This window comes from Cupressus sempervirens, chromosome 9 (assembly GCF_028749045.1).
Source record: "Cupressus sempervirens isolate cs-2001-9-10 chromosome 9, ASM2874904v1, whole genome shotgun sequence".
NCBI lineage: Eukaryota > Viridiplantae > Streptophyta > Pinopsida > Cupressales > Cupressaceae > Cupressus > Cupressus sempervirens.
In genome coordinates this window covers 109,182,932-109,255,020 of record NC_143126.1, presented here as the reverse complement: position 1 = coordinate 109,255,020, position 72,089 = coordinate 109,182,932, and the positions used below count along the sequence as shown (strand labels likewise).

Here is a 72,089-nt window from a genome sequence, read left to right as displayed (position 1 = left end):
TTCCAACACAATCAAGTTGATGCAATGAAATACAGAGCATTTTGCATATGAATTAGTAGATAAGGTACATTATAATTTTAGATTTATGTATCCTTTGACAGATGATGTGAAAGAGGAAGATTTTAGTGTCAACATGGAAGAGTGATATGGAATTTTTTGAAAAGCTCAATGTTAATGAGATTGATGGAAAGTCTTGATAATAGAGTCTCCAGCTAAGAGGGAGAAAATGATAGAAGGGTAGTAATAGGAAAGTAATAGTGACAAATCAAAGCATAATCTTAGAGGGAGCTAGTATGGATGAAAATAAGAATAAAACTAAGGATATTATATTATTGATCACACTTTTATCAATTTATGCTGACATATTGTGTTTCCATCAATGTCAAAGAGAGAGTTTCTTGGAATTAATTATTCAATTGTATATTGTCATTGGTGTTTACACAAATATCAATATTAATCAAATAATCCAGAGTTTGTAGTATTAACCTTGTATCTCTTATTATTGACTGAGCAGTCATGTAATGAAGACTTTCCAATATTAACCTTGTAGTTGGTTAATGGAAGGATTCCTTCTTATAGTATTGACTTACTAGATAAGCATTGAAAGAGTCTAGTAATTACCTAGTTGGTGGGAAATGAAGAATTCGTGGTGTGAATTGGGTGTTCAGTTCTACTATTGACTGAGTGATGGTAGTTTGAAATTATAAAATGTTTTATTTATTGATGCTAACTATTTCGATATTTATTGATGTTTTAAGAGGGATTTAAAGATGACTTTTCCTAGCTTATGATATATAAGAAAGGTAAAGTGAGAAGGAAAAAATGTGTATCAAGATGAATATGAAAGAGATGGATATGTGAGTGAAGGCAAGCCAAAGTTTGAAAGCGTGAATGTTAAGTTGCGAATAAACATTTGATTAGGAAGGATCTAGAGGTCAACCAAACAATAGTGATCTCAATTAGAAAAGAAAGTTTCTTTTTAAATTAGGTAAAATTGCAATTTCTTTCTTACTATTGTAGTAGTAAAGAAATATCTTAATAGAGTTGACTTAACAATCATTTTGTAAATCCTCTAACAAGGTGAAACTTCTAGATTGAAGTGTTTGAACACCTCTAACTAGGCCACTCCTAATAAGGTGAACTAAATCCTCTAACAAGGTCATACTTAACAGTATGTTTTTAACCTTTAACAAGGTTGGCTCCTAATAGGGATGACTTCAAAAGAGTGGAAATTTTTGTGACTAGTTGCAAGGTGTTTTTTTTTTTCAAATTGGGTTTCCATGTTAAATCTTGTGTCATCTATGTTCACATTATTTACTTATTCTTTATATTTATGCAACTAAGTAATCGAAGGATAAAATAAATTAATACATCTTAAGATTTCTTTGTTAATCAAGCATCAATTATCTTCCAGTGTTAATTGAGCTATTTAGTATTGTATGATAAGTGGAAGATTGTATTGACATCTAAGGGACAAGGATTTATTTTTGGAGTAATTGATTCACCCCTCCCCTCTCAATTATTCCTCTTACACTTCCAACATCCCTTAGTAGAGTTTAGACAACATGGATTAATGGTGGGTGGATTATATTATTTTACACATAGAAGAACTAATATTTCTAGTATAGTTGGTATTGTAGAAAGGTATTAAGAAGACCCTAAAGAATCACATCTTGCAATAGTAAAAAATAAAAAATAAAATAGATAATTGAAGGGAACTTTAAGATATGGCTTTTGATATGATAGGTCTAATGATTTTACATTCAATTCCCATACTAAAATGTTGAGTGGGTAGGAAATGTAGATGATGATAAATAAAATCAATAGATTTTTTTTGGAGGAAGATTGGTATCATGGTTAAGGACGAAACCCATTTTTTTTAAAGATACAATAGAAGTATAGTCTGTAGGAATGAAAAATAATTTTATTCAATTAATATAGATGAAACAAATGCTAAATGATATTGTTATTATATTATCATGTATTGTGACAATATAATTACAATTAATACTTCTAAGAATCTACTTTTACACTCTAAGATATAACATTTTGCAGTTAAGTATCACTTCTTAAGAGAAAAGTCATTGAAAAGCAAATTAGATAGGAATATGTGAGCACAAAAGAGAGAATCTAGTAGATATCATCACTAAAATATCTACTAAAGATAATTTTGAGTTCCTTAGAGGCATGCTTGGGGGCAATGGCCCCACATTATCGAGAGAAATTGGTACAAATTTGTACCAAACCAATTTATTTAGAGCATATTTATTCATCTAGATTTAATGCTTGCTATTTCTCCTCAACCGGAGTGGTTACATTTTGTAGAGATAATCCTACATCTCTCATATAATGATGTTTTATACAAAAAATATTTTTTCACTCTTGGATTTTCTTTGGTTGCAGATTCGCTTGATCCAATGCAAGGACTTTGATGATAATGATCATAAAAGGGAGAGAAATAAAAAAATGGAAGATGATAAATGAGTTATGTTGATATTAAGTATATTCATACCTTTTCCATTGATGTCAAAGGGGACAGCAATAAATTTAAAACCATTATGTTTGAGTGTATATGCGTAGAAAAGTATCAAACTTGATCAATGAAGATGTATGCATAAGTGAAAGATTGTACATATGCTAAGAATATTTAGAAAATTATAGTTTTTTCATTGATGATTTTTCACCATATGTTACCATCAATTCCAAATGAGAGATCATTAGAAATTGAGGTCTTTATTGGTACTTGGATGAGATGCTAAGATGTTTGTTGCCCCATTTTTGGTCATTCCCTTTCCAAACTTTAGTTGCCAAACCCATGCTAAGATTGTCTAAGTTAGAGGTTATGTTTGGCTAGGAGTTTCTTATCATTAGGAATCCCTTGTTTCCCTTTGTTAGGTTTTAAGGATCTCGGTGCATAAACATATCATGTGCTTTCTTTAAGTGGAAAATGGCCTAGTTGAGTGCACTTGCGGGTCATCAAATTTTCTAAGAGTTGTTCCCCTTATAAGTGTCTAGGTCTACCCTTGATGGGAAGATTTTTTCAAGTCATTTAATTCTTCAAAGGGATTCAATGTTCAAAGTTTCACCTCTTCTACTTCTTCCCCACTTGGAGTAAGTGTTCGCATGGATTTTTCAAAATGTAAAGGATTTCACTCCATTGGCAAGACCTGAAGCAATGTTTATTGAAAATATAAGAGGAGTAACTGAGAGGGGAGGGGTGAATTAGTTACCATTAAAATAAATCCCAAATCCCTTAGATGTCAATACAAATCAAAGACAAAATCTACTGAAACTGAAAATACTATTGTAACTCGGTTAGCACTGAATCACTTGGCAAATAATAAGAATTTCTAGTATTTGGTAATTACTTTATTAAGATGTTTAATGTAATGAACCACAGTTAACTTAGTTGCACCAATAGAAATAAATAACATAAACACATATGACACTAGGATTTAATGTGGAAAGCTAGCTTGGGAAAATCCACAAATTGTAACTAGTTACTATTTTTCACTCTTTTGAAGTGAGCCCCATTAGGAGCCAACCTTGTTAAAGGTTACAAAATAAACTTTTAGGTGTGACTCTTTTAAACAATTTAATCACCCTATTAGGAGTGGCCTTGTCAGAGGTTTTTAGATAGTTCAATCTAGAAATGCTACCTTGCTAAAGGATTTGGAAAATTGTTGTTAAGCTAACTCAAATAAGAGATTTGATAAATTACTAAAATTATTAGAGAGTAACAATGATATGACCTGATTGTAGGTACAATTATATTGCTTATTAGAGATATCTATTCTGGACTGAATACTTGATCCTCCTTCATCAAATAAAACTTTGCAACTCGATCAACTTAGGATACATTGTTATCCTTCCAATTTTCTTCCTTTGTTTATCTTTTCAATCCGACAACTTGACCTTATACTGATATCGTTTTCCTAGTCAAGTCAACTTGAATAAACTTACAAATATTCAAAATTCATCCCTTAAGTCAGCTAGACTTAACAAATAAATTTATCAAATTAAATATGTTGAATCAAGAAAATCCTTCTTTAGCCGACCCAACTTGGTCAACACTAACTTAGAAAAGAATTTGTTTAGACTTCCTCTATTAACTGTGTGAACTTAATTAACACTACATCCTAAACTAAATTCCTTTGGTAATTGAGTGAGCTCAATTAACATTGGGTCTTTGCCAACTTCTCCTTTATGCCTGAGTGAACTTAGTAAACATTGTATTTCTACAAAATTTATTTGGTGCTCGAGTGAATTTCTGCACATATTGTCTCTAAACTTGGTTTACTCTAGAATGCTTGAAAGACACTGGAAACTATCTGCATCACTTGAGTGAGCTTAGCCTACACTAAATGGCGAGCACTTGACATTTTTTGTAACATCAAAGATAATATACAATTGAAAAATTATTTTCAACAATGTCAAGTGGGAGTTTACAAAGAATGATGTTCAAAGAGAAATTTTTCAATAAGGTTTCCTGAAGAATGGAAATATATAAATATAAATAATTTTCAAGAAAATAATCTTTTTCAAGATTTCCTAATTTTGGAGACCATGTTTCTCAAATTTTTGACAGTTAGAAAATTGATTAGGGTGAACCCACAATAGTGGGTTACACTTTTTCGGAGGAAGAAATTCCTCCAAAATTGTGAAAGATGATTTTTTTGCCTAAAAACTTTTGATAGAAAGTACCCATATAGTTTCTATCGAAACTAATTTGCACCTTAGTTTTGATCAAAACTAAGTAAATGGAAGAAAAGGATCCTTAATAGTTTCAATCGAAACTATTTAGGAAAAAAAATCTACCTAAATAGTTTCAATAGAAACTATTTAGTTTCTATCGAAACTATGTAAAAACTTTTGATAGAAAGTTAGTTTCTATCGAAACTAGAAAACTAGATGTCTTTTGCAAATTCTATAATAGTTTCAGTTGTTTTAATGGCTTCCAATATCAATTACTAGGTCTAGATGGAGCATTGAAATCATGTCATTTTTCATGATAGAAGTACTCTGAACAAGCTTTCTAATGACTATGAATTTGATACATTTTGAATTTGTTAGGTATACATTTTTGCATGTGAATTGAAGAGAGATTTGTTCTAGAAAATAAATCTCTATATTGAACACTCATGGAAAAATAGTAACTAAGAGAAAAAAAATTGAAAAATAACTATGGTCTTTGTATTCAAGTCCTCTATCAATCAAAAAAAGAAATTTTGAAATTAGGTAAATATATAATAAGTTACATGTGTCAAAATCCATTTATGTCCAGATTCATGTTAGGTCAACTTTAAATACTAATAAAATATGAAATACTAACGATAAAAACATTAGATCGCCTCTATGGTTTTGGTATGGATGTTAACAAACTAAATTTGAAAGAATCACATTGATATCTATTCTACAAAAAAAGTTATATGTGTCAAAAACAATGTCACTTTTTAAAAACTAGGTTTTTGATAACATACCAATTTTCATGGGAGAAAAAATAATTCAATAAAATAATGTCAAATTTTTTTTTAAATATATATTTGGATTCTACATAGAAAATCCTAAAAGACTCTAGTTTAGTTCATCTTCAAATTATTAACCGTTAAATGGCAATTTGCATCTGAAAGTGAAAGTTTTCTTGAAAATTCATAGTTCATTGTCAGTTTAGGAAAAAAAGTGTAACCCACTATTGTGGGTTCACCCATTAAGTCCACAAAATTTTCATGCAGAGTTTCACTTTCAAGGTGCTCAAAGGTAAAGTCATAGGTGGAATGTTCAAAAAGGATTTCAAAGTGAATCACTTTTGGGGTATCTTGAACAGGGGAAAATGGCTAATATAAGGAGTTTTAGAGAAGAAGACAAAGAAGTTATCCAAGGACAAATGTGTTGATATTCACTAGGGAATCCAAAACCAGAATCTTGGCTAAGTTCTCATCCCTTAACCAAATTTTATGTTGGGAAGTTTCTATTCACATTGCTTCATTTCAAGTCAATGAATTTTCAAATAACATTATCTATAAATTATTGTGTTGTATGGAAGAGTGTAGGGAACCTAAAATTTTGCCCATTAATCCAAGAGTTAATATAAATCTGATCATTGAGAGCCTCAAGCATGCCAAAATTAAAATTTTCAAATACATTTGTCCAATGATCAAAAAGGGAGATTTATAAAGTAAGACCCACCCAGTAAAAAGTTATCATTTCCTATTTCTAATAACCTTTTTTTAAATCTATAAGTTAGTTGCTCAAAGCATTATAAAGCCATGGTTTTGATGTCCATGGGGTATGATATTCTCAATGTAATAGATTTTAAACTCAAGAATCTAAGAGATAACTCATTGAGATTCTATGATCTAGTGAACTTACATTAGAGACTAAATGCAAACCCAATTCACATTGCTATTGAGTAGTTAAAGGAAAGTAGTTTAGTTGAATTTGTCTTGCTAGCTATTTTTGTACAATCACTAGTGTTGATTCATGAGTGCATAACTTATTTTGATCTTGATACAAAGAAAAGAAGGAAGCCAAGTGATGAGGTTCTGACTACCCTTGATCCAAACACATTGTAGAATAACTTCAAGCTCCTAGTTAGGAATATATACACACACACACATAGATTTCTAGAACTTGGTCTCAATGTTCAATGAGAAGAAGACATTATGACATGGAAATATGATGACTACTTGGTTCTAGACTCCCTGAGCGAAGAAGAGGATAGTTCCAAAGAAATTGTATTGCACTAATCTTAAGCTAGAGATCATAGATATTACAATGCTCTTACATCATTTCAAGGACATTGATGATTCTATAAATTTTGTAGAGAACTTTTTCTATATGGTGCAAATGATTTGTGTGATAACAAAATGCATCAATTGAAGTCAGATTCTTCAAGTGAAAATATTTCCACTTGGCTACACATTTCTAAGTTCTAGTAGAGATTCTCCATGTCTTCCTATATTATTTACACCCTAGGTAATATTCAATTATGGTTGGGACTCCTGCATATTCAAGAAGTTTGATGAGACCACCCTCGTTAATTATTTTTATCCATTTCTCTAGTTGTATAGGAGTTATGAATTATTTTTTAAGGTAAATGTTTCCTTAACCATGAGGATCTACTACATATTGCAAGGGTGCCTAGAGTTCCTTTTCTCCATGAAGCCATGTCAATGGTGGTATAGTTTGAGAGCTTTTTCATCTAGTTTCCAACATTCTCTTACATCAAAACTAAAGGATTTGAGGAGTTCCCATGGATACTCCCAAGGTATCGAGATGATTGCATAGTATTGTTAGAGATGTGTTGCAAAATTCTAGAAATGAATGATCTTTGATCGACTATCAAGAAAGGTGACATTCTATTTCTAGTGTCACTAGGAACTTATTCATGTCCTTTGTAGTCCAATGTGAAGAATGCAGTAAAGAGCTTTGAGGAAAAGTAAAAACTAACCTTGTATGAAGTTATAAGGTTGCATTTTAATTCACTATATTTCATAAAGAACACCCTACAATTAGGCCCCTCATAGCATCATGTTCTAGCACTTGAAGAGTATTGGCCTAACTCTGTAGATGAAGTGGAAATCCAAGAAGGATTTTTTCCAAGGATGACTATTGAGTAGGTGAAGCTCTATGGAGTAAATATTGATATTAAGGGAATCAAAAGAAATGGGGAGCTCATGCGATCCTCTACTTATCTGAGTAAGGTGAAGGGCATACCTATTAATTCAACTCTTGCCCTTGGTCCAACAATTAGCAATATGGAATTTCTAATGGACAACATAATTAAAAGGTTAGACAAATGGGACAAATGGACCCAGGCCTAGAGAAAGAAGATAGGTGGTTAGCCATCAAGTTCTCAGCATGCTTAGTCTTCCCCTATAACCTCAACAACAACAATTCCAATGATGAAAAGTACATAAATGGGTTCTTTCTAGACATTTAGAGGAAGCAGTGGAGATTTTTTTAGATGCTATGTCATGGTGTCCAACAAGATCCGGCCCAAAGAACCATAACAAGTTTGTTATCATGGTGTCTAGCAAAATCTGAGCCAAAGAACCATGATGAGTTGGTTATCATAGCATCTAAAAAAATCCATCTAAAAGAACCATGATAATAGGTCTACCATTTATAAGATGGCCACCTTACCATGGTTACCTTCTATCTATTAATTATCATGATTTCTAGCACTCAGAGACAACAATTTAATGGTGTTTGTCCTGAGAAGAGATCTACCATTTATAAGATTGTCACCTTACAATGGTTACCTTCTTTTTATATATGTCAATGAAAGATCATAACCTTTCATTACATATCATATGCAAAATAGTAACCACTATGAACCTAGTCAGAGGGTGGTACAAAGGTTTTCACCTCAATTATTTCTCATAAAGAAGAATGCATTAAAATGAATTTCACTTAGAAAATCTCCTCATAGAGAATATATCATTCACAAAAGATTGCACCTCTAAATAGTAACCACCATGAACCATGATCTTGGAAGTTAGGGCTCGTAGTTACTCCCTTTGAGACTCTTTCACCCAAGGATGCTTATCGAACTCCCTCTAAATCTGATATTAATCTTTCAATCTTAAAGTGACAAGTTATTACTTCCTTGTGATGTGTGCATGAGTAGGCCCTATCAAAAGCATGTGGTCAAACATAGGTTAAGCTCCTTCTATAAGGTTGTCTCTAATGAATTATTGAACTCCCTCTTGATATGAGATACACAGATTATCAATAATTAAATAGACTCACTTCTTTAGCCTCACTTTAATGAGCTAGATCATTAGATGACTAATAAATTATAGATCATAACTTCTATAGAGCTATTATCATGAGACTGAGTCTGCACAATATCCCTAATGTACCATTCTTCTTTTCCTGTAAGATCATCTTTAGATACAAGGAAAAGACCAAAGAAAATAACTCTTATAATGCATAGAATTAAAAATGAGAGAGAGAGATACAATGAGTAGATAAATGTAAAAAATGTGAATACTTATCTACACATGAGCGTCCATAGATATTAGAGAAAGTAACATTTTCTTTCTAAAGATGGTTCAAGTGGGAATGAAACATTGACTATTATTCCCCTCACTATATGTAAAATTTCCTCTCATTCTTATATTGTTGAACAATTTTGTATCAAATATGACAACTCCTTTCTAAGTTCCAACTTTCTCCTTTCATCCATTGGAAGTCCAAACATTCATTTAGTTTAATAATAGAGCAAACACATCCTTATGATTGTGCCACATGAATGACTCTACAACTCATACATCAAATTTTATTCATCAAGGAGACACTAGTAAATTTTGATCCAATTTTCAATTAAATTTGGTCAAAATTTTAACTCATTTTGGTCAAAATTGTGACCAAGTGGTGCAACACAATTTTTGTCATCGAAATTTTGACCAAACCTCAAATTGGTCAAAATCTCAATGAAATCTTTGGTCAAAAATATAATATTTCAGCTGAGCCTAATTGGTCACTATTGGTAAAAATTTTGACCAAATCTTGGTGGAAAACCTTCAAGACTTGGTCAAAATTTCAACCAATTTAGGTCTATCCCACGACCAGGATGACATGGTCAGGACCAAAGGGTTGGTTAAAATTTTGACCAATGCTTGGTGGAAAACTTTCAAGAATTCGTCCAAATTTTGACCAATTCTAGTCTATCCCATGACTAGGATGCCATGGTCATGACCAAAAGGTAAGTTGAAATTTTGACCAATGCTTGGTGGAAAACTTTCAAGAATCGATCAAAAGTTTGACCATTCTAGTCTATCCCATGACCATGATGCCATGGTCATGACCAAAGGGTTAGTCAAAATTTTGACCAATTCTTGGTAGAAAACCTCCAAGCATTGGTTGAAATATTAACCAATTCTAGTCTATGCCATTACCAAGATGCCATGGTCACGACCAAAGAGTTGGTCAAAATGTCAACCAATTTTTGGTGGGAAAAATTTAAGCATTGGTGAAAATTTTGACCAATCTTATTTGTTTTTAAAAAAATACAATGGGTTGCAGTGGATATATATTTTTTTTCTTAAGGAAAAAGTGGCAAGCCACTATATTATTTTATTATTCTATTAATTCTGATTCAATGAGGTGAACTGGGAAAGAATCAGAAAAGAAAACCCAGCATCATCCTTAATATATACAAAAGTATAGATAGTTTAAACAATTAATTACAAGAGGTATTTCAACTACCAGCCATCATAAAATAGAAAGTATCATGGCATTTTGGTAGTCTCCAAGGACTATCTTCATGACAATGACCACACAAAAAACATAAATCTTACAAATCTACCCAATCAGATCCAAAACCACCTTCAAGTGACCCTAGCTCACCAAGAAGAGGGCCCAAGCTAGTACAAAACTCTGAGGATGTTTGAATCTAGTCCAAATCCAACGAAACCTGATCAATTAATTCCCAAAAATTCTATCCAATCGGTAGCACTGAAGGTACATACATACCCCTGGAAACTGAAGTAGAAGAATACTTTTGTAAATCAAACAAAGCCTGACCTACTAACTTAATACGCTCTACCAATTGAACATCCATTAAATTTGGTGCAGAAGGCAAAGCATATTTCAAATAATTAAAGATTCCAGTGTTTACAGCTTTCTTAATTGCTTCAAAAATATCAAAAAACTCATGTTTATGCAGAAGTTGATAATGTGAGAAAAAACCCCCAACTAGTGTCACTCCATTCCATAATTCATACTTTTGCATAGCCAAAATCAGTTTATAATCAACCAGATAATGAGGATGGATTACCTTATGGGCCAATGTCTGAAGCAAATTAGGTGACTGTCTTAAATCCATTACATTAGAAAGGAAAATTGAAATAAACTGAGATGGATATAGAAACATAAGTGCCAAAGAGCACAAGAACTCTTCACCAATAATATGCTAAATAGCTCTTTGAACTATGGATGAGTAAATTAAAAAAATTTGATCCATCACTCCATCCGTAATAATGTTGGGTAACACCTTCTCCTCCAAAGATGAAGATAAGAAAATATGAAAATTCTTTGGCATGATGGCATGGTGTTGTTTGTGACACATATCACAAGCCTCAGTGATATCCCACCCATAATTCATCTTTTAACCAGATCACAAAATTGTATTCTTGCAAAAAATGTAACTGAAGGCTGAGGTAAATAAAGATTGCAATCCTCGTGTAATAAATTATACAGTTCAACATGCTAAAAACCAACTATATTCGCACAAGAGAACATCCTTGCAAGAGCTAAAAATAGTACTGGCAACAGTGTATTTTAATGAGTCGGATTTAGCCACATGAGAAAATCAAATCCCAATATCAAAAAGTTCAATGTCATTAGGGAATAATCAGAATTGAAGTACTTAAAATATATAGTGCAAGTCATGTCATCATAAATGTTTTTGAGTAAATCATGTGACATTTATTAATGTATACTCTATTACCAAGGCAACTCAACACTTATTTGGCAATAGAAAACCTTAAACTCAGCACCAAAACTCATCACGTACAAGTTTTCACTCGACAAAAAAATATAGCTCTACATCACTCGGCACTTGATACCATCATAATATGTATATATTGATTACCATCATAACATGTATGAGTTGCATTAGTGAGTGAATCCAAAAGAAGTTATTGTTGGATGGTGATTCTCTGTAGGGCAAGAACTTGACCTATAGAGGTAGGGGCTACCATGCCAACCACATCGAATAATGGACCAAAATCCTAGTTCGATAGAGAAAAGATATTAGCACCATCAAAAACCACCAAAAAATCATTAAGAGTAGGTTATGAATCCACAAACCATTAGGGGTATCAAGTTTGATCTTCTGAGGGAGGCCCTTCTAAAAACCAACCATCATAAGGATGCACATGAAGATCTTCCATGATAGCAAGGTTTCAACATAAATGCAATAACCTAGCATGTGTTGAAGATAACATGACATTCTCAAAAGGCTCAAAGGATTTCATATAATTAAATTCACAAGCACTTTACACACCTATTAGATAAATAAGAGTTGAAAGCTTCTTGGACTAAATTTGACTCAAGAGACATCAAATATATTTGTATTGAATATAATACTTTTTAAAAAAATCATTAACCCAATTATTTATTGCATGCATGTAGAGAAACACATGCATAAATACATACATTCTATTTGTTTATATGTACAATAATTTTTAATTCTAGGAAAGCCATCTACTTCCATATAGAGCAATCTTAGATTACATGAATATCGCAAGAAATTTCATGTTTCTCCTCTGTATTCCTGTCAACAGTTTCCAAACACATTCCTTTAGCATAAAATTATTTCCTCCAAATTTCATAGCCCTAGGAAAATCATGAGCATCCTTGAGGTTCATTTTGGTTACCTTAAGGTATAGTATCATATTTTAGCAATTAAGATAGAGATCTTCTATAAGTTCCTGCCAAATGTTATTAAAAATTGTGTGCATAAAATCATTTTTCTCTAGTCAACAGTATAAACTAACTATTCTCTTTAACCAACTACAGAAGACATCTACATACATTTGATAGATGTAGTCAATTATTAATAATATATCAATTTTCCAATGATTTCCCTTTATTTAAAAAATAAATCAATTTGTCAACAACTTCCCTTTGACCAATTTGTGAATAGTGTTTTGTCTTTCATCAATTCAAATTCATACTAGACCACTATGTTTAGAGGTCATGTTTCTCCATTGTGCTAATTTTTTTTCTAGATATGTGTCTTCATGGAATCATTGTTGTGACAATCGCCAAAATTTAACCTCTCAATGGATCACTACTCCATAGGTTAGGTGTCTTCATTGGGCCAATGTATCTGCAAGACATGTGTCTTCATGGGACTATTGTGCTCATAGGATGTAGGGTTTCACTTGATTGCAAGAAGTGTTCATCTTGTTGACAAAAGTACATTACAATGGTCAAGTAATAGGGTATGTGTAGGATCATGGTGTGCCAAAAAGTGGCGATCTGAAAAATCTATAGTTCTAAAATATTTGAAACAATTTCAAAATCTATACCAACTTTTTTACCACCCACCTTGATACTAAATGAAAACAATTAATATCTTTATAAGGTCTACTATATCTATTGATGCCAAACCTAAATGGTTAACTTAAAAAATATCCTTCAAATGTGCTTTTGGCTTGGTTTTATGTGATTTTTACTTCAAACATGTAGCTAACAAATTTTTTTTCACCAAAATTTCATGAAATGAAAAGGGTTTTTTAAGAATATTTGTATCTTTCCATAAATGTAAGGGTTTCCAAATTATGAGTTTAGTAAGTAATTATTACTTATTTCCTAATGGAGTTACATATAAAGTGCTAACTGACACTCTACTTTAAAAACAACTATAACTTTCAAATGGTACAACTTTTTTTAAATCCAAAAGATGCATCACATTCTATGTTTCTTCTACAATAAGGGAAAAAAATGAAAAATTGAATTTGGTAGAGTTTTGAAATAGTTAAGATGGTCACCCACGAGGGCTTTTTTATTCCAAAAATACTAAAGTCAAAAATTAATTATAATTATTAATTTAGAATAAAAATATTATTAAAAAATATTATCTTTGATTTTGATTAAGGTGGTCAAACATATGTCTACTTCTTATTTTTGTTCTGAAATTTTTTAATATTGCATTAAAATTCAAAAATTTGACCAATCAATTTTTATTTTTTTGAAATAAGTCCTAGTATTTTAGAAACTAGATTCACTTTTCTAGAGTTTTTTTTCTCTCAACTTTTTGATATAAAGTTAATAACAAGTAGAAAATTGCACATCAATTTGACATAACCTTGATTTTTTTTTTTTTATTGCCACTTAAGAGCATTGTTTGGTTGACCATGATCTTGCACATACCCCATGACATTTTTATATTAGTCAGAAACCCTCATCAGACTATAGAGTTCATAGGTCATGCATCCCCAGATGTGTTTATAAGATATGCACATCTTCACTAGATTATTGTGCTCGTAGGTTGTAGGCATAAGGTAATGATATCATGGGCAATGAAGCCCCCAAATTCATACTATAGATCAATTTTTTTTATGGATTAAATCATGTATAACTACCTTTAAAATTTGATCACATGAACAAATTCAGAACTCGGCAAGCTAATTTACCATGAATTTTGGAAATGGCATGCATTTAATTGTGTGTAATTATTTGAATAACTTTTTGAATCTCTCCTCTTTTTAAAGAAAATTATCAATCATAACAATGTTGTATCACTTTTTTTTGCATCTTTTTCTCTTTAGTTTGATGATGGATCACATAGTGTGATTCAAAATGTTGATGGTAAAATTCTTAACACAATCAAATCTAGAAATATATCATTGCAATTGTTGTAATAGTCGTCAAAATTCAAAGCGTCATCAGATCATTGATCTTGTAGGTTATGACATCTCTTTTTGAACAATAGTTTTTCAAGATGTGTGCCTTCATATACTTGTCTTGTTTGCAGACTATAGATGTTTCCTTAATTTTTGTGATAATGAGTTTGACAATGGTGATAATGCCTTAGAAAATCAAGTCCCCCAAATAGAAGTCTCAAAAGGAAAGCCAATGAAAAGAAGTCCATTGAGTAATATCTCACTTACTTTATAAACCTAAATAACCCACATTAATAAAGTGGAGTATTTTATCTATGTCATATTAATCTATTTTCACAAATAACCCAAAAGACCATATTATAAAATATGCAGGTAGCTCTTTCCCTTCTGGACCAATATACAGATTGTATTTGCACCTATTGAATTCATTCATTCATTAGTAGATATAATTTTTAAATATAGACTATCATGATAGTTTAGAGCAAGTCTGATTAGTTACAAACCATTAGTAGATCAAGCGAAAAAATCTCCTGGCTAGCTATTGATGGTGTATGCACCGGGGTCATTTCGAACAGTTCCTCTTGCTAGTGCATATGCTATCACATCTTCCACATTTGAATTCCACCATTCCCCTATACACACAATAGATAAACCATTTTAATTAGCTCACACTTCAACATTCAATAACATAATTTAACAATAAAGAAATTTTACTTAATAATTCAACATTGATAAGGTCTTTAATAATCAACCAAATTTATTTCATAACCCAATATTCATAGGAGATTTTGTTGAAAGTTGTAGTGTCAAATAATTAGGATAGTTATATGATACAAGACCTCTTATATCATTTATTATGCTGGAAAAATAAATGAAAAACAAAAATATATGACATTTAACAAAGTAAAGTTTTAGATAGAGAACATAAAATGCAAAAGAGGTTTACATTGAACAAAGGGGGGATGCATATGTGGAGATGAAATTTTCTTATTCTTTATTCATTAACTAAATGAAAATACATTAAAAGGGGGTAGTACACATTTTGATCTCTATGTAGACAATATGAAAATAATTACCTACCCAAAATAATGGGAAACTTAGTAGCCAGTTTAGGAAAAGGGTAAGCCTTTCCAAGTTGGTTAATAACCAAAGCTCCATGTATTGTGGCTCTCAAGTATGTAATATGTGCATGCCACCACAATGTCCCTTCTTTCTCTATTATTGTAAAGTTGTATGTAAACTTATTCCTTGGTGTAATGGGAGATTATGTTATGTACAAAGGTCCATCTACCCAACATGATTTCAACTACTTCACCCCATGCTTGCAATAATCAAAGATAATTAAATCTCAATAGAAGATCTATCTAATGTTCATAAAAATAAAAATAATGAGGACATGGGTAGTATAATTTGGATCATAGTACTTTATAATTACCAAAGAAGAGTCACATTATAGGGTCTATTATTGTTCACATCAATGAGAAGATTATCACCTTCATTAACATATATAGCGGGGTTAGAAAACTTTCCATTCATTGTCAATATTATTTGTGTGTTGTACAGTTTGGTCACATTTTGTGTTCCAATCTATATAATGCATTATAAAAAACATGATTACATTAATCTCATGCATAATTTCACAAATAACCCAAAAGACCCTAATAACATTTTCACAAGATTCATGCCTTTTTTAAGTCGGTGTTAACAAGATGTTTGTGTGTGTGTGTGTGTGTGTGTGTGTGTGTGTGTGTGTGTGTGTGTGTGTGTGTGTGTGTGTGTGTGTGTGTGTGTGTGTGTTTGTGTGTGTGTGTGTGTGTCTACAAAATTGTTGTGTTTTAAAGTTACACGCCTTAACTTGACCATTTTTGTGTTTGCAAGATGTGAGCCTATGCAAAACTATTGTATTTGTAAGGTACAAGCCTTCAATTGACTGCTGAATTTTTAAATTTGAATAAAATGATAGTTTATGATATTGCAATCACACTTCAAATAGATAGTTTTTGAATCTAAACTCATAGACTCATGTTTTAGAAAGAATGCTAGACAAGAAAACATGTATCTCTCATTAAAATGAATGGTAAAAAATTTCTAGTTAGAGAAATGAACATTAAACCTTAAAGTACTAAAAATACAACTTAGACCCACTAATTTCTTTACACTCAAAATAATAATGTATTGGATAGTGAGACCCCTCAATGATGATTTGGCTACCATAAAATAAAAAAGAAAAAGATCACCATGCACAATTTCTCACCAAAATGCAAACCTAAATAATCTAGATGAACAAAACTGAGCTCCAGATCTTTTCTATATATATTACCCCATCATTCATGTTGAATTGGGTTTGTGGTGTGTATTGTATAATATGACAGAAACCCATGATTTTGATTGATGGAAGGATAGAATAGAAATTTTTGTATTATCTACTAGGTGTTAGTGGTGATCGATGTAAGTCATTTATAATGTCTTTTCCTCTCTTTCTATCAACCATGACTCACATGCTGGACATGTCCATAGCATTTGGATTGAAGACGTTTTTATGTTCTCTTCTGGTACCTAAACAAAGAAACAATGGCATATCACTGGTCAATTTTGATATAAACACAAAATAAAATATAAAAATTGGAAAGAAACTACACAAAAATATGATTTAACACAATATTATTACTATCAATATATGAAGATAGATTCCTACTTATATCTACTTGAGACCATGATAACCAGACCAAAACTCGACATGGAAGAGTAATTGTAGAATGAGACCACCAATGTAACACCATAAGGCACTTATAAATGTGTCTAATATTGTATCAGGAACTCAAAGCAACCTTAAGAAAGTTGAGATAAAATGTGAAATACCAAACAAGGGCTTAGGCAAAGCATTGCAGATAAGAAAATTGTGATTATGGGTGGCACAAAAGAAAATAAGGTAGAACATTATGAAATTGAAATATAAATTACAATGTCAAATCAGCCAAACAATTTATTCCTTGAATAGGTCCTATGGTAAGTGTTGGATACAATTGCTAATTGTGTATTATCTTTGATGTTACAAAAATGTCATATCAGCCATCAGACAGAGTCTACCAAGCTCAGATGGTTAGAAAAGCAATTTATAGTGACTATCGAGCATTCCTGAACATTACACAATAAGTTATCTTTTATTGAGCTCACTCGGTAAGCGAAGGAAAGTTAGCTTTTACTGAGCTCACTTGGTAAGCAAAGAAAAGTTAGCTTTTACCAAGCTCACTCGATAAGCGAAGAAAAATTAGCTTTTACCAAGCTCACTTGGTAAGCGAAGGAAAGTTAGCTTTTACCGAGCTCACTCGATAAGCGAAGAAAAATTATCTTTTACCAAGCTCACTCGGTAAACATAGGAAGGTCAGTATTTACTGAGTTAACTCAGTCTCCGAAGGAAATTGCAAGGTTTGCAGTGTTTACCAAGCTCCATTTGGTTAACATTGGGGAAACCATTCTGAGTAGTGGTCACCGAGCTGGGTCGAGCAGTGAAGAACTTTATTGTTCTAAAGAATTAAGTTTAATTGTTTTATGCAACTGACTGATTTATGTTTTTCAATTGATTGAGCCGACTTGACAATCTATAAGGTATATATGAAAGGTCAAGTTGTGAATTCAAAAATGTAGAAGTGTATGGATGCATAAAAGTGTGAATGTATGAATAAGAAAATATATGAGCAAATGTTGAGGAAGAATTAGACATCCCTATGAAGCTGCAAAGTTGCATTCAAACAGTAAGGATTTAGTGAAGCAGAATAGAGATCTGTATTCAGCAAAGATAAGTTGCATATATTTCAGATCACTTCATTGTTGCTTTCTAATCATTGTAATAGTGATTCAAAATCTCTTAACAGAGTTGGTTTGATAGCCATTTTGTAAATGCTCTAACAAGGTGACAATTCAGTTGAATTGTTTTAAAGACCTCTGACAAGGCCACTTCTAACAAGATGATCAAATCCTCCAACAAGGTCACACCTAACAGTGTGTTTTGTAACCTTTAATAGGGCTCACTTTAGAAGAGTAAAAATTGGTAACTAGTTACTTGGTGGTTTTTCCCAAATTGGGTTTCCACGTTAAATCTGGTGTCTCTTGTGTTCATGTTATTTCTTTATGCATGCATGCTATTTCTTTAAATGCTAAATAAGTTATCAGAACATCTATAAAGTTTCAGATTTATTTGTGAGATTGTTAGCAGCTATATTTTAAGACATCTAAGGATCTGTGGATTTATTTTTGTGGTAACTAATTCACCCCTCCCCTCTCAGTTACTCCATCTCTATTTCCAACAATTGGTATCAGAGCTTTTGGTGCTTGCAGGATAAGATTTCAAGGATCTAAGCCAAAGATCAGGATGTCTTACAAAAGGGAAATCCAGACTTCACCTAGCATCCATTGGTGATACAGAACTGAAGTACCTTGATGAAAAATATGCAGAACCAGCTGGTACACTATCTATCAATGATATTGCTAAAAAGAAGACTCACAACATTATGATGATAGATATAGCATCTACTCTGAGTTATGAAGAATTTGATGATATCAAGGACTACAAATCTGGCTTTGAAATGTGGGAAAACTTGAAAGAGATCTATGGAGGAGATGATAATGTTAGAAGAGGCAAAGTAGAAAGTCTAAGAGGACAATTTGATCAAATGAGGATGAGAGAGGATGAAAACATTGTAAAATATGTTGAAAGAGTTAAAGCATGTGTCAGTGCAATCAAAGCTTTTGGAGGAGATATCAGTGAAGAGACACTTATAAGTAAAGTTCTTAGAACTCTACTTCCCATTTATGCAATCAAAGTTTCTACAATTCAGGAAAGAAGATGTGAAGCAAATCATAAGATAAATCTAGAGGCTATAGTTGGAAGATTGATTGCATTTGAACTGGACAACTTTGATAACTATATTTCAACTTCCAAGAACATTGAATTAGCATTTGAAGCCAAACTTTCACTCAAGGAGAAAGGCAAAAGGAAATCTCAGTCAGAAAGTGAAGATGAATCAAACCAAAGTTCAGACAGTGATCTTGAAGCAATTGAAGCCCTGCTAGCAAGGAAATATTCTAGAGGCAGAGGAAAATACAAGGTTAAACTACCCCTAATCTATTTTTCATGTGAAGAAGTTGGTCATATTGCTGCTAGATGTCCAAACAAGTAGAATAAAGATGAAAAGAAAGATCAAAAATGGAATGGCAAGAAAGATTTCAAATCATTCAAGGACAAAGGTAAGAAAACATGTTTTATGGCTAAAGATTCTAATGATTCTAATGATGAAGAAGAAGATGAGATTGTCTATATTGCTGTGAAAGATGAATTTGATAATGATAAAGAAATGGCACTCATTTCTCATATCAGCAAAAAAGATACATGGATCATAGATAGTGGTTGTTCTAATCACATACCTGGGGAAAAAACTAATTTTGAATACTTTGAAGACTATGATGGTGGCAATGTAAGATTTGGTAACAATGAACCTTGTTGTATAAAAGGAAGAGGAAGAATCCCTCTAACCAAAGAACTTATATGTGATAATGCCTATTGGGTAGAAGGACTAAAGCATAATCTATTAAGTGTGGTATAGCTACTCAATAATGGAATCAAAGTAGAATTCATGCATGGTAAAACAAGACTACTGGATGGGAAAGGAAAGCTGATTGGATCAGGTACTCAAACTAAAGGTAACTTGTTCTATCTTGAATTAGGTGAATGTTCATGTTTCATTGCTCAAGTTGAAAAAAGTTGGTTATGGCATAAAAGGTTGTGTCATGTAAACTTTGATAATCTGGTAAAGATAAGAAAATTCAAGAAAGTAAAAGACATTCTCAACATAAAGAAACCTAAGGCCAGTCTATGCAAAAATTGTCAAATTGGAAAGACGGGAAAGACTAGTTTTAAAAGTAAAAACTATCAGTCTGAAGACATATTAGAAATTGTGCATACTGATTTATGTGGACCCATTGGAATTGAAAGCTATACTAGAGAAAATTTCTTCATTCTTTTTGTTGATGATTACTCTAAAATGATGACAGTCATGTATCTAAGAAATAAATCAAAAGCATTTGAAAAGTTCAAATGGTATTTGGCTAGAGTAGAAAAGGAAATAGGGAAAAGATTAAAATGCTTGAGGTCGGACAGAGATGGAGAATTCATTTCACATAAATTCAATAACTTTTGCATTGAAAGAGGAATCAAAAGATAGGTATCAGCCCCTAGAACACCCTAGCAAAATGGAATAGCTGAAAGAAGAAATAGATCCATCATGGATTGTGCAAGAACTTTAATCATTGAAAAAAGCATTGCTATCAAATACTGGAAGGAAGCAATCAACACTACAGTCTATACCTTGAATTGAGTACAGCTAAAGAAAGACTCATTCAAAACCCCCTATGAGTTATGGTATGGCTATAAACCTAATATAAGTTATCTTAGAGTATTTGGAAGTAAATGTTACATTTTGAAAGAATCTAGAAAAGGAAAATTTGATGTAAAAGGTGATGAAGGTATATTCTTTGGATACCCATGCACAAGTAAAGCATATAGATGTTTGAACTTGTCTACTCACAAAGTCATAGAAAGTGCACATGTGAAAGTTGATGAGTTTGCAAAAATGACTGAAGAAGAAAGTAAAAGGGAGCCAAAAGACTATAAAAGGTTTGTCTTCAGTGAACCTGATACATTACCAGTTACATCAGAGAATCAGGAAACCTCTATTCTCAAGTCATCTGTAACCAAGTTACAGGAAGTTCAAACCAAGCCACAACAAATCGAGTTAAATTCAGTATCTACTGACCAAGTATTTACCGAGCAAACATCTACCAAGAAAATATCTACCGAGCTAGAACAGACAGAGCCTAAAGTTGAAATGCAAAAAGATAATAATGAAATTCATTCAAAAGGCAAGGAACCTATATTAGCTAAGTATCTCAGGAGACATCATTCAGCAAATCAAATCATTGGAGATAAATCTAAAAGAACCATGACAAGAAATAAGTTGAATGATAGCTAGATTGAAGCTATGAATGAAGAAATAAAGCAAATAGAGAAAAAAAAGACATGGACTCTTGTACCCAGACCTAAAGACAAAAATGTGATTGGAACCAAGTGGGTATTCAGAAACAAGTTGGATGAATATGGAAAGGTATCAAGAAACAAAGCTAGACTAGTATGCAAAGGATATGCTTAAGAAGAAGGAATAGACTATGGAGAAACTTTTCCTCCTGTTGCAAGATTGGAAGGAGTCAGAACCTTACTAGCATATGCTGCTCACAAGGGATTCAAAGTTCATCAGATGGATGTCAAATCAGCATTCCTCAATGGTATACTAGATGAAGAGGTTTACATTGAACAACCTGAAGGTTTTGTTAATCCATATAAGAAGAACATGGTCTGCAAATTACACAAGGCATTGTACGGTCTGAAACAAGCCCCTAGAGCATGGTATAAAAGATTGCATAAATATCTTATTCAGATTGGTTTTCAAAGAACTAATGATAACAGTAGCTTGTATATTAAAGAAGGACCAGATAATAAGATTGTCTTGGCAAAAAAAAATTTAGATGATACTGTTTTTGTAGGGAATGATGATCTGTGCAAAGAATTCTCAGAACAAATGAACAAAGAATTTGAAATGTCTATGTTTCGTGAGATCAAATTCTTTGTTGGTCTTCAAATTCAATAGAATAAAAATGGTATCTACATTACTTAATCAAAGTACATCAAGAAGATATTGAAAAAATTTGGAATGGAAGATTGTAAACTAGTTGGGACTCCTATGTGTACTGGATTAAAACTTACCAGGGAAAATGAATCAAAAGAAGTAGATCAAACATTGTATAGATCTATGATTGGAAAGTTGCAGTATGTAGTTCATACTAGACTAGATATTGCCCTTGCAGTTGGTATTGTAGCAAGATTTTCAGCAAAACCAAGAGAAAACCACTCGATGGCAATCAAAAGAATAATGAGATATTTGAAAGGAACTGAAGAGTATGGTTTATGGTATAAGTTTGGAGGAAATTTGGATTTTAAAGTATTTACTGATGCTGATTTGGCAGGAAACCTTGATGATAGAAAAAGTACAAGTGGAGGTGCAATCTTTCTTATAAAAAGGTTGGTTTCTTGGACAAGCAAAAAGTAGAATTGTACATCTCAATCAACAACAGAGGCAGAGTATGTTGTTGTAGTAGTAAACTGTTCTAACATTGTTTGGTTTAAATAGTTGTCGGAAGGCATGAAGATGGAAATCAAAGAACCAGTTGTTATGTTTTGTGATAATACAAGTGCAATCAACTTATCTAAGAATCCAGTGATGCATTCCAAAACCAAGCATATTGCAATAAAATATCATTTTGTCCGAGAATTGGTGCAAGATAAGGAGATTAGATTGGAATATATTCATACAAAGGACCAAATTGCTGACATATTCACAAAACCATTACCTAAGGATGCATTCTTGTATCTAAGAGGTAAGTTAGGGGTCACTGCACTATTTGAAGTTCACTAAAATAAAGTTTTAGTGATGCATCAACTCATACCAGATTGAAGATCTATCAGTTGATGCAGCATAATCAGGAAACATTGCAAATGAATCAGTACTAAAGTTACACTGAAATTCATTTGAGTTTGAGTTGTCTTTGGCATGTGTTGTCAAAGAGGGAGAGTTTATTACTATCATATCTCTCTAAAATTTGTTCAAAAGAGTTTTCTATGCAATTTTTTCACAAAAGGAGATTACTGTAAGAGGGAGAGTTTTCTATCTTAGAGGGAGAATTGTTATATTGACAGGTTGTGTTGCCATATAAGTGAAAGACTTGTTTTCAAATTTCATTTCTACTATGACATGTTGTGTTGCCATCAATGTCAAAGAGGGAGATTGTTGGATACAATTGTTAATTGTGTATTGTCTTTGATGTTACACAAGTGTCATATCAGCCATTAGACAGAGTCTACTGAGCTTAGATGGTTAGCAAAGCAATTTTTAGTGACTACAAAGCATTCTTGAACATTACACAATAAGTTAGCTTTTACCAAGCTCACTCGATAAGCGAAGAAAAGTTAGCTTTTACTGAGCTCACTTGATAAGTGAAGAAAAGTTAGCTTTTACTGAGCTCACTCGGTAAGCGAAGAAAAATTAGCTTTTACCGAGCTCACTCGGTAAGCGAAGGAAAGTTAGCTTTTATTGAGCTCACTTGGTAAGCAAAGAAAATTTAGCTTTTACCGAGCTCACTCAGTAAACATAGGAAGGTCAGTATTTATCGAGTTAACTCGATCTCTAAAGGAAATTGCAAGGCTTGTAGTGTTTACCAAGCTCCATTTGGTTAACACTGGGGAAACCATTCTGAGCAGTGGTCACTGAGCTGGGTCGGGCAGTGAAGAACTTTATTGTTCTAAAAATTAAGTTTAAATGTTTTATGTAGCCAACTGATTTATGTTTTTCAGTTGATTGATCCGACTTGACAATCTATAAGGTATATATGAAAGGTCAATTTGTGAATTCAAAAATGTAGAAGTGTATGGATGCATAAAAGTGTGAATGTATGAATAAGAAAATATATGAGCAAACGTTGAGGAAGAATTAGACATCCCTATGAAGCTGCAAAGTTACATTCGATTAGTGAGGATTTAGTGAAGCAGAGTAGAGATCTGTATTCAGCAAAGATAAGTTGCATATATTTCAGATCACTTCATTGTTGCTTTCTAATCATTGTAATAGTGATTCAAAATCTCTTAATAGAGTTGGTTTGATAGCCATTTTGTAAATCCTCTAACAAGGTGACAATTCAATTGAATTGTTTTAAAGACCTCTCACAAGACCACTTCTAACAAGGTTGTCAAATCCTCTAACAAGGTCACACCTAACAGTGTGTTTTGTAACCTTTAACAGGGTTGGCTCCTAACAGGGCTCACTTCAGAAGAGTGAAAATTGGTAACTAGTTACTTGGTGGTTTTTTCCAAATTGAATTTCCACATTAAATCTGGTGTCTCTTTTGTTCATGTTATTTCTTTATGCATGCATGTTATTTCTTTAAATGCTAAATAAGTTATCAGAACATCTATCAAGTTTCAAATTTATTTGTGAGATTATCAGCAGCTATATTTTAAGACATCTAAGGATCCGTGGATTTATTTTTGTGGTAACTGATTCACCCCTCCCCTCTCAGTTACTCCATCTCTATTTCCAATATTAAGAAATGCCTTGGTATGATGTTAGCAATATCAAAATTGAGTAAAGAAAGCTTATTTATCTATGTTTAGCCTACTAATGCATAAAAAAAAACTAACTTAATTATTTATGATCTCCTTCCCTAGAAGTGGACAATAATTTGTCTATAAACAAAAATAAATTAGTGATGCAGGAGCATTGGGTTGCCTTGTTATCTTGCTCATTCTGTTCATTTTACAGTTCCTTCATGTGCCTAACAGTCCTTCATGTGCCTAGTAGTTCCTTCACGTGCCTAGCAATCCAGTTTTCTTCATGTGCCTAGCAATCCAATTTTCTTCATGTGCCTAGGAATCTAGTTTCCTTTATGTGCCTAGCAATCTAGTTTTCTTCATGTGCCTAGAAATCCAATTTTCTTCATGTGTTGAGTTACTGTAGCAATTCCTTCATGTGTCAAGTTACTGTAGCAATTCCTTCATGTGCCAAATTACCCAGTGTATGCCGAGTGACTCTTAATGTGCCGAGTTACTCAGTGTATGTTGAGTGTTTCTTCATGTGCCAAGTTACTTAGTGTCTACCGAGTGTTCCTCCATGTGCTGAGTTATCTACTGTATGCTGAGTGTGAGTAATTGGATGCAATTTTTGTGGGCCTACTTGCAGGATTTGTTTTTTTCATGATATTTATGTCAAGATCTTTTCTTGGGATGTGTCCAGACCATTGTTGGGTTATACTTCCTCTTCTATAATGATTCTAGAATGATTTGTAAGCAGTTTTGGCAAGTATAAATAGAATGTTTAGGCTTAGAGTTAGGCAAGGTTTTGGGAGAAGATGATTGGAGAGAAGAACTAAAGGTGTGAATTTGTTATTGGATCTTTGTATAGGAATGTATTGTAATTGTCTGTAACTTAGAAGGCATTATAGTTGGGCATATATGAAGATAATTTGATGAATCAATAGAAGTATTCTCTCTTCTTCCTCCTTTGGTTGTTGTTCCTTGTGTTTTCTTTTGTTGTGTTAACTCTTGTAGGGTGGTTTGGATAGCTGGGTGAGCCTTTGGCCCTAATTATTCACCCCTTTGCCTACATCAGTTGGTATCAGAGCCTAATATTTGTCCTTGTGGAGATTGGATCATGTAAAACCCTAATTTTGATTTGGTTGTAGGGTGCCAAATCTGCGAGTTTGACCTATAACTTGCCAAGGGTTATGATCTTGCAAGAACCTCATTTGTAAAGATGGTTGGTGGTAGAAGAAATGTTGATGATGCTATATTGGATCAGTTGAGACAAATTGCAGCCAGATTAGATGTTGTGGAGATAGCCCAGAGGAGAGGAGCACATCTTGATGATTTAAGTGATGATGAAGCAGTAGCACCAAACCATAATCCAGAACCTGAAGAAGATCAAGATGAGGAAAGATTATTGCGAGTCTTGTCTAGGGAAAATTCAAAGCCTGCTGTAGAAGTTGTTCCTTATGATGGAAAATTGGACACCAATATTGTGTTGAATTGGATCTCTAATATGGAGAAGTTCTTTGAGTATGAAAACACTTCTAATAATAGAAAGGTAAAGGTTGTAGTCACTAGGCTGAAAGGTCATGCATCGCTATGGTGGGAGCACTTGTAAAATAATAGACAAAGCAGAGGAAAGGAGAAGATTAGAACTTGGCCAAATATGGTGAACAAGGTAAAGAAAAAATTCCTTCCTACTAATTAACAAGTTACCTTGTTGAGAAAGATGCAAAATTTGAAGCAAAAAGACATGACTGTGAAAGAGTATACTAAGGAATTCTATAGACTAGACATCAGATCTGGACATGTGGATGATGATGTTGAGAAAATTGCAAGGTACATAAATGGATTGAGAACTACAATACAAGATTAAATAAGTTTTGTGATGTTGGAGAGGTTGGAAGAAGCATACCAATATTCCTTGAAGGCTAAGGAGATCTTGATAGAGAAGCATGAACAAAGACAAAGAGGTAGAGATGGTAGATTCTAGAGAGGCAGAGGTAGATCTTATGGTGAAGGTAATAGATCTAAAAGTTTCATACAAGATAAAGGAAAACCTGAATGGAAGAATGATGACAAAGATAAGACAAAATGGAAAAGTGGTAATTCTTATCGAGGAAGAGGTAATTCCTATTCTAGAGGTGGATTTCATGGTAATTGTTTTAGATGTGGCAAAGAAGGGCATAGATCTTTTGAATGTAAATCCTCTAGAAGTGGACAAAATAATAGAAATGCTATGATTCAAGAAGTCATTAAGAGTTCACCAAGTGGACTTGAGGCTGGAGAAAATCTGATGGTGAGAAGAACCTTATGTAATAAAGGAAGTGATGAGGAACTTATTTTAAGGAGGAGTCTTTTCAAGACAAGATGTAAAATGGCTAGAAAATGCTGCAAAGTCATCATTAATAGTAGAAGTTCTACAAATCTGGCATTCGAGGAGTTGGTTACAAAGTTGTAGTTGTAGAGGCTGAAACATCCCAAACCCTATCATGTTTCATGGATCAAAGATGAGCATAAGATATTGGTGTGAGCAATGCCTTGTGAAGTTTAAAATTGGACATTACTTTGATGAAGTTTTGTGTGATATTGTGCCCATGGATTGTTGTCATATTTTTTTGGGTAAACCTTGGCAATATGATAGATATTTTGTACATGATGGAAGACTGAATCAATATACTCTTTGGGTAAATGGGGAGAAACAAACATTGCTACCTTTGATTAAAAGTCCAGATGAGGTTAATTGTGCTGCTGTAAAATTTGCATGGTTAATGGAAAACAATTTGAAAAGGAAATGAAAAGGAATCAAGTTTATTTTGCCATAGTTCCTAGAGAAGTAAGTGTTGGTAGTAATGGCCGAGTAGCAGAAGCTGGTTATGACCGAGTGACAGTAGATAGTGATAGCCTAGTACTAGTAGAAATTAAAAAATTTCTAAATGAGTATAAAGACATTATTGCTGATGATATCCCTGATGGTTTACATCTTGTAAGAAGTATAAATCATTGTATGGATCTAATTCCTAGATCTAGTTTTCCAAAAAATGCACCATATAGATTGACACCTACAGAGAATGAAGAACTTAACAGACAAGTGCATGAGTTGTTACAAAAAATATTGATCAGAGAAAGCTTGAGTCCATGTGTTGTACCTACTGTATTAGCACCTAGAAAGAATGGAGAATGGAGAATGTGTACTGATTCCAAACCCATTAACAAGATAATAGTGAAATATAGGTTTCCTATGCTGAGGATGGATGACATAATGGATTGTTTAAGTGGAGAAAAGTATGTTACCAAGATTGATTTGAAGAGTGGCTATCATCAAATTAAAATAAGAGAAGGTGATGAATGGAAGACTGCTTTCAAGACAAAATATGGTTTGTATGAATGGTTGGTTATGTCTTCTAGTTTGACTAATGCACATATTACTTTCATGAGGTTGGTGAATGAAGTTTTGAAAAGATTCCTGGGTAAGTTTGTGATTGTTTACTTGGATGATATTATAATATTCAGTAAGACTAAGGAAGAACATCTTGAGCATATTAGAAAATTATTGCAGAGGTTGAAAGAGGAAAAGTTGATGATTAATATAAAAAAGTGTTCTTTTATGCAAGAGGAGATTGTGTATCTGGGATTTTTGATTTCAGCTAATGGTTTGAAGATGGATCCTAAGAAGGTTAAAGCAATTTTGGAATGGTATACACCTAAGAATGTGAGTGAGGTAAGATCATTTCATGGTTTGGCAAGTTTTATAGAAAGTTTATAAAGAATTTCAATGTTGTTTTTAATGCTATGACTGAAACAATGAGGGGAGATAAAAAGGAATTCAAATGGGCACATGGAGTTGATAAGAGTTTTGAGACTTTGAAATAAAAAGTTGTTGAATTACCTATATTGTCTTTGCCTAATTTCAACAAAGTATTTCAAGTTGAATGTGATGCAAGTAGTAATGCAATAGGAACTGTATTAAGTCGAGAAGGTAATCCTATTGCTTTCTTTAGTGAAAAGTTGAATGATGCTAAAAGGAAATATTTTATATATGATCATGAGTTTTACGATATTGTTCAAGCATTGAAGAAGTGGAGACATTATTTGATGCCCAAGGAGTTTGTGTTGTATACTAATCATAAAGCTTTACACTACTTGGGAAGTCAACATAAATTGAATCAAAGACATATGAAGTGGGTTGAGTATTTGTAGAGTTTTACATTTGTCACTAAGCATAAGAGTGGAGTTACTAACAGAGTTGTTGATGCATTGAGTAGAAGACATTCTTTGTTGACTAAAATGAAGGTTTAAGTTTTTGGTTTTGATGAGATGAAAGAGTTATATGATGCTGATCCTAATTTTTTTGAGGCGTGGAGAGAGTGCAAAGCACCAAATGTAACAGACAACATAAGTATGATGAATATTTCATTCAAGAAGGTATGTTTTTCAAAGGTATTCAATTGTGTATTCTTAGAAGTCCTATGAGGTTGAATCTAATTAAGGAAAAGCATAGTAGTGGATTAGTTGAACATTTTGGAATTGATAAAACATTAAATTTTCTGAAAGAGAAGCATTATTGGCCACAAATGTATAAGGATGTTTAGAAATTTCTAAAGAGTTGTGGAGTTTGTCAAGTTGCAAAGGGAGTGAGTCAAAATACTGGTTTGTATACACCTATTACTATTCCTGAGAAACCTTGGACTGATATCAATATGGTTTTTGTTCTTGGGTTGCCTAAGATAGTAAAAGGGTATGATTCCATATTTGTTGTAGTGGATAGGTTTTCTAAGATGGCTTATTTTATACCATGTAAGAAGACATCAGATGTTGAGCATGTTGCTAAACTTTTCTTTAACAAGATTGTGAGATTGCATGGATTACCAAGAAGCATTATTTCAAATAGAGATAGTAAGTTTGTTGGTTATTTTTGGAAGACTTTGTGGAAGAAGATGGGTATTGAGCTGAAGTTCAATTCACCATTCCATCCATAGATAGATGGATAGATAGAGGTTGTGAATAGAAGCTTGGGAAATTTGATGAGATGCTTAGTTGGCAATAAGCCAAGTAATTGGGAGATGGTATTGCCACAAGCTGAATTTGCATATAATAATTCTATGAATAGGAGTACAAGGAAGACACCTTTTGAGATTATTACTAGAATGCATCCTAGAGGTATATCAGATTTGAGAGATGTTGCTAGTGAAGAAAAGAAAAGCACTACATGAGAAGAATTTGTTGATTTTATGGAGTCTTTGCATTGGGAAGTGAAGTTGAGGTTGGAATAGAGTAATTAGAAGTATAAGGAGAATGCTAACCATTCTAGAAAACACCATGATTTTAAATTTGGTGATGATGTGATGATTCATATGAAGAAAAGAAGATTCCCAGTTGGAACATACAGTAAGTTGAAGATGAAAAAATTTGGACCTTGTAAGATCTTGAAGAAGTTTGATAGTGATAATGTTTATGAAGTTGAGTTACCTGATGACATGGATATTTCTCCTATATTCAATATTGTTGATTTGTATAAGTATCATGAGTTAGAGGATAAAGTTGTTGTATTAGATGATTATCCTAAGAAGTAGATTGAAGAAGTTGAATAGATATTGGATCAAAGAGTTGGCAAGAGTACAAGAGGAAAAGATTACTATGAATATTTGGTGAAGTGGAAGAACAGACCTATTGAAGATGGTTCATGGATTTCTCAATTTGAGTTGGATTCAGCTTTGGTTGGGACATCTCAATGATTTAGGAGAATCATTTTCTTTGAACCTTGGTTGTCTAATGCAAGAGCATCCTAGGTTGCCTTGTTATCCTACTCATTTTGTTCATTTTATAGTTCTTCATGTGCCTAGCACTCCTTCATGTGCCTAGTAGATCCTTCATGTGCCTAGCAATCTAGTTTTCTTCATGTGCCTAGCAATCCAATTTTCTTCATGTGCCTAGCAATCTAGTTTCCTTCATGTGCCTACCAATCCAATTTTCTTCATGTGCCTAGCAATATAGTTTTCTTCATGTGCTGAGTTACTGCAGCAATTCCTTCATGTGTCGAGTTACTATAGCAATTCCTTCATGTGCCAAATTACCCACAGTATGTCGAGTGACTCTTCATGTGCTGAGTTACTCGGTGTATGCCAAGTGTTCTTTCATGTGCCAAGTTACACAGTGTCTACCAAGTGTTCCTTCATGTGCCAAGTTATCCAGTGTATGCCAAGTGCTAGTAATTGGACATGATTTAAGTGGGCTGACTTGCAATATTTATTTCATTCGCAACAAATATGTTAAGATCTTTTATTGGGATGTTTCCATACCATTGTTGGGTCGACCTTCCTTTTATGTAATGATTCTAGAATATTCTGTGAGCCATTTTGGCAAGTATAAATAGAATGTTTAGGCTTGGAGTTAGGCAAGTTTTTGGGAGAATAAGATTGAAGAGCAAAATTGAAGGTGCTAATTTTCTATTGGATCTTTGTATAGGAATGTATTGTAATTGGCCATTACCTAGGAGGTCTTCTCGCTGGGCATGTATGAAGATATTTTGATGAATCAATAGAAGTATTGTCTCTTCTTCCTCCTTTGATTTTTGTTCCTTGTGTTTTTTTTTGTTGTGTTAACTCTTGTAGGATGGTTTGGATAGCTAGGTGAGCCTTTGGCCCAAGTTATTAACACCTTTGCCTATGTCAATTAGACCCTTAAGAAATAGTAAAATATATGTGTACCTTATTTTTCAAATGAGCTAAAGGGAAAAAAATTAAAACTATCTGTGAATAAAAACTACATATAAAAACTCAAGAATAGATCTTGTCACAGGTGATTCATTGAGTCCATAGGTAAAAAATGGTATGAAGTTAGAGATCTACTCTTTCCTTGATTGCTCAATAAATTTGATAGTGGGACACTCATTCTAAAACATTACATGGTAGACTTCCAGATTTTTATCATAAATTGCCAAGAGCTTTCATGTGCAATATTCTTGAAACACAATTGTATGAAAGAGTGGGTGAGATCCTATGGGAACCCATTCCTACCATTTTTTGTTGAAAATAGAAGAGAAGTCCAAACATTGGAGTTCATATAAAGGTCCAGGAACTTCAAAAATCCTATGAATAACCCACAACAACTAGACACCATTACACATTTTATATTTCCTAGATTATCATCTTCTTCTAGATTGCTAGTGAGTTTGATTAACTCACACCCTTCCCTGATGATTATGAACATAAATTGCTTTAGTTCTAATATAATAATCTCTGACTTGTATTTCAACCAACTTCCACACTATGCTTTTTCTAAATTAAATTTAAGGAATGTGCAAAGTGATCCCTAAATTCCTAGAAGGTGAATATAGCTTGCATCTAAAAGAGAGAAACTCTCTTGATAGTCAACATTTATAGTTTTAAAAAGGCTTTCCTGGTATAGAGAATGAGGATTTTCATACCCTTTCTCAAACACAAGTCATAGTTCAGCCATGATAAATCTTGCATAATAAACTTTGTTTGACAAGACTTCTTCTATCAAAAGACTATGCCAATTCAAGTTTCTAGCAAGTTGTGTGTCCATTTTAGGGTCCTGTTGTGGTATTCACAACACACACCCCATTCCGAGTCTGGAATGGGGACCCCCTAACTTTTTTTTGACTCCTGACTCTCATTTTGAGAATCAGGAGAAGAAAATTACTTATTTAGTTAGATTATATGAGTAAAAAATAAATAAATAAATAAATTTAAAAAGCCAAAAAAAATATTTATAAAATCAGCGCGAGCACGCATATCGAGGCACATGCGCTTTGTAAGAGCAAGCAAGGGGAGGGGTTATAAAACCCTCTCCTTCCTACCACTCTTTTCATTTTTTCCACTATCTTGTTGGCTAAGGGAGGAAGGTGAGGAAAATTCTTCCCCTCCATTTCTCTCTCTCCATTTTTGCGCAGTGCGCGCCGCGACGCTCTTTTGGGTATGCCACGCATGCGTTGCGCTGTCGCGCCACCCTTTTGGGTGTGCCGTGTGCGCACACTGCGTTGCGCGCGCCTTTAAGGCCTTTCAGGTCTTTCAAGATGATCAACATATACTCGAGTTTATTATGTGCAGTCACCATTTCCAAGGACAAGAGATTGATGATACACCTGAAGACAAGCTTGAAGATGATGAGATTGAGGATGACAATGGAATCCTTAATTTGAAAACCAACAACATTACGAAAGGAATGGTTAAACTTGAACGCATCTTCGACCACAAAAAATCAACACTCAATAGAAGGGCAACTCAAGATAAAGGAATCGAAGAATGTGATTCATACAATTTAAGCACGAATGAAGAACCAAAAATGGTGCAAATAGGAAAAGCATGTAATCAAAAGGAAAGGGATGACATGCTCAAGTTGCTCACTGAGTATAAAGATGTGATTTCTTGGAGTTATGAAGAGTTAAAGACTTATGATCCTGATATTATCACACATGACATCCCGTTGAAACCAGATGCTAAACCTTTCCGCCAAAGACAACGACTAGTGAATTCGATAATCGAACCATTGATTATGAAAGAAGTTAAGAAATTACTGGATGCTAAGATCATATTTCCTATCTGTCATTCCACCTCGGTAGCAAATTTGGTCCCTGTACGGAAAAAGACTGGAGAAATTTGCCTTTGTGTTGACTTTCGTAACTTGAATTTGGCATCTCAGAAAGATAACTACCCTCTACCCTCCTTAGATGAAGTGTTGCAAATCTTTAATGGTTCAAAGATGATGTCATTTTTGGACAGTTACTTAGGATATAACCAAATCATGGTCGATGAAGAAGATAGGCTAAAGACTACTTTCACAACCAAGTGGGGAATGTTTGCCTACAGAAGGATGCCTTTCGGGTTGATTAATGCAGGAGCTACATTTCAATGAGCAATGGATGAAGCTTTTAAAGGATTGATAAATAAATGTATATTCATCTACATGGATGACTTGACTGTCTTTTCAAAAGATCGAAGTACTCATATTGCTGATCTAAGGCAGCTATTCAATAGATGTCGTAGGTACAACATATCACTCAATCCCAAGAAATGTTCGTTCGGTGTTACTAAAGGGAAGCTCTTGGGACATGTCATTTCTGAGGTTGGAATTTCAATTGATCTTGATAGAGTTGAATCAATTATGAAGTTAGTACCCCCTCACAGTCGGAAGGAGTTGAAATCTTTTTTTGGAAAGCTAAACTTTGTACACAAATTCATAAGTGGTTTTGCAGAAATAGTCCGCCCGCTCAATGATTTACTCAAAAAGGGGGCTAAAACAGAATGGGTACCAAAGATAAAGAAATCCTTCCAAGATATCAAGGTTTTCATTTCTACAGCCCCTATTTTGGTAAGCCCAGATTACAAATTACCTTTCAAGATCTATTCCTTTGCTTTCGAACATTCTTGTGCAAGGATCTTGATGCAAAAAAGAGAGAAGGAAGATGAGCGACCCATTGATTTCATGAGTTGTCCTCTAAAGAACACTGAGATAAAATATTCAAATCTTGATAAACAGTTCTTTGCATTAATCAAGGCAGTGAAGAAGTTTCGTCACTATATACTTAGAAGTAAGGTGTATGCAATTGTACCTGACCCAGCAGTAAAAATGCTTTTGATGCAGAATGAACTTGGCAAAAGAAGAGGAAAGTGGATGGCAATACTTCAAGAATTCGATCTAGAGATTCAACCTATCCAATTAGTTAGAGTTCAAGGATTATCCAAAATGATCACTGACAACCAAGAAGGAAATCAAAAGGAATTTAAATTTGATGATGAAACTGATGAAGAAGATCAAAAGAAGATGGTTGTGTCACAAGTTGATATCAATCAAGTTGTGGTGACAGATGTATGGTACTAGGATATTGTTTATTATCTCCTACAAGATCAATGCCCCAAATGGATGAACAGTTTGCAACATAGGGGACTTAAGATGAAATGCGAGTCTTACAAGTTACTTGATAACAAGTTGTATAAAAGGAACTACGAGGGGATTTATTTGAAATGCTTAGGACGTGAAGAAGCTAAGGATGTCCTGGAACAGTTTCATGACAAGTATGGTACAAGACATGGTTCAGCAGAAGCCACAGCACACATGATTTTAAGGTCTGGTTATTTTTGGTCATCAATATTCAAGGATATGTTTGAACATGTGCGTTCCTATCATACCTGCCAAACTAGTGCTAACAAAGAAAGGCACCTAGCAATGCCACTTCAATCGGTATATGAGGTGCGCCATTTCACAAAGTGGGGACTGGATCTCATTGGTCCAGTAAACCCACCGTCATCAACTGGACACGCATTCATCCTTACAGCTACTGATTACTGCACACATTGGACGGAGGCTGAGACTTTCAAAAATTGCACTCCTAATGTGGTGACAGACTTTTTGGAAGAGCACATTGTTACCAGATTTGGAATGCCATTCGCTCTTGTATGCGACAATGGATCTATATTGGCATCCGCATTTTTAACACAATGGGCATTTGAAAACAAAGTCATCATCAGATTCTCTTCAAATTATCATCCGCAAAGAAATAGGGTAGCGGAGTCTATGAACAAAAATTTGATCACTGTGATAAAATGACTGCTGAAGGAGAACCCTCGGGATTGGCATACACAATTGAAATATGCCTTGTCGATAGATCAGGTTAGAGTAAAAAAGGCCTTGGGTACTTCTCCCTATCTACTTGTTTACGAGCAAGAACTGCTATTCTCGCTTAATCTTAAGATTCCTATTTTAAAATTCATGAGTGAGTATGCAGATGACATTGACAGAGTACAAATCCAATTGATGAATCTTCTAGAAATGGAAGAGAAATGAACAACTGCATTGGAACACATGGCTAAACATCAAGCCATTTTCAAGAGATGGTTCGACAAGAGGGCCGCCACAAAATCTTTCAGGATTTCTTACCTAGTCCTACTTTGGGATAAGGCAAAAGAAAAGTTAGGAAGCCATACTAAGTTTCAATGCTTGTGGATAGGCCCATATCAGATTGCAAAAATTCTCGGAGAAAAAACATTTAGGCTAAGTTCCTTACAAGGGGATTTTTTACCTTTGCCTGTAAATGGGCAATTTCTGAAATATTATTTTGAAGCCTAAAAAAAAAGAAAAGAAAAAAAAAAAGTTAGATTTTATTTCTACATCTAGAATAGATTTTTCCTTTTTGCAAGTGTGTTTGATTTCAAGTCGTGTGTTTGCTTTCAGTCGTGTGTTTCCTTTCAGTTGTGTGTTTTGTTTTCAAAATTGAGTCCTAGGGGGTAAGGTGTACTTGAGATTTTTCTCAGGATTCTACTAACCACTCTTTGGTACCAATTTTAGGAAGGGGTATTTCTTCATCAAAATATTCAGACGATTGTGCATTGTGCACCAACCGAACATTGGACATTTCTTGTGGAAATAAAGGGTTTTTCAATCAATAAATCAGGACTCTAGACCAACAAGTTCTCAACACTTTGCAAAACTTAAAATTTGATCATTTTAGGTGTTGTTGGATTAAAGTCAAAGATGATGAGGGATGATTCAAGATCCAACTAGTTCAAATGGGAGGGGTCTCCTTGGGGATAGCTAAGACCATTGATTGGCGTGAGAGTTTCTAAAAAGTTCTAAAAGAGGAACGCAGGGGGTGTTCATAAGAGATCGAATCCGAGAAACGACACCGATGTTTTGACTACATAGTCTAAGTGTAGTCAGGATACAGAAAAAAAAAAATGGTGTTAACTATGAAGGATTCCAAAGATCTGAAAAGGCTCCAAGATATGTTCTCAAAATAGAATAGTTTATGTTCAAAGTATTGCTCTTTCAAAAGTGGCATTTCAAATGACATAGAACAATTCTTCAATAGGCCTAAAAATCAAAAGAACGTGACATCCCACCAAGAGCCCTCAAACTAATTCTCTCATCTGGTCGATCAATTGGTTGATAAAAGTCTTCGTGGAGATTCTGAATGAATGAGCTAGGAGGAGTGGAAGATCATTTTCGAGTTGTCAAAAAATTTCAATGGACTACATTCTAAGGCATCGAAAGGAACAAATTCATAATGCACACACTGAGCTTCAAAGCTTTGAGTCCTAGTATTTTGACTATGAAGTCATTTGAAATAAGCCTGAGATGTTCAAAGCTAGGTTGATGTCTGATACAGTCGGAAGGATGCTTGCTGATAAAGAAATGCTTAACACATTTCTTCCTTTTTGGGGGGCTATTTGTTGTAGTATTCACAACACATGCCCCATTACGAGTCCGGAATGGGGACCCCCTAACTTTTTTTTGACTCCTGACTCTCATTTCGAGAATCGGGAGAAGAAAATTAGTTTATTAGTTAGATTATTTGAGTCAAAAAATTTAAAAATCCAAAATTTAAAAAAAAATTTGAAAAAAATTAAAAAGCCAAAATTTAAATTTAAAAAAAAACAATCCCACACGAGTACGCATACTGAGGTGCGCGGGCTTTGTAAGAGCAAGCAAGGGGAAGGGTTATAAAACCCTCTCCTTCCTACCGCTCTTTTCATTTTTTCCACTATCTTATTTGGTTAAGGGAGGAAGGTGAGGAAAATTCTTCCCCCCCCTTTCTCTCTCTCCATTTTTGCGCTCGTGCCGCGACGCTCTTTGCGACAGGCCGCGCACGCATCTCGCCGCTGTGCTACCCTTTTGAGCACACCATACCACTGTGGTGCCCTTTTGGGCACACCGTGTGTGCACACCGTTAAGGCCGCACATGCGTCGTACCACCGCGGTGCCCTTTTGGGTGCATCGCGTGCACGCGTTGCGCTGCATGCGCCTTTAAGGCCACGCGCATGCCACGTCGCCACGGTGCTCTTTTGGGGGCACCGCGTGCGCGCTCTGTGCTACATGCACCTTTAAGGCCGCATGCACACCTTGCCGCTACGGTGCTCTCATGGGGGCACACGCCTTTAAAGGCCACAAGCGCGCGCGGCGCTACGCAAGCCTCCTAGCTGCGCGCGCGTGGCGCTCTGCCGCGATGTCCCTTTTGCACGGCATGCGTAGCCGCAGCCACCACCCTCACTTTTTAAAAAAATATTATTTTAAATCTTTTATTTTGTCAAATATATATATATATATATATATATATAATAAAAAAAAAATTATAAGTAAAATAAAATTGGTTTTTGAGTATCATTTTTTTAATGTGTTTTATGTATCCAATAATTAATTATTTTTCTTTTTGTGATGTGTAGGTAATACAATCAAATGGCATCCACATCTGGATCAATAGCAAAGCCAGTCATATACAAGTTTCAAGGCATAACCCCAAAGTCACGATTACACAATGAACACTCTAAGATCAAAGACACAGAACTTGGACACACGAACTTGGGAGAATTTTTGAGGGTTTGTAACAACCCAACTGAAAGATCTTCTTTGAGATCCGCCTTAATACGGCCTAGATTGGTAAATGCAACATCACATCTTGAGGCTATTCAATCAGCTGAATTGATCATGACCTTATCCCGACATTTTGTTCCCGAGGAAAGGGTGGTAAAGAGTGTCATTGGGGAAGTAGTCTTGGATCTATGACCTGATAATATCGAGATAATCTTTCACTTACCCAGAGCTGATCAGTTTATCAGGCTTTCATATGAAGCAGCTGAGAGGTGGCATAAGGATCATCACTAGGAGGCCATGGACTTTATATATTCCTAATACTTCATTGAGAAGCCATCTCGAGGAAAGACAATCAGCAAAGTAGATATGGCTCGAGGATATATGAGGGATGACATTGGATATTCAATCATTCTCCTGAGTAGAGTTATGGGACTGCCGGCAATAGGTCATCTCGCTCCATTCATGGTTAACTTCATTGAAACCATCAAACACCCAAAGATGCCACTAGATTGGGCTACCACACTTAGTGAGAACTTGTGTAATCAGTTGTGGATAGTAAAGGACAAGAAGAAGTTCTATATGACTTCTTATGTGATTTATCTACTTGCAGCAAGGGCCACTGACTATCTCAAGTTGTACAAAAAGGGCAGTATGTAGGACCCTAATGCATGGCCTTATGTAGTTTATCCTCAGCTAGTTAAGAAAAATCTCTCACCACAAATTAAAGAGTACCGGATTGTGAATGATGCCTTTATCTTTGCCATCATTCGATTAATCGAAGGTGACTATGGAAAGAGATTGTTTGATGAGGCCAAGGCACAAATCACAGCTCTCGGTGCATATTTTATTCAGTTCCAAACATTCACATACATTCGGGTTGGTGGTGCATATATCCATCCAAAGAAGCTCCCAAGGTACCCAAGTGATAAGTTGGTTCTGATGGAAATTTCTCGGCAGATTGAGTCAGCCTATGAGAGGATCAAGAAACAACGAAGGCCTTGTTGGGATTGGCCTTTTGTAATAGGGGCATACCAAGTAAAGAGAAAGCCAGATATCCAGACCTTTGAATAGGAATGGGAGAACTATCTGCTTGAGGAATATAACTCTCCCCAGCCGTTCTTTGATAGTGTTGGTAAAGTGGAAAATTTGACAGGAAAAGAATTCTACCACGAGGATGCTATTGAAGATCATTGGATGAATGCCACAAATGACTATGATGTCTGTATCAGGGACTATTGTAGAATGACTTTGTATTTAGCAAAGAAGGCTCTCCATTTGATCATCCTGAATGAGATAAGGATACAAGATTCTTAGGAGCTATTAGATCCCTTATTTAATATAGATAAAGTTGGCGAGAGGCCCATTCTGAATGCAAAAATTTATAGAGAGGAAGGGGATGATATTAATCATTGAGAAAAACATGTCATCAGAATGACAAAGAGTTGGATCAAGAAACCCTTTCTACTTGATCCAATTTTGGATACATGATATTCCATATACATGCTCGCCCAAAAAAGGTAAAGGGGAAGAAAGTCACAATTCCTATCTTTACGCTCCAGTTTCCTATCAAGCTAGAAATGGTCTACCAGTTTGATCATCCAATGAGATATTACCATCCACCAAAGAAGAATAAAGAAAAGAGGAAGAGAGCCTCTCCTCAGAGGATCCAAACAGAGCATGTTGAAGAAGAGGTCCCTTTGCAGCAACATGAATCTACTCCCCAGGACCCCCACGACTCTGGGATTTCTCATTTCCAAGTTGATTCTCCATTGCCTCCTATTTTGTCAAGCCAGCAAGGGGAGGGAGAGATTCTAGAGACATCCACTCCTCTGATGCATCAAGAACTTTCTTCTCCTATGGTTCCACAGAAGCAAAGGAGGGTCAAGCTTAGAATGAACAAGAGGCAGAGAGTTCATAAAAGATTGGTTCCTAATCCCTCTGTTCCTGAAACTATTCCCAAGGAATCAGATGAGGATGAAATAGAGTTAGATGGGGAGGAAGAACAAGTGCCTCTACAAGGGAGAACTCGACTTGCCAAAGCTACAGAATTGGAAAGAAAGAAGAATGTCACAAATATCCCACCGCCCACCCAAGCTGAAACAGTAGAGCTCTCTTCATCGAAAGATGAAGTACAACGATGGGTGATTGAGCAAGGAGAGCTAGGTGATAATATTCTCTCCATTCTAGATTTTGATTTCATGCCAATGGGTACAGAATTGGTTGGAGATAAGATTAGAGATACTCCTACAGGTGAATCGAAACAGCAAGATGGGATGCAGATGCCATCTGAGACACAAGGTCCTCATCCAATGCCCGCATCTTCACCTCAGTCTATGATGGTAGATAGGGTTTCAGTGACACCTCCACCTCTGAGTTTAGAAGAACATGTTCAAAAGGAATCATCATTACAAGGAGAACTAGAACCAAGCGTTACTTGTGAGCCATCAAAAGAGGCACAGGTAATGGAATGTATACAACAGCCTTCTCAGGAAGTTGAGGATCAAACTACGGGATCTATGGAAATTGAGACTACAGAAGAAGAACCCTCACAACATGAAACTCCAAGTAAAAATGACAAAGGAAAGGAGCTAGCTGAACACATCCCTTCATCATCTAGAGCTAAGGTTGGAGAAAGACATATCCTGAGATGGTTCCAAAAGGAAATAATGAGAAGTGCTAAGCATCAATTCCTTGCTTCAGAGGATGATATCTGTGACATTGCAAAGATTTTGAGCAAGCCTGACTCTCCATTATAGGATGCAACACCATTTTCATTCATTACCACTACTTAGAATCAGGACCTATTTGCACAAGTGGCTCATCCCCCGAAAGGTACAGATGAAGAACTTTTCAGCCTTCAATACTATGAGGTAAAGGATATCACATTAGGGAAACCTACATGAGATACTTCTCGAAAAATGATGACTATGGGAGTCGAAGAGGTTCTTAACCACATGGAACATGATGAGATTGAAATCAGAGCACTTCAAAGGCAAGTTGAGATATTGAAAGGATATCTAGCTGAAGTTATTGGTCCTCTTAACTCTGAATGCCCCAAGGAGACTTTGACTACCATTCTGAAAGAAGGAGAAGGTGTACGGCTCAATCCATTTTTGAGAGCTTGTCAGGATTGGTGAGACAACCTTGAGGATAGGGGTATCACTATAATTATAGGAAGTTTGAAATTATTGCATGCTACACAAGACAACATTGATAAGATCGTGGCAATTTTGAGGCAGGACTTCAGCATTATGGATGAGGTACAAGTTTGGGGCAAGGATTTGCAAATTCTGCAGGCCATAAAAGGACAAAGGTATCGCATTTTGATTGATGTATATACTAGTGAAGAACTAGACATGATAGATGATTGGATAGGAAATATTGTAGAGGGAAACAAAGTGATGAAAACATTGCATGATAAGATAAATAGGCTCAAGGACCAAGCTCGAGATCGAATTTTGGAAGCAGAAAAGCTATATAGTGATGCATGCTTAGATATTTTTGAAGATGAAGAATGGGAGAAGCTTTTACCAGTTGAGGTAGTTGTGGAAAACTTTAGAAAAACTTTAGAGGAAGCATCCAATGATGAAGATATCAGACAAGCCTTCAGGACAGAAGAAGCATTGTTAGAGTTGGATACTAAACTCGGGGATTTTGCAGAAAATCGGATTGAGGTGGACAACTACAGACAAAAATTCAAAGATAAGTATGAGTTTTTGGATCTTCCCAATGCCACTAAAATTACTAAGATTATAGAGAAATTTAAGAGAAAATATCCAAATATATCTTTAGGATGAAGATGAACAAAACCCAGATGCCAGAATTTCAATTTTGACACTTAGAAAGTTTTTGAGGTTTTTGACTCAGTCGAGCTCTGTAGCTTCGCAAGTCCATAGCTTCGTAGGTCCATAGGTCCGTAGCTCCATAGCTTCATAGGTCCGTAGCTCCACAGCTCCGCATTTTCATGAGGCTTCGCAATTTAGAAGTGCGCCGATAGTCAACTGCCAGTTCCAAAAATAGCACTTTCCATGCACTGGAAACACATTCTGATGGCAAGATAACTTTGACACACATCAAGTGAAGGGTCAGCTTCTATTTTTGGTGTCTCCATGCACTTCTACTTCAACTGATGGCTTCCTCCTATTTTCTCTCTCATGCTTTCATTGTTTTAACATGTAAAGGGCTCATGCATCCAATTAATGAATAAAATATGGATGGAGTCCCTCCAAGCACTAGTTAGATTACCAGTTTGTATATATTTAGTTTGTTTTAATGTTTTAAAGGCATTTTTTATTGCATTAAGATATCTCTCACTCTCAACACAAATTGAGGAGACGATTTCTTATAAATACCCCATTGTAAAATGTAAAAAAGGGCCGCCGTTATTATGCAATAAAGTTATGCTTTTGGTGCTCGCATTTGGAGTGTAGTTATTCTTGCTTGAATGTGTCATTGTTTTGTGGATTTTATTCATGAGATTGTGATTGAGCTAAAGGTTTATTGCATTGTTTTTGGTTGTGCGATCTTTTATCTCTAGTGTTTTCTACAGATATATGAATTTCATTGACGTAACAAGCTTGAGAAGAGATCACCCAATTGTGTCTACATAGCCTTTTGTCTCGCATCAATGCACTTTCCATGGCCTTGCGATTTGATGAAGAGTGAAACATCATTCAATTTGCTACAGATTCTCACCGACGATTGCATCAGTGGATTCTAGGAAGTGTTGCTCCTATTTTCATTGGTTTCCTACCGATTTCTTTGAAGGTTTAACTCGCAGCGTGTTGTGCTCTATAGCTTATGTCCATTTAGGAATTTCTATTTCAAGTTATTTGATTTCATGTTATTTTCTTTCAGTTTCATTATTTGCTTTGCTAACCCCCTTATTAGAATAGGACCTCATACTAGCTGCATTGTTAGAGTTGCATTCATTGAAAAAAATAGAAAATACCAAAACATTGTTCTTTTGGTGTGATATTTTGAGACAGTGAAGAGATTTTACTTGATTCCAAGGTAAAAGATTTTTGGAACCAGCAAAGGCCTCCTCGTGAACATTCACATTTATCTTCTACTAAGCAGATTTTCGTATGTCGCAAGACAAACACTGACCCTTGGAGTGGATCCTTAAAAAGATTTGCTTTTCAAGAGAGGAATTACACTATGGATTCCTTTCATTGACCTCGTGCAAAATGAATGCCCAACAGGTCCATTTTAGTTAGAATTCTCTTAAGAGGCTCATTGCATCCAACCAAAAATTTCCTTTCAGAATGTGACTGTGTGATATGAAACACTTTGGAACTATCCCAAATACGAAAATTAAAACTTACTAGGATGGTTGGACTAGGAAGCATGAAGGAGTAAAAAATCACCCATGATACCCTATGATCTTCAAAAACTTTAAATTTTATGAGACATACTTCCATTCTATGAAGAAGAGAAAAAACTTTATCACAACATATTTATCTTTGTATGCATGTTCACAATTCAATATATGCTGAAATAAGGTCTAGAACTCCTCTCAATAAACCATGATGAAAGCTTACACCTGATATGGCTATCTATCAAACTACATAATCTACTATATTACTAGAAGTCAACCCATTTTTTTCTTCACTGCATTAATGTTTATGGAACTAAGCACCACTATAGGCTTGTGCATCAAGAACAACACCATACATGAGAAATTGTTTGAAGAAATCTAAGATAAATCCTAAGAAAATGCAAGAAGACAGGTATATCAATGATAGAAGCTACAATATAGAACAAAGAAATAAGTAGAAAAATATAAACATGCTTCCATTCTTCCTTTGAAAATTAGGAACTTGGTAACAATATGTTTAATCAACATATAGTTTAACAATTATACCATGATAATTTGGAGAAAAGTTTATTTGAAAAAATTGAAAGTGTCTAAAGATAGGACTAAAGAAATGAAGCATTTCATTCTTTTTCTTTATCCACATGGTCTTTTGTCCTACAAAATTATTTTCAATCCTTGATGAAACATTCTACATATGATGAATGGAACTATCACATTAATAAAAACAAAGATGTCTGAAAAGATTAGTAACTGAAAAGAATAACAATAACTGAACTTACATTGAAAGTGCAATACTTAAAGTGCACTCACATTCCAAGCATGTTAAATGAAACCATAGCATATGTAAGGATCGCAACCATAACTATTTGAATAGGTATTATGCATATCATTCAATCTAGAAGGAAAAACCAAGAACCATAAGGGGCATTTACATATTTTCATCAATTTACAAAAGATACTTTTATATGGTTGGATACCAAATTATGATAAAGTGTACTCCTAAAATAATGTAAATGTTAAAAGCAGTTTAACCTAAATCATACGGTAGAATCCAACACACCAAGAATATGGTCTGCAGTGACAATAGGAATTCCCAAGCCTTTAGAAGGTTCTATAATTGCATTTAGTGAGAGTGTAGTGCATCTTGTAAGAGAATTCAACATAGAATAATTTAATCAAAATTCACTTCATGAATAGGATTACCTGTCCATGCTTATAGCCAGTAGAATTTCATTATATATAGTTATCAATTGCTAATCAATCAAAAGAATCACAAGCCACACTAGAATAAGAAAATATTTTGGAATTTCAAAATACCCTATAAGATAAAGATCAAAACCAATTAAATTTTGTACCATTGTGACAAGGGGTTTTAGATGCACATTGAGCTAAAATAGAAATGCCAAAATATTTCATTTATATGGAAATGGTGAAATGTTGAAAGTTGACATGAAAGGATAAAAACTTGAGAGCAATTCAATTATAGAGGCAAGAAGCATTACAAGCTTGATACTATATTTTATTGTCCTTTAAAATGTCTTAGATAACTAGATTAAAAAAGGAGAAATTTCTATATGGCTCTCATGAACCCTTCCAACTTTACATCACATAGACTACAATTTAGGCTAAGTAGATTCAATGGCATTTCTCTAATGTTTAAGCTTTGAATGCATATTAATGTTTCCTATCCATTATCAATTTCATTGAATAGGGTGTAGGAGTAGATACATGACCCCTCAACACCCCAAGGAACCCTACAAGATAAGGGAATAAACAAAACATCAGCTTTGAACATTAAAAAATGATTTTTTTCCTAAATGCTATTACACTAGACCTATAACATAATGATCATTGTGTAGGTTAATTTTCTCAATGGAATTTTCCAACTTGTAGTCCCTTAATGTATTTTATCTATCTAATAACAATAATTTTGTATATGGGTCAAAATACTACAAAAAAAATTTAAAATTTGCAAGATAGAATTAATACAAGAACTTTTAAAGCGCAATTGATCAAATAGACATTTTGTACATGCAAGGATATGTGACAAGCATTGATCCGTCAAATTATATAAATTTCCATCCAAAATAATGCTAGAATTTGTAAAATCTATACAAGGCAACATAAAGGACCAAATTGGATACTTACATGCATCTTACCTTTTTGTGGAATCCCAAAATCAACACTACCTACTCTTTACAATATTCCACCTCTTCATAATATCTCTCATGCATCACTTTCAACCACTCTTCATATTATTTATCCAATTGATTACTTGATAGTTTCTTACCATCTCTCTCTATATCAACATGCACTGAAAGTAGACCACATCAAACATAATAATGTTCATTTTAACAAAGTTTTTTTTGAAACTTCTAAGATAGAAAAATTTATATCTATTTATAATTAATATATCCATTCTTACTGATTTTATGTACAAACAATTGCTCTATACAAAATTTCCTCACTACTATAATACATGAATTTCCATAGCAATAAAACAAAATGAGAGAGCCCAATTTTTTTTTTAGCTCAACTCTTCTATAAATACTTCTCCATCACAACTCCCTCCAATGCATTCCAGTTACATAGGAGAAGAAAGATAGTTGTCTTTGTCTTAAAGAAAGAAAAATAATATAGTTGTCAAGTTGTTTGGACCAACACATGCTTCATGCAGTAGAAGGGTGTTGGCATGCCTCAAAGAGAAAAATATTAAGTTTGAAATTGAGCTATTTATTTATTGAAAAGGGGATGTTGATACTATTTAAACTGTTTATTTATCTAATGTGTTTGTTGATGTTGATATTATTTAAGCTATACCTAGATATTAAAACTTTGAAACAATGATTGTGAGAACAATATATAGGAATTATTTATCATTCATCAATAAATCCTATATGTAGGAATACTTTGGGTTAAATATTTAAGCCTTGACAAAAGTGGATAGGGGTAGTTCCTGCTAGACTATGAAATAAAGGTCAAAATTATAGGTTTTAGGGAAACAACATATTTTATGAGGACAGAAAATAATAATATTTTTTTTAGGCTTGACAAAAAAGTTCCATATCTAACCAATAACTTTATTTTAGTAAGCACCTAGAAAGAACTAGGAAGTAAGGAAGTAAACCTTGTTATTACATCAACGATGCAAAATTTTGATAATATAGAATATGTCCTATTTTGGTCAAACTATTAGGGAGGATACACAACAATAGAAAAAAAATCCAACTTTGAAATCTCTAAGACCTTCTTCAAAGAAAGGTGGGGAAAACCTATCAAAAATTACATTGAGGTAGTGGATGGGGGAATTACGAAAGTATGGAGATGGAAGTCTCCAGACAACATCAATATCCCAAACAGACAAAATGAGGAGTTGATCGAAATCTTAGGATCTACAATGTCATGTTTCATCCAAGGCATGATAAACTAGTTTTGGATGGCTCAAACACTAAGGATGACTATAATTACCTAATTAGAAAATAGCTAAGACCAAAGAAAAACATCTAATTGTGATTATATTAGGATAAAAAGTGCTTAACTAAGGCAAGATTTTTCTCATGGCTAGCACTACAAAATAAAATCCTTATAGTTGATACATTCAGAGAAAAAGGATATGCAAGTCCAAGAAGGTGCCCTTTTTGTGAAGAGGATGAAAAAAATGCAGACCACATATTATTAAAATGTTGAGAAACTTACTAACAAGATGGAGGTTGTCATTATCAAGATTGTGAATAATAGAATATTGAATATGCAAAAAATGGTGGAAAAGATGAGTTACTGGGATGAGAAGATGAGAGCTAGATGGATTGGTTTTAAGATTCCTTGGTATGTTAGTTTGAGCTTCTCTTGGTTTTGAGAATACTTTAATATTCTCTACTTAACAAGGCCAACCACATAAAGGTGAAAGCTCATCTAGCCTCACCTCCTCCCCCTAACCTCATTATAAATTACCCATTATCATCTAATTACATACTTCATTCATTCATTTATCCATTTATGAACTATAACATTCAATCAAAACAATCATATAACATTCATTAATATGATTAAAAAATCATTAATACACAATATTAATCAAGACTTTATTAACAGATAACAATATTCATTACCATGAAATAAAAATTAATATTAAGATGCAACATTCATAGATTATTACTTAAAACAAAGTTCTTTAATTATCAAACATGATTTATCAAAGAACATTTTTAAAAAAATATTTTATTTTTTTAATTTTTATTAGCTCTATTAAGAAAAGGGCCTATAGGAGCATCAGTATCTTCCTCATTCTCCTCATCTTGTGGCACATGTAATGTAAAATTATGATGCCTCCTCCTGTTTGGAGGAGCAAGAGGCTGCTACAACAAAGGAAGCTCTATTGCAAGAACAAGTAAATGAGTTAAATTGACATTCTCTTTTCATTTTTTAACTTTCAAGTATTTAATTAAGTAGTACAACATAACATACATTTTTCTTACCTGACAATGCCACATCATGTACATTAACATTTTCATCTACCACCATGTCAGCATGCTGAACACTTGAAACATGCTCCACTCCTTCACCATGATGTTCAACATGCTCTAAAATATTCAAAAAAAGGTTATACATCAAATCGTAACTGAAGATGTTAAATTGTATTCATAATTGCATAATTAATTTACAATAGAAAAATAATACCTCCATCACTATAATACAAATCACAACCTTCATCATGAGTAGGTTCTATAATAGGATATGAAGGCTGCAGTGAAATGTTATGGAAATTTTTATGCAATCAATTTATGTTCAAAATTAACACGAAAAAAGAAATTTCTCAACTATTCAATATGGTTTTCTTTTAATCTGAACAATTTACCTCTATCTCATTCGATGCACCAGATTCTTGGGTATGGCTTTTAGATTCTTGGCATAGGCATGCAGCCATGAGTTTATAGCCTTCCTTCAAGGCAATTGTTTTATCTTCATCCATGAGCTCTACATTGAGTTATGTCCCCTATATGTTTTTCTTAATATTGCTAGTTTTGCATGTATGGTTTGATTAAACAAAACCATTTGCAACATTATATATATATATATGAAATTCCATTGTTGCTACTTACTAGTCGAGACTAAAGATTCTTAAAGCCACTAGATTCAAGTCTGTGTTGGCCAACATTTTCTAGTCTCACTTGTGTAGCCACTAATGTGTCCTACAGTCTATGTATAGTTTGAAACAAGTTAGATTATATATTTACAAAGATCACTAATTAGTACATGATTATATTATACTTAATACTATCATGACATACCGTCTTTTTTCCTATTCTAGTTCATTTTCGTTATTATCATGTATCCTTTTCTCCTTTGCATCTTCTATTATTTCATTCCACTCCATCAGTGGAATCATAGGAGGATGATCATAATTTGGGTTCTACTTTAGACCCCTTCTATATTGGTCCCTCACAATCTTTATATGTCTTGATGCTCTTTTGAAAAGTAGGGTAGTGCCAAAAATGCTTTTTTTTTCAAAAAGTTCCTCAAAAGATGTAATTAGCTAATTTTTTAATTCATAACCTTGCTCATTCCACTTTTTTAAAAAAATGTAAGATCAATAACTTTAATACAATACAATAAATGGAAGAAAATAAAAAATTGTAGCAATGATATGAAACTATGTACCTTTTATGTATGGTTGATCAAAATAGCCTCAATATCATATCAAAAAGATGATCAAAGAAAATATTATTTCCTACAAAAACATAAAGAGATTATCAGTCCAAAATGATTTATGTATAAGTAAAATAAAATTACACTTTAAATAATAACAATTTTAAAGCACCTAGAAGCTTTCATAATTTTAACAGAAACATAGTTTTCTTGTTCAACAATAATGTTCCTATAAATGAACTAGTACTAGTCATAAAGACTGCACCAACAAATGGAACAACTTTAGTAGTAGTGGTCATTGTTTCTCTATCAACTAAAGGTCAATCTATTAGTGCAAAAAATAGGTACATGAGTATAAAATCCACCCAACAAAAAAAAAGCATGATTAGCACATTACAAAATATAGCTAAACAAGGTTTTACCAATTGTAGTGGGCATAGACGAGGATGTTTGCCTGCCCCTTGTTGCCAACAATGCACTCGAGAATATTGGATTGGGGATTGAAGGAGGCATCTGTACTTCATCATGAGCTAAAGAATACAATATTGTTAGCAAAGACATTTGTAATGGATAAAGATCAAATGGGATACTAGCTAGAAGCATCCAAAAATAAAAGTTAAGTGTTTTAATATTGATGAATATAATCAATGTTGCACCAATTTCACTTTCAACATTAGATGTCCTATTTCAACACTTAGTAATTTCCTTAAATAAACTCAACTATGTAATAGTACTATAATTTTCAGTAATATTGTAAAGAGAAAGTGTTACTTACATGAAAGTTGTGCACTACAACCCTCACCATCTTCACCATGTGATATCACAACTATCACATAATGTTGTAGAAGAACACATAATATTTTTCATCATAATCCATAAGATACTATAAAATATAAACATCTATTAAACTTCTATTATTGCTTATGATTAATTACTGCTTACCTTCAAAGAATTGACTCTATGGCCCAATTTTTCTTTCAATGCCTCTTTCTCTGCACTTGTGTTAGACTCGATGATAATGTTAACAATATCATCATTATATATTTGTTTGAGTTGTTGGGCCATGAGCATAGGGTCAGCACTAATGGCGATATCATGTAGAAATGATTCCCACATTTTAGAGTGCATTTGATCTGCTATCATTTTAGCTTTTCCCTATCATTTGTGGCATCAATATCAGTAAAATTCAATCAAAATAACTCCAAATCCATAAAGAAAATAACATAATAATATGACATTTATTTCTATATATAATTTGAACAATTACAATAATTTAGGTTTACCTTCACTAAAGAAGGTGTGTGAGATGATGCATCCCCACTTATGGGTGGTGGTCTATCCATGTCCCCCTACAAAAAAAATTAGTAATTCTTAGAAATTAGTAGTGAAATGAATGTATTTTTTATGTTGTACTTAATGTTTATATTTGTACATATGGTTTTCAAAGAAAAATTTGGTGGACCTAATGTGTATAAGTGCAAAATTCAATATTAGTATAATTCCATCAAAATAACTCCAAAGCCATAAAGAAAAGAACATAATAATACGATATTTTTTTGTATATAATTTGAACAATTACAATAATCAAGGTTTATCTTCACTGAAGAAAGGTGTGTGAGATGGTGCATCCCTGCTTGTGGGTGGTGGTCTATCAATGCTACCTTTTCAAAATTATTAGTAATTCTTAGCAATCAAGAGAAAAATGAAAGTAATAGACTTACCAAAAAAAAAATTTAATAATAAAGTAGATTGTATATTGGAGTCAATATTAATTGGAGGTAATTGGTTTAAATGTTATACTTACCAATCCCATGATAGGAAATTTTTTTCGTATCCATATCATTCAAATTGTAATCTATCAGAAGCTCTTCCCCTGGACTTATTGATTTTATCGCACATACAAAAACACAATTTCCCTTGTGTGCCTCAAATATACAATTCACCAACTTATTAGTTGACACAGGTCAAGAACTATTTATAAATCCTACAATATTTCAAATTCTTTTGGCCTTCCATCAATATACATAGTGAACATTTTACTTTGATCATTTTCTTTGGATTGTATATAAATTGGTCACAATGCATACCTACACACACTTTTTTTTCTTATTGCACAATCCACATCTAATTGTTGTGATTGTAACAAGATCCTACATACTCCATCAATTTAACAACTTTATTTTAATAGACCTTTATGTCATCTATGAAAAATACACCAAAACCATGTAATGAAGATGGAGCTATGCGATATATCCTTTCATTAATAGAAAAATTAGTGTTAACTGGAGGTAGTTCCTTGGGTACCCATTCTTTTTGAAGATGTATGTACCTTAAGGGAACATTGCTATCACCTTCTCTTTCATTATATCATAATAACATGACCTCCCCTTAGCAAGAAAAAATTGCATTCATTTGTTGAATTTTCTTCTTGTATTTTGACCTCTAGTTGATCTCCCACATTTTCCTCACTTGAGGAAGAGAAACTAGACAAATACCTATTTGGTGACACCTACAATCCATAAAATAAGAGATACACTAGGACAAAATTTGGTTTTGACGGTAAAGAGAAGATATGCAAATAAAAAATTGTATCTATAGGGTCTATTGATATATACCTGTTAATCCATGTGACTATGCAAAATCCTAGTCAAAGGCATTGAATAGCCTACATATGTAAATCATTTATCTTAAGTTAGCCAAAAATTTGGTCTAATTGATGTGTATATCTAAAAAAATATTTGACAAATTGTACTTAATGTTTATATTTGCGCATATGGTTTTGAAAGAAAAAGTTCCTCACCTTACTTATCAAATTCACCCATACTATAATGAATGAAAATTTGTCCACTTATAATGCTCTATAAACTACAAATTATATAGAAGACAAAAACTACATGATGCATTCATCAAAATCAAAGAAATTTATATAAATAAAAATCATGACCTCATCATACTTGACATTGATTGTACCGCAACATACATTTTATTGATCATGTCATTGATCATCATCTTCATCCATGTCATCATCATCACCATCATCACATTTATAACTTTAATCATTGTCATCACCACCACCATCTTCATCGCCATCATCATCATCTTCATCACCATTATCATTACCACCATCATCATGACCATCATCACCATGATCATCATTGTATTCATCAACATGATTATGATCAGCATCATCATCATCATCATCATCATCATCATCATCATCATCATCATCACCATTATCATGAGCATGACTAGAATCATCATCTTTTTCTTCTTCATTATCATTGGGTAATAGTCATTTGTTATCATCATTTACTTCATCTTCTAATTCTTTATTATCTTCTTCTTCCTTCACATTATACTTTACCAACCTTCCTCTTGGATCATGTCTAACAACAAATGACCAACCTAGTTTATGTGGAATTCCAAATTAAAACACTTTCTTGTATTGGCTAGAAAGAAAATAGGGCTCATCTCCAACTGGCTCAAATGACCTTGTATTAATCAATACAAATCCACTATCATGTTCAATAACAGTCCTATCAAGATCATTTCAATTTAGTCGTAGCCTATACCATTTGATTACAAATAGAACCAATTTGAATGAGTTAAAGTATATCATCTAAAATTTCATAGTATTGACTTTCAAATTGTTGAAGATGTATGTCATTTCTAGATAAAATATTTGTGACCGTAAAGACTGCACTTATCCCAAAATTAGAAGTTATCTTCATTTTATCTGACTTTTTTATGCAAAATTTATGGTCATGGTAGTACATAGCTTTGTGGTGTTTGACCTGCAATTATTCAAACATGTCAAGATTATTTGTATCAATCTATGAGTTGATTTTAAACTTATGGCTCATGATTAGTACTCTTCTATGTACATTTCTATCTCTTAAGTCATATGGTAGATCAAGTACCATTGGCATAACTTTAGGATCTCCATTACAATGAGCTTCTTTAACTAATGATGCAACATTATCTCATGTTAATGAGTGACCATTTTCTTCAAACTATTGAATCTATACTATCATCCAATCAATATTATTTAAAATATACAAATGTAGTGCATTCCACTCATGACCAACTGTAAAGAAAACAATTAGACTAGTTAGAAACAACTTTAATTGATGATGGATAAGAATGAATTAACTAAAAAATAATAACTTATAATTACCTCTCACTCTCCTCAATATACCTTTCCTCGTTAGGTACTCCCCTTCGAATTTGTTAATAGAGATGGGATCCCAAATGCAATCTACATGAATATATGCTACAAAATTTAGAAGATATTCAATAATGTGCACCATGGTCTGGTATTCCATGTATCCCTCTACCATAGAACTCTTAGGATGTGCTCTTTATCGAACCCAGCCCTTCATAAATTTCAAGTGTCTCTCAACCATCCACATTGATTTAGTTTGTACAGGTCTACCTAATTCAATCTTCTCAACTTGATGTATGAGGTCTTTTTCTTGAATATTGAAAAAGGTTGAAGGCACACACTATTTCATTTTACACATAAGTTGTGGAATTTTTCTCTTCCAATATTTTATATCTTTTTTGTCAATTTCTTTAGATGATAACCACCTAAAAGAGATTCAACATGAAAGAACATATAAATGTGATTTCAAATAAAATTATACAATAGATTACATAAAAAGTAAATAAAGTCATAAATATAATATATGTGCAACAAATCTAAGAAAAAGTATGTCTAACCTCATGTATTTTCTAATATCACATATAAATTGTTTAATACTATTGTCAAACTGGTATGGGAGGGATAGAGGTAGGACATACTGCAATCATTAAAAATGATAATTTCAATATATTATTAAATAATTCAATAGGTAGTACATTCAATTTTATAAATATATTGTAAATAGATAATATGACTTAACTTGATGAAGGTATGCCAATTATGTGTTTTCAACCCTAGCCCAAGATCACCTTTCTTTGATACAAGAGTGCTTATATTTTCATCAAATCCTGTGGGAAATTTTGTTTTCTTATGACTTCTTTTAATGCATCATATTGTTTCTCTATTAACAAATAAGGAAGGGAACTCATATTTATGTGGTCTTCATTGCTATTTGATTCAATAAAATCTTTTAGTGCATAATTAGATTCATGAATGTTAGTACAAATTTTGGAAAAATTTTCTCTATCATGCCTTCCATCCAATATTTTTCATAGTGTCTCTATTACATTCTTTCAAATATGTAGAGCATCAAAAAAATTCACAATTGGAAGATCCTTCCAGGAAGTTGGTCATTGATGCCTTGATGACCTTCATAAGAATCAATTACATCATTACTAAAGATAAGACAATATAAAAATATAAATTTCAAACTTTAGACCACAAATTGGAGATTACCTCGATAATTAAGTCAATCGTATTCCAACTTCAATAGATGAGGTGTCCTTCTTCATGGCCTTTATTTTCTCTTTTCTTTCCCATTAAAAAGATATTTTAAAGTAATTTGATACTTATGATTATTGTGGAGAAATTGTCTAAACTCATCGAATACGTACTTTCCTAAACTTCTTGAATGACGAGATTTCATCTTCAAAGCACAAACTAGACATATGAATTTTTCCTTTGTTTGAAGACCTAAAAGATCATGTGCAACTTAAGAATGCAACAATAATTTGTAAACACTATAATAGACCAAAAATATATGACCTTAACAATATAACACACTGCAAAAATGAGTTAGCCTAGGGGCATCATTTATTATCCATACAAGCATAGTATGGGTTTCAAATTGTCTTTGTCCTACTGGTCTAGATATGTCATACATAGGGACGTCATTCCTTAACTTCATCAACTCATCAATTAGGGACTTAATATACATATTCATATCATTAACTTGGTACTTACCCAGTAATTGAGTGAACAAAAATATTACATAATTATTATGACCATTTTCATGCACTATTTATAAATTAATTTTGATAACTCTTAAATGAAAAATACCTAGCACAATCATTGACAACATTATGTCAACAAGAGTGTATTCAAGTTAGATTGGATAGAGCGTTAATTTCTCCTGATTGGCTGTAGACTTTCTCTTGTAAGTTATCTCTACTTCCTAAAGTTCACTTCGATCACTCTCCTATTTCACTTTTGGTTGTTCCTATTGAACCAAGAAGGAATTTTCCTTTTAGGTTTGAAAAAATTAGAACTTCTCACCTAGATCTATTATAAAAAGTGAAATTTTTGTGGGGGATTGATGTGGAAGGTATTGCTATGTTCAGAGTTACCAGAAAGCTGAGTAATGTGAAGAGGATGATTAAAGTATGGAACAAAATGAACTTTGGTCATATCTTTCATGATAAAGACGATCTATCTGAAAAAATAACTTCAATTCAAGACAATATTCAACAAGAAGGTTATAATGAGTTAAATAGGGAGGTTGAGTTAACTTTTCTTTCTGACTTGCATAATATCATCAATAAGAAGGAAAAGTTCTAGAGACAAAGATCAAGGATAAATTGGCTCAAGGATGGAGATCATAATATGAAGTTTTTTCACCTTACCACTCTTAAGCATAGAGCTAATAATAGAATTTCTCGAATCAAGAAGGGGTAGGTTTTTCTATCAAAAGAAAATGATATCTTTGTTGAGGCAGTGTTTTTCTTCTCTTCTCTTTTGTCTTGGGACCCCTTGTTATCAAGGGTGGACTAGGATGATATTATTTCATGTATTCCTTAGATTATCCAACCCCACCACAATAAAATGCCTTGGGCTATTCCTAATGCTCTATAACTTAGAGAAGCACTTTTTTCTTTGCCTACTGATAAATCTCCAAGCCTAGATGGCTTTCCTACTTTCTTTTTTCAAATGTACTGGCAGGTGGTTATGGAAGATGTGATGAAGGTTGTTCAAGAATTCTTTGGAACAAGAAGTATTCTTAAGGAGATAAATTCCACTTTCTTGGTCCTCATTCCTAAATCTCCTCAAGATAATTCTTTAGATATGTTTAGACCTGTCAGTTTATGTAACTCTTTTTATAAGATTATCTCAAAGGTGCTTACTTCAAGGATGCCAAAAATTCTTCCTCTGATCATATCACAGAAACAAACTAGCTTTGTCCCTAGAAGACAAATTTTAGATTTGATAATGATGTTTCATGAAGTAATTCATTCTATGGAAGTTGGTAAACATGAAGGTATGCTGCTAAAACTGGATCTATCTAAAGCCTATGATCGGGTTGACTAGTCTTTTCTTGGTTTGGTCCTTTAGGCATTTGGTTTTGATCAAAAAGTCTATAAGATTATCTCTTAGCTAGTTTCAACCTCTTATCTTTCTGTTTTGGTTAATGGTGCTCCTTCATACTTCTTCAAACCTTCTAGAGGTCTTAGAAAAGGAGATCCCTTCTTGCCTGTCCTTTTCATTATCTTGGTTGAATGTATTGGTAGGCTTATTGAGTGAACAAAGAAGGAAGCAAGACTCAAGGGGATCAAGCCTTCCTCTAAGTGTGATCCTTTCTCCCACCAACAATTTTTGGATGATATGATAATGGGGGGAGAGGCTTCTGTTGAGGCTAAGGCTATGAAGGAGATCCTTGATATTTACACTAGAGGGTTAGGGCAACTGATTAATAGGGATAAGAGCTTGATATTCTTTGTTAATAGCCCAGAAGACAAATAGAGAAAAATAGCGAGGATCTTTGGTTATGGAGTGGTAAAGCTTCCCTCTACTTGCCTTGGGCTCCCTTTGGTTCTTCTCCTCCTGATTCCTTTTGGAATGGGATATTGGATAGATTCAATAAAAAGTTGGTTGGTTGGAAAGGCAAATGTCAACTAGTCAAATCTACTCTACAAAAGTTGCCTATTTATGCTTTGAGATTTTTTGGGATTCCAATGAGATTTGCTGAGAAAATGGAAAAAAATTAGAGAGAATTTTTATGGATTGGTCTTGAAGGGAGAAAAAGGTATCCCCTTGTTGCTTGGGAAAAAAAATTTCTCCTAAAGAGGTATGGAGGTCTTGGCATTATGAAGTTAACCCATCTCAATAAGGTTCTTCTAGGTAAGCAATTATGGCATATTTTTAATGGCACTAGAGATTGGAGAGATATCTTGGTAAATAAATACATCAAAAGGCCTTCTCTTCATTTTATTCTTAATAATGAGGACATTCCTAAAGGGTTGATCATTTGGAATGGTATCCTGAAGGCTAGGGATCTGGCAAGGCTCAAAGTTTCATGAAAGTTGGGCAATGGGGGGGACATCCAGTTCTGGTTTGATAGTTGGTTCTTTCAAGGTCCCCTTATTAACAATCTTTTTTATGAAGTTCGAGTGAACGAATGTATTCTACAATTTGGGTTGAAAGTTAGCAATTATAGGTTTGGCTAGGGATGGAGAGATCTTTCCCTCATATCCGAGGATCTAAAACCAATTATGATAATGTTAAACTCTATGTTTCTAAGTAATAAGAGAGATGAAGTGATTTGGGGGGAATAATCCCAATGGTAGTTATTCTATTGCTTTAGGCTATAACTCTCTTTAGTGCTTAAGAGAGAAACCCCCTTGGGAAAAAGCTTGGCTCCCTAGTCTTATACCTAACATCAATATCTTTTATTGGCTGGCTCTTCAAAATAAAATTCTCCCTCAGGATGATTTTATAAAAATAGGGCATGCTATGCCAAATAGATGTATTTTATGTAAAAACTAGCTAGAGTCGAGAAACCATTTATTCATTCATTGTGTTTACTCTAGGGAGGTTTTGGATTTCCTAACCTAGGATTTAGGGATTAGCTAGTGTATGCCAAAAAAACTTCTAGACTTTTTTAGTCAATGGAAAAGTCTATTTAATTCTTCTATTTTGTAGGAATTGAACGCTTGGATTCTGCCTCACTTCCACTGTAGTATCTGGAAGGAAAGGAACAATAGCATTTTTAGTGATAGACAGGAGCTAGCTTTTGTTCTCAGGAAGAAGATTTATAAAAATATCAAGGAAAACTATCAAGTCAGGAATGGGCGAGATATTGAAGTTGGTGGTAGAAAGATGGAGAAGGAAAAAGATAGGTAGCTAAAAAGATAGGAAGCCAAATTACTTCTTCCCCCGAAGGGATGGTATAAAGCCAACTTTGATAGTGCCTCTAAAGGAAATCTAGATTCTTTGAGAACTGGTGGAATAATAAGAAATGACTTTGGTGAGGGAGTCACAACTTTTTCTCCTCCATTGGGAATCAAAACCAATCATTTTGTTGAAGCCAAAGCAACGTGTCATGTGGTAAAATTGGCTTTTGAAGTAGTAATAACTAAACTTTGGTTAGAAGGGGACTCTAATAATATCATTAATTGTATAAATGGAAAAACTCCTCCATCTTGGTCGATTGCCAATTTAATTGAAGAGACACATGATACACTTGCTAAATTTGAAAGTATCCACATCACACATGTGTTCAGGAAAGCAAATCATTTAGCAGATTGGTTTTCCAACAAAGGTGTGGGATCAAACAAGTTGATTACATCACAATTAGGAAAGGATATTCTGATAGAAGCTAAGACCCTTATCAACCTAGAAAAAATCCAGAGGTGTATGGTGGAGATCTAATAGCAATTATGACTATTAATGGAATTTGGGAAATTAGTATGAGTCAAAAAGTCTTTTTTGGAAATCACAAGACGATGAGGTTATCATTTTCTTTTTGACACACATTGTGGGTCAAAATTTTCACTTGCTACCTATGTTTCTATAAGGAAAAATATTTTGGTGCTCTTCAAAGGAACAGAGCCAATATTTCATTTGTGAAAGAGTCATAGAGCTCTAAGTATATGAGAATTTTAGGAGCTAAAAGTGAAGAGATGGTGGGAGAATGCTGTAGAAAGGAGCCAGTGGGGGAAGTGGTGAAATGGAGAAAGAGGGAAAAAGTATGCAAAAAGCTAGAAAAGGGAGGAGTTGCAAATTACATTGCAAAACTTCATGGGTTTGATACTGAGGTCACCAACAACATGGTGAATTCATGGAAGGATGACAAGGTTTAGGTGAATGGTGTTTCTTTTATGATCACAAAGAAGGTTTTCACTATGGTTACTAAGATCCTCATGGAGGTTTTCAAGTTTTTTAGGGATAAAAACTCTTAACCAATGTAGTGAAGGATTTTGTGAAGAGCACTGAAGAAATGAATGAACTGGTTAAAAGTGAGACATTTTATATTATGGAATCTATCAAGAACTCTCATGGTATTTTTTGCATGCCATCATTGAATATGTTACTCTAGATTACCACATGCATAAAGAGTCCAAGGGATCATGGCCAAAATATCTTTGGTCAAGATGAGATGGACTATAATGAGGATGAGGAGGACATGGCTTTAGATGAGGAGGGCAAGGAGAAGGAAGAGGAGAATATGGTAGAACATGTTGGGAAGAAATGGAAGAGGAATGCTAGGGATGATGAGAGGGTTTTGAATCAGGAGCCAAAATTTACAATCCTCCCTCTCTCCCCTATCCATCCCTAACCCCATCTCGAGGAGAACGAAAGGGCTAATATTAGTGGTAAAGAGGGGGAAGTGCTATTCAAAGATAGGAGAAAAGCTTGGAGAAATTTCAATGTTAGGACTACAAAGATAGGAATTTTTAGAGAAGCTATGAATCCTTAGATTCTGGTGGCTAACTAGGAATAGCCTCGACTTGAAGAGCTCATTGACCCAACTATTGTGGCTATCACTGATAATGCTAGGGTGATGGGAATGAATCTTTTGAACAACACTTGTAACAACATGATTGATAATTTTAGATCAATCAAGTGGCTTTATCATGAGATAGAAGAAGTTAAAGAAAAGGTTGATTAGTTGGAGGGTAACAAGAAGAATAAAAATAATGAGAACCTGGAGGACTACGAGGAAAGAGTCAGTTTGGCTGAGAGGAGAATACAAAAATTTGGAAAACTACAACCATAACTTGGCGAACCAGATGATTTCTCTCCTCAATTCAATCAATGAAAACATTCTCTCCTTAACTAGTGTGCTTAATGATAGAGGCTTGCTAGTTTGTGAGGATGGTAAGGACAAAGGTAGAGCAAGGTTTGATGAAGATATGGCCACCAATAAAACCTATACCAATTTGGACTAAGAAATGTAGAAAGCCCAAGAGCAAAAGGTTGAGCATAACCAGAAGACTTATGAGGCAACCTAGGCCATGCAAGAACTTGAGAGGAAGGATGAAGAGTAGCTCTCTTGTTTTTTATTTTTATTTGTTGTTGTATCTTTTTTGGCTTTTGGTTCTAGCTATTGGTGTGATTTTTCACAGTATAGAAAAGTCCTGATAGTTGGGTGAAAATTCTTTTAAGTCCTTGAATTAAGTAGATTAGGGTTTCCTTCCAATTAATTCTAAAAATTCTTTAGATTACCCTAAATGTGTCTTGTTTCATGTGTTGTGTTATCCCTTTAAATTCTCAGGGTTTGTCTCTTAGTTCACCCATAAAAATTAAAATAAACTAAGTGTGTGAGAAAGCCCTTATACCTTTGTTCTGTGTTGCTCTAGTTTTAAAATTTGCAAAAGTATTATTTCAAAAATTGTTTTGGCAAGCTTGTTCATCCTAGGGTTTTATTTACATCAGAATACCTTTTATTCTTTGTGACAAACCTTAGAGTTGTTTTAATTGCAATATTTTATATTAAAAGGTGTCAGGCTGAAATACTTTTCTAAGCAATGTTGATCTTGTTCAAATCAACGATGCTCACATTCCTAGATTATGAAGTTGCAAGTGTTTTAAATAATGTGAGCAAGTGGGTGTAGGACACATGGAAATGGTGACATCATGAGCTCACTCTTTTTAAAGAGGTAATAACAACATGTCCTCTATGGCAGTTGTCAATTGACACGAAACACAGAGGAAGCATTTTATTGGTCCGTTTAAAAGAATAAGTGCATATTCATTGTTATATTCTGATAACCATCGATCAAGGCAAGATCGAAGAATTGTGCTTTCCTGCATTATCAAGTTGCTCAGTGTTTAAATAATTTGAGCAAGCAGCCATGGTGGGATCGGGACTAGACCTTAGGCAATACGTTGAGTCATGCCAAGCTGGAGAGTACTAAGTGAAATGGAGTACGTTCATTGGTGATAGGTGATAGGTGTGCTAGGTTGGGAGCAATGATGTCATGGGCGCTATGTCGCAATCGAGAAATTTGTAAGTTAAACCGTTAGTGACATGGCGCCTTCATGGGACATATAAGCAAAAATATTTTCTAAGGTTTTTTGGCAACTATGAGATTCCCAATTGGCACGGTGGATGTGTGGTTTTACTACTTTGTCAAAAGTATTGATGAGGGTCATCATGGCCTCACTTGCCTTTATCGTGTCGGCCCTGAAATCTTGAGAAGTCACCAGAAGGTGCTATGCTGATATCAATAAATCTATGTAACTCGTTGTTAGCAACATAGCGCCGTACTAGAAAACTTTGAAATCTAGCAAAGTGTGCGGGAAGATAGGTGGGTCTCGCTTAACGTGTCCTCATCTAATTAGAAAAAGGACAAGTGGCAACAAAAATAGTGACAAAGGGTGATGTGGTGCTCCAAAGTAGGTGATGATGTGCCAAGATTGCAGACAGAATGAGGAGATTGTGACACGTGGAAGATCTTGTGGTAGGTGTTATGTTGCCAATCGAGGTTGCTTAGAAGTTAACCATAGCGACATAGTGCCCAACTGGGAAATAAAATCTGGTGGGACCCAAGCAGCGTGGTAATATAATTGAGATTATAATATGATTTTATTTGTGCCAACAGTGCAAGGTTTTCTCATGTCATCAACAATTGGACCCATGCCCTATTCATAAGATATATGAGAGATTATGATCGTCAGATTAATCTTAAATCAATGATAGGCACTATGTTGCTATGGAGAGTTGCTTGAAAGTTATGATCAGCAACATAGCGACAAAGGGCCCACCATGCTTTTTTGAAGTAATACATCAAATGTCAGTCGCATGATCAAATCAGGATCAATGATGGGTGCTATCTCGCTATTGCAAGGTGCTCACTCTTTATGTATAGCGAGATAGCACCTAAGTAACATGTGTCCTCAGAGCTTAGTAGGGTCCATTTCAAAGCACCAATAAGAAAAGAAAGATACACATGATGGGTTTTCATTGGTTTGACTGCCAACTTGTCAAATGGAGCGTGAGTCATTTTTCCATTATGTCCCAAGATCATAGGATTTTTTGGAAATCTACGATGTGAATTTGAATGAAGAAGGTGATGCTACTCTATGCATTAATGAGAAGTGGAAGCTTCGTTTGTAAGAAAAAATAGAATATATCATCGAACGTCTTCTTAATTCGACCTTATGTGAACAAAGATCTCGAGCTTTTCTAAGCAGAAGGAGAATGTAAGAAAGAGTTGGATGAGGTTTTTGTGAAAGAATAAATAAAGTGGTTAATGAAATAGGCTATTTTTTATGGGAAACAGAAAATGAGGAATTGGTGAAAGTATAGTTGTTTTACAAAACTGTTAGAAAAGATTTTGTTGATATTAAAGAAACTACAACTTCTTAAATAACTGTACAAAGAGAAGTCGTGAGTTTTGATTAGCCAGATGATGCTATTTTTAATGAGTGGAAGGATCAATTTGTGTCAGAAGAGTATGCACAACAAGGTGACAAGGTAGATGATGATGCTGAGGTAACTACTACCCTGCAAGTGATAATGAAAACAAGGAGGATCCTAAGGACAAAGAACAACAACAGGTGACAAAAGGTGACTCATCACTTTCTAACTTAGTGGCAACTTACTCCGAGGATGTAGAGTAAGAAGAAATCATATCATAAACTCTTGTTTCAACAATTGAAAATATAATAGAAAAGGACCCATAAAAAAGATTTTGATGTAAATGTCTTTCTACTATCTACAATTTTATCCTTTTATGACAAGTGAATGTAAGTCTCTTTTGAAGGACACCTGTCAATCACAATTTCCCTTTGCTTGTTGCAACTCATGCCTATATAAATGAGTTTTCAAGGCATTGTGAGGGTTCAAAACATGTGCAAATTTTGTCTTTCAAGAAAAGTACATTACAATCAGTCCAATAGTATGCAGAAGGTTTTGAGTTTGCTTCCATTGTACTTTCTGATAAGAAAATTGAAATGACAGAAATGGCAATCTATTCTGGGCATTCTTTTGGTTTTCTATTGGTTATTGTATTATTCATATGAAAAGGATAATACAAAGGGGTATTTACACTATATCATTGCAATCATTTTCTATCTCCAGTTTATGGGTTTGTTTACTTTGAAGTCATCTAAATAAGGTTTATTTGGTTGAATGCAGTCTGGATGGGTTGTATGCTAGTTTTATTGTTGCTTTTAATTCAAGCAATTATATAAATGCTTCAATAAATCAGTAGGGTTTATGAGTTCATAAAAGGGATATTGCATAAGAATAGAGATAGGTGATTACAGTTGATTAATTCTTATACAAGTTATTCGAATTAGATCTCCCACCAATAGTCAATTTCTTTCCCAATGGATAAGGCACTGGTCCTATAATTCAGAGGTAAACAAGGATGAATTCAGCTGCTGCATATCAAATCATCTTATAAAATCAAAATTATTTTCAATCATGTTCAAGAATTAGAAATGTTGGTCTCAACTCATTTATATCTAATTCTTGAGTCTTAGGTAGCTATTATTTCTAGGAATATTTGTAAATTTTAGGAGAATTATGACCAGATCTACTAATAAGGATGTGTATAAGTTTGAGAACATTGAAGAATTGAAGTGAGTTTTGTATGTATATGAGGGTAACAACTGAGAATCAAAATGAAACTAAGATAACATCATACACAGTTGCATCAGAATTATCCCTAGGTATACTCGCTTTGGTTTAGTAGAGCTAGAAGAGTAGGAAACCATTATTTGGTTTTATTGAAGTTGGGTCCAAATAGGTTACTCATATAGCTGATTATGGGAATTAGTTGATCCATAGGTTGTGTGAGTGTTATCATTCCGGTATTGAACATTTTGTTGTTCAGTAGTTTTAAAACACCAACAAAATGGTGACTCTATTGGGGAATACATTCTATATTGTTATAAACCAGTATGTTGTTTAAGATCTATGTTCACCTTTGGTAGAGTTTGTAATAAGTGTTTTCATGTGGGTGTTTCTGTGGTTTTTGAGAATTATTTACATTTTTCCTAAATTCTAGTAAAGTGATTGTGATCTTTCCACAAATCATTCCCATTATGTTAGGGTGGCTGGCGACTCAGAAGGTTTTAACCAGTGCCATTATTTAGAAAGTTGTTGTCTCAAATTATGGAACATAAGAAGAATACACGAGAAAATGTGAAGAAAAACCCAGGATTTAAATTCCAAAGTGATCTTCCTCCTGGGGGAAGACAAAATTAAGTAGTGAAGAGGTCTCAAATGCATAGCAGGGACTATCCTCAAGAACAAGTGAATAGGGAAGATAATACTCATTTTTCTACTGTGGAAAGGGAATTATCTTATCAAGGTTCGAGATCCCATCTCGAGTTATCTGGTGATGATTTCTTTAGTACTCCCAAATTAGTGTGTCAAGAGACTATTAGGCAGCCAAATGCACCCAATTTGGATGAGAGAAATAGTACCAATCTTTTCCAATGAAGTACAAACCCTTTTCTCTCTGATTATTCTCTAGAAGGAGTGAGATCAAGACATTTGGAAACTGAAAGTTTCTATGATGAAAAAACTACTAGCTCCGAATTTACAATTCATGATCCTAATGAGATTGAAGTCTTGAAGATGCAACTTGTTGTGCAAGAAGCCATAAATAAGAAGTTTTAGAAGGAAAGGGAAGAGAAAATCATGAAAGCCTATAAAGAGAAACAAGATCTACTCAGGCGAATAGCTGCTCTAAAAAAGAAAAATGATATAGCAGCTAGTGCTTGGCAACTAGAAATTGTGGGACAAGTTGAACAAATTAAGAGGCATGAGAAAAAATTGCTAGAATCTTAGAAGATGAATTTGGAGGGGCCTGTAGTACAATAAGTTAAGAACTATGATGTTCAAGAAGTTGATAATAACAGAGTAAAAATTGTGGAACCTGTTATAGGTGCTAAAGAAAAATGAAAACAGAAGGAGATTGGCATTAAGATCAATGAACCTATCAAGACAACTCAGATCTATGATTCTATATCACCTTCTAACATTGAATTAGAGAAGAGAAGAAAGGAAAGGGATTCTTTAGCTAAGAAATTGGAGATTGCAGAGAGTGAAGCTGCCATAGTTGAAATGAATAATAAGATCAAATTCTTAGAAATTGCTAAGAAGCAATCTACAACTTCTCCTAAAAATGGTGATGGATCTAATGATGCAAATTAGAATACTGTTATGGTACTCATTTCTTCTTTACCCTCTATTTCACAAATGGTAGATCTAAATAAGCCATCAAGTGATGCTAGCACTAGTACTACCATGGGTAATGTTAATAGAAATGTTCCCAATAAGCCAAAGATTGATTTTCCAAGAAGGTATGTTCAATTAGAAGGTTATAGTCAGATCTTTTTTGAAGGAATCCTTGGTTTTCCTAACCCCATCCCTCAAGAAATCAGGAAAAGGTTACCTGAGTTTGTCGAAAACAATGCTAGCACCTATGAAGAGCATTTAAGAAGTTTCTTAGATATGATGAGTGACTATGAGGTAGAAGCTGAAGATGTCATCATGAAATTGTTTGTTCACTCATTGATTGAAGATGCTAGGGAATGGTTCAAAAGACTTCCAAAAATGTCTATTATGGATTGGAAGGATATTGAATATTGCTTCACAGAGAAATATGGCAAAAAGAAAAATCCAAGTTACATTTTGAGTGAATTTAATAATATCAAGAGATTGCCTAATGAGTCTGTCATTGAATTCAACACCAGATTTCAAAAGAGAATGTACAAGTTGATGCAAGCTATGTGCATTGATGACAAGGTATGTCTAATTACTTATCTAAATGAATTTGATGGTAAGATGGCATATCAACATAGGGACAAAGAACCTAGAACCTTAAGGGATGCTTTCAAAATTTCTATAAATGTAGAGAATAACTTAATGATCTCAGGGAGGTTAGAAAGTAAAAGGGATGACTCTAGGTTGTTTGGAAATAAAGGAAACAAGAAAGAGGATAACAAGGGTGTAGGTGGGAAGAAGCAAGAGCCTACTGAGATAGCTCAAGTTTTAAATACTATAAAGAGTCTAAATATTCCTCAAGCAAAAGGTGATAGGAATCCCAATGAAAATAGGGCCCCTTATCAATCTAACTTTGATAGACAAAATAGGTTGCAAAATTTCCCTTATAATACCACTTGGAAGAATGGTCGGCCTACTATTCCTCCTAAGAATAACAATAACAAGTTGACCCCAGATCCTCTAGCTAAAAACTCTATAAACTTAGTGGATGATCCTTAATTTATTGTCGAACCTACATGGTGCTTTGTTTGTCAGTTACCTCGTACCCCTGAGTATTGTGCAGTGGCTTTATCATTTTCTGGAAATCAGAATATAGTGGAAGAATGTCATGAACATAGAGAAAACCAAGATGATGTAGGGTGTAATATGTTTGATTCATCTTGTGAATACTCTGATTGTGAAGATTATGATAGAGATGTAAATGAACAAAGGTAATTTTAGAGTAAAATGCAACAACAAGTATTCTCTTATGAGAGTGATATTAAAGATAATGTGTGTAACATGGTGAGTACTAAAGAGGAGGTAACACTGAGAAAACCTTCCAAAGAAAAAATTGACCTAATTACTACTAATATGATAGCTCAGGTTCAGACTAGGAGCATGGCTTAGAAAGATCAAAATAATAAGGTAGCCAGTATCTTCATAAAAGGGGCTGATCTTAAGAAGGGAGAAATTGTTAAACCTAAAGAGTCCCCTATTATGAAGGTTAAATTTGCAAATAAAAAAGGGGAACCAAGGAAAGGGGACAATACAAAGAATGCAAAGTGCTTCGATAATACCTCCAAGAAAAGGTGTGGAAAGATGTCACGGAATATCACTGATCAAGACAAGACTTATCATAATCCATTGAGTACTCTGGGTAAGCATGATGAGAAAGGAACTGTGAATAATGATAACATTTCTAATTCTGCTATAGATATGTTTGTTTTTTTGTCTTAGATAAATATTAAGTTTCCTTTGGCTGAGTTGCTAAGAATCCTAGAGCACCAAGAGAAAGCCATAGGATGGTTAGGGAGCACTAAGATAAAGGCAAGCCAACAATGCAATGAAATCATGTTCCTAAGGAGCAAAAAAAGAAAATGATAAAGGAACAAGACACTAAAGTGGTTATGTCTTAGATTCCCTAGATGTTTTTAGATAACTCTGTCAATGAATGCATGGGAAATGTTGATCCATTTTTCTTAAGCATCTTAGTGAATGGTAAGACATTAAAAAATTTTATGATTGATTCTGGTGCTTCTAGCACTGTCATGCCTTATGAGATAATGAAAGAATTAGGTCTGAAAGTTGACACTACTTAAGGAAGGTGTTGTGCCATGGATAAAAGGAAGGTTACAATCATAGGCACTATTAGCGCTTTGCCCTATAGATTGATAACCTGTCTAGACCAAGAACTCACCATGAGTGTATTGGTTTTTGACATACCACCTCAATATGGCATGTTATTGTCTAGAAAATGGAGTGCTGCCATGGGAAGAAGTTTACAATGTGATTTGTCATTTGCTACTTTTAACATTGATGGAAATTTTGTAAAGATCAACAGAGAACCAAAAAGCATATATATGATAGTGGAGGAAGTTGAGGATGATATGACAAATTTTGTGGATACAAATATCAATGCATTCAGAGTTGAGGTCCTAACCCTAAAGAAAAGATAGCAGAGATCTCAAATAGAGGTGCAAGTTGGTACAAAGACAGATAAAGGTGACTTATGGGCCATGTTCTTTGATGATGCTTATTGCAAAGATGGAGCAGGTGTAGGTATTTTATAAATCTCTCCTACTGGGATAACCTACAAATTTTCTTTCACATTGAATTTCTCTTGTACTAATAACATAGCAAAATATAAGGCTATGTTGTTAGGACTTAGACTAGCTCATAAGCATGGGATAAAGCATTTACATGTGATAGGGGATTCTGAGTTAGTTGTATGTCAGGTGAGAGATATTTATGTGTCAAAGAATAAAAGGCTAAAATAGTATAGAAATGTAGTATGGGATATGATTGGGTGCTTTGATGCATTTGGGATCATTTGGAAGGATAGATCTAACAATAAATGGCTGATCTACTGGTAAACATAGCAATAAAACCGGATGATGTTACATTTGCTTGTATATCTAAAATTTAAAATCAGATTAGACCCTCTGTGCCTGACAATGTCCAAAATTGGCAAGTATTTGAGGATGATAAAGATATTATAAGATTTCTAAATTGTGAGTATATGTTATCAGGGCAAGAAGTTGATTGTGCAACATATGTAGAACCCATAGATGGGAAGGATACTATTTTTGGACAAGAAGTTGTGCAATTGAAAACTAACAAGATACCAAAAGGTTTAGTTGCCCTAGAAACTATTTTTGACAATCATGATAGATCTCAAGTGGATACTAGTGAATATAATGCTAAGGATTTGGAGGAGATAAATTTGGAAACTAAAGAAACCCCTAAGAATGTGTACATTGGTAAAAGGTTGTCTCCTAAGATAAGAAAGGGTTTGATAGATCTACTAAGGAAATATAGGCATGTATTTACATGGTCATATGATGATTTAAATGCCTATAGGGAAGACTCATTTCAGCATGAAATCCCTTTGAAACCAAATCCTAAGCCTTTCAGACAAAACCAAAGACCAATAAATCCAACCTTAGCTCCCAAGATGCAGGAAGAACTGATAAAGTTAAGAGAAGCTAGTATCATTAAGCCTATTAGACATTCTTCCTGGGTATCCAACCTAGTACCAATAAGAAAGAAAAATGAAGATATAAGGTTATGTGTTGATTTTAGGAATCTCAATATATCTTCATTAAAAGATAATTATGGTTTGCCAAATATGGAAGCAATGTTGCAAAAGCTCACTAGTTCAGAATTGATGTCCATGATGGATGGTTTTTTAGGATACAATCAAGTGGTTGTCAAAGAATCAGAATAGTTTAAGACTACCTTCACCACTCCATGGGGTACATATGTCTATGTCAGGATGCCTTTTGGGCTTACTAATGCTAGAGCTACTTTCCAAAGGGCCATGGATGTGGCTTTTGCTGATATCATTGACAAATTTTTGGTTGTGTATCAAGATGACCTTACTACCTACTCCAAGGATGAAAATGATCATTCCATGCACTTAGAGAAGGTATTTATCAAAGCCCTTAAATATGGAATATCTTTAAATCCAAGGAAAATTGTTAGGACACCTAGTTGGAAAGCATGGAGTGAGCATTGACCCTGAAAGGGTAGAAGCAATAGATAAAATTCAAAAACCCAAGAGTGTTAAAGGTATCCTGTCATTCTTTGGAAGGTGAACCTAATGTTGCATTTCAAAGAATCAAGCAAGACATCAAAGATGCCCCTGTTCTCTAAGCTCCTAATTATGACAAACCAATGCATATATTTTCATTGCCTCATTTCACACTGTGGCTATAGTACTGTTACAAAAAAATGAAGAGGGTTATGAACAACCCATTGCATTCTTTAACAAATCATTGTAAGCAGCTGAGTTAAAGTATGATATTAATGAAAAATAGGCATATGCATTGGTCAAAGGAGTTAAGGCCTTACGATGTTATTTAATGGGTGCTACAGTTATTGCTTTTGTCCCCACTACTGTTGTGAAAGATATTTTCTCACAGCAAGAAGTATCCTACAGGAGGTGTAGATGGATAAATAGAATACAAGAATTCAACATTGATATCTAGATTACTAAATTGGTTAGAGGTCAAGGTTTAGCCAAGTTAATGGCTGATGTAAATCTAGAGGCAAATCAAAATAACCAATTGGATGATAATTGCATAGAAGACCTCTATGATGTGGACATATCTGACTAGTACAAAGATGTAATCTATTATTTGTAAACAATGAAGTCCCCACCAGAGTTAACTGATAATCAAAGGAGATCCCTTAAGTTGCATGCTAAAAAAAAAAGTTATAGTACAAGGATAGTTATGATGGAGGAGCATGGAAGGAGTACTTTTGAAGTGTGTAGATGAAATTGAGGCTGTAAGGATTTAGAAGGATATGCATGAAAGTGTATGTGGTGGTCAATACATGGCTAAAACCACAACCCACAAAGTCCTTAGATCTAGTTTTTGGTGGCCAACACTTTTCAAAGATGCTCATGAATTTGTTAAGAAATGTGATCCTTGCAAAAGATTCAATGGAAAGTTGAAATTTTTTGGGAATTTTCCATTAAGACCTATAGAAGTACAGGCACCATTTCAGCAGTGGGGAATCAATTTCATAGGTGAAATTTTGAACAAATCTAGTGGTGGACATTCCTAGATTCTAGTGGCAACTGATTATTTCACCAAATGGGTTGAAGAAATCCCTACCAAGAATGCTAAAAGTAAACCGGTGATCAATTTCATTTTGAATGACATTATAACTAGATTTGGTTGCCCACAGAAGATAATTACTGATAATGCTATGTGTTTCAGATCTGATGAATACAAAGAGTTTTGCAAAAAATATTCCATTACAGAATATACATCCTCACCTTATCATCCTCAAGGGAATGGTCAGGCAAAATTGAGCAATAAGAGCATATTAAAGATTATCAAAAGAATTCTAGGGGAAATCAAGAAGGCATGGAATTCAAAATTGCCACTAACCATATGGGTTGATAGGGTTATTGTTAAAAAGGCCATTGGTTGTGCCCTATTTCACCTAGTTTATGGTATACAGGCCAAACTTCCCCAAAATAATCTAAGGGAGATGTATAAATTAATTTAGTTATATGAAGATGATATCATTGATGAAATGCAACTCAGACTGGATGACATCAAACAGTTAGAGAAGGCAAGAAGAGATTCCTTTGTTCAGAATGCTAAGCTCCAATCATAGATGAAGCACTTATATGATAAGAGGGCTTTTGAAAGAAAGAATGAAATAGGAGATATGGTACTGATGTGGAATGCCAAGATGGAAGATAAGGGAAAACATGGAAAATTTGACCCAATCTGGCTTGGTCCTTATAACATCTATGATAAGAATGGAGAGGATTCATATTTTTTGAGGCAATTAACTAGAAGTGTTCTTGAATTGCCAGTTCATGGACAATTCTTGAAGAGGTACTTTTCTTAAAAGTATCTATTTACCATGAGCAGTAGTCTTAGCTTCCCTTGTACATTCTATATTTTTGTAAATTCCTATGAGCTTCCTTGTATAGTTTGGTTTCCTATTCATGTGTGTAGTTTTGTGCTTTCTAAAGAAGTTGTCATGTTTTCACTAAGTATGTGGTCTGCTCTTCCATAGATTCTGAATTCTTGCATAGACTCAAGTAGTCTATCATCCCTAGACATAGCCACTATTGGTGTGATTTTTCATAATATAGAAAAGTCTTGATATTTGGGTGAAAAATCATTTAAGTCCTTGAATTAAGCAGATTAGGGTTTCCTTCCAAGTAATTCTAAAAATTCTTTAGATTACCCTAACTATGCCCTATTTCATGTGTTGTGTTATCCTTTTAAATTCTTAGGGTTTGTCTCTCAGTTCACCCATAAAAAAGAAAAAAGTGTGTGAGAAAGCCCTTATACCTTTGTTCTGTGTTGCTCTAGTTTTAAAATTTTCAAAAGTATTATTTCAAAAACTATTTTGGCGGGCTTTTTCATCCTAGGGTTTTATTTACGTCAAAATACCTTTTATTCTTTGTGACAAACCTTAGATTTGTTTTAATTGCAATATTTTATCTTAAAAGGCACCAGGTTGAAATACTTTTCTGAGCACCGTTGATCTTGTTCAAATCAATGATGCCCACATTCCTGGATTGTGAAGTTGCAAGTGTTTAAATAATGGAGGCAAGCAGGTGTAGGACATGCGGAAATGGTGACATCATCATGGGCCTGCTCTTTTTAAAGAGGTAATAATAGTATGTCCTCCGTGGCAGTTGTCAATTGACATGGAAAGCAAAGGAAGCATTTTATTGGTCTGTTTAGAAGAATAAGTGCATAGTCATTGCTATATTCTGATCACCATCGATCAAGGCAAGATCGACAAATTGCACTTTCCCGCATTATCAAGTTGCTCGGTGTTTAAATAATGCGGACAAGTAGGCATGGTGGGATTGCAACTAGACCTTAGGAAATATGTTG

At 34.0% G+C, this 72,089-nt stretch overlaps 1 protein-coding gene across 1 annotated transcript; it reads left to right on the top strand.

Annotated features, from left to right (window-relative positions):
- Positions 1–34,734: 34,734 nt before the first annotated feature.
- On the top strand, positions 34,735–35,115 carry LOC149537793 (uncharacterized). Its single transcript, XM_089802384.1, has one exon. The coding sequence runs from the start codon at positions 34,735–34,737 to the stop codon at positions 35,113–35,115; it is 381 nt and encodes a 126-aa protein (XP_089658510.1).
- The last annotated feature ends 36,974 nt before the right edge of the window (positions 35,116–72,089 follow it).

What these genes read in the sequence shown, in the direction of transcription:
- LOC149537793 (XM_089802384.1), top strand. Translation starts at nt 34,735, where the DNA reads ATGCCACTTCAATCGGTATATGAGGTGCGCCATTTCACAAAGTGGGGA.